At 38.6% G+C, this 72,089-nt stretch overlaps 1 pseudogene and 2 gene segments (V, D, J or C); all 3 read left to right on the top strand.

Moving 5' to 3' along the window:
• Positions 1 to 3,789: 3,789 nt before the first annotated feature.
• LOC143661223 (immunoglobulin kappa variable 4-1 pseudogene) lies at positions 3,790 to 7,443 on the top strand (annotated as a pseudogene).
• Positions 7,444 to 21,485: 14,042 nt separating this feature from the next.
• Positions 21,486 to 22,309, top strand: LOC143661345 (immunoglobulin kappa variable 4-1-like). The segment is given in 2 exon segments: positions 21,486 to 21,580; positions 21,764 to 22,309. Coding segments are annotated over 2 exon segments (465 nt in total).
• Positions 22,310 to 68,448: 46,139 nt separating this feature from the next.
• Positions 68,449 to 69,094, top strand: LOC143661349 (immunoglobulin kappa variable 3-11-like). The segment is given in 2 exon segments: positions 68,449 to 68,510; positions 68,694 to 69,094. Coding segments are annotated over 2 exon segments (372 nt in total).
• Positions 69,095 to 72,089: the final 2,995 nt, after the last annotated feature.

Raw genomic sequence — 72,089 nt, forward strand, 5'->3', positions numbered from 1 at the left:
AGTCCTGTGGGATTGCAAGTTTTTTGGATTTATGCAAATAGATTTAGTTCATGTAGATCATCTAGGATAATTTCCTCAATTCAAGGTCTATATCTTAATCACATCTTCAGAGTTCATTTTGCCATGTAAAGTAACATATGCACGTGTTCCAGGGATTACAGTATTGGCACCTTTGAGAGTTTGAATATCTACCTATCACCTCTCTCCATATAGCCTCTGTTACATTATCAGGAGATTACTGGATCACCAGAAACTGCCTTTTCCATAGAGATAGATGCTCATGACTGAACAAGCAAAGCTGAAGCTCTGCCCTCTGCTTTGTAAGATCAGAGAGTTTTCTCCCCTGATGTGTCAACTACCAATTCCCTATGCCTTCTTGACATAAACGTTCCTATATTAACTCCCCTCAGTGTCCCTCATGTCCTCTGTGATGGCTTTGTTTCATCAGGCATCAATTTTTTTTTACATCTCTGATGCTTCCTTATCATGCATCCTTGAGTAAATTACCCAAGTTCTAGCAGAAAGTTGCTTCAGATGGATATAAAAATTGCACCTGCTTCATAGGATATTTTGAGGCAAAATGTGTCATGGCATATAAAATGCTTTGAGCAACACCTGATGATGGAAAATACTTGGTTACAATCTTAATAGCATTTTCATGTCTCATTCAAAAATGCCTTTGTTTCTCCATTATTCGTTAAGTTCTAATAACTAAATTATATTTATGTGGTTGCTTTAACAAATTACAAGAAACCTGGTGACATACAATGACAAAAATAAACTCTCTCACAAGTTTGGAGGCTGAAAATTGCAAATCAGTATCACTAGTTTGAAATCAAGGTGTCTCTAAGACCACACTCCTTTAGGATGCTCCTGAGAAGAATATATTCCTCCTGCATCAACCGATTGTGGCTACCAGCACTCCTTGTTGTCTTATTTTTTCCCTACCTTTCTCGAACCTTCACATCCAGCATATTCAAATCTCTGTCTACTCTGCCCTTCCTCTATCTTCCCTTATGAGATTTGTAAGACCTATGGGTGCCAAGATTTAGGACCAAGTAGTTTCAAGCTATTTATTTTTCAGTCTCCAGTGTGTACACATCAGCCCCAATTTCATTCATTTACCTACATGCAAAATACATTCTCCACATCCCAACATGATCAGACATCTCAACGCATTGAAGCCTTTATGGTATTCCAAAATTTCATTTAAATAGCATCACCTCAAAATTCTCAAATCATCATCTAAATCATCAATATTAAGTATGGATAACACTCTGAGTAAGATTCATTTTCTAGCAAAATTTGTCTCTATCTGTGGAACAAATAAATAGAAAATAAGCTTACTGATTCCATAGTACTATGGTGGGTGCATGCATAGTAGAGAAGTTTAAGATTCCCATTTCAAATGTTAATAAGAGCTGCATTTAAAGAACTCATGATGATTGCAATTACCTTTTATTTGGTATTTTACTCCCAGCTTCTGTCTTGGTCTTTGTTTATGAGTTTCCAGTGTGGAAAACAGAACTCTAATTCTAACCATTAGTTAAATCTGAGAGAGACCTGTAAAATCCCTTCGTGCTTTCCTGGACCCACACCTTTACATCCTGGGAACATTAACTCCATGTAGTCTGGGGAAGTTATCGGTGAAATAATTGATGCATCTGTCCCTCCAGTCTGTTGGGACAGCAGCCCATTGTGCATTAGTCTGTGCTCTGTCCTCCTGCTGCAAAAAGATGCCAGGTTGACCTTGGTCTGAACAGTAGAGAACTTTGGAAATTACAGGTGAGTAAAGTGTAAAATATTTGTTGGTTGAGAGTCTCAGGAGTCCATCTTGCTCAGGTGGCTTTGTCAATTTGTAAGATGTGTTGGTAAGAATAATTTTATCATCAAATTAGAAAACCAAAGTTGAAGAAATTTTCTTTTCATTGACTTTGATTGATGCATGTTCATGCTTGCATCCCAGCACCCTGTACTCTTCTAACTAACTCAAAGAGAAACTGCAGTGGTCAAAGTTTACAACGTTTCATATACATGTTATATGTGTTTAACCACATGTATTAACATACACACAAGCACAAATATATGCACACAGAGAGTAACTGAATAGGGACTTACACAGTGTAGGTAGAGAATAAAACAAAGTAATCCAGTTCACACCTTGTCACTTTGGTGTCAATTCTAGGTTAATTTTCAGAAACTTGAGCCCTTATACAATTATGTGTAGTAACTGATATGTCCTAACTGTTAGTGAACTTTTGGAAAGAAATTCTGTAAATTTTTTTTCAAATATTATTCAAAATAATTTGGAAATGTAAATTCAAATTATTCAAGGAAGTTACAAAATCTCAATTTTGCTGACCTTAGCTACATGAAATTATTCAAAGCACAATTTTCACCAGATAAACACTAAACACAGGCAAGAAGACAATAAATAATGAAAACTAATCAAATGATTTGATTTTGAAATTTATAAATGGGCTGTGGAATATTTTGACCCCCAATCCAATTAGATTCTCCTCCCATTTTGTGGAATTCAAAACACTGGGCACCGCAGGACTGTTTGCAGTCTTCAGAGTCATTAATTCTTAGTGTTGACACCAGCGGGAATGTGAGGATTCCCTTCATTTGGTGCTTGAAAGGTTTGGATCCCAATGAAATGCCTATGATGAGTTGAGTAGTAGCTTTTTTTTTAAATTACATCAGAAGAGGGCTGATGTGAACTTGGATGTGGAAAAAAGAATCAACAGAACAACTTGACTGATCTTAGACTAATCTGTTTAGGGAAGACTTTCAGCAGAACACAAAGATACAGAAAGTAATTGCATTAAAGCTTGTCATGACAATGAAACACTGGAAAAACCTTTGCATCCACCCATGGCGATACAGACCCTGGTTTGAATAGTTCTGTTCTAAGGGATTGTGGTTGTACCACATGGTCCAACGAGGTGAGGAAGGTCAGGGGTCAGAGAAGCACATTTTTCAAGTAGTGTCCAGGTCTCACTTGCAAAGGAGATGATGAACATCAGAGCAGGATCTATAATGTCACTCCAGATGATGTCTGGATTTTGGGAATTGTTAACACATTACATCATTTTCAGCGGAACTCACTTGGTAACAGTATAATCTCACTCAGCATTTCCCAAGCAACAGTTCACATTTATTTTTTTCTTTTCTTTTTTTTATTTTGCAATAATTCTATATTCATAGATGTGTTGCAGAAATAATACAGATAATTCCTGCACACCCTCACCCACTTCCTCTTGATGCTGACATTTTACATAATCATGGTTCATTTGCAAAACTGAGCTATTTCTATTGGTAAAATAATAATAATTGGAATGCAGTCTTTATAAGGGTTTAACCAATTTTTTCTAATGTATTTTTCCTGTTAAAAGATCCAAACCAGGCCAATATGTTGTATTTGCTTTCCATGGATTTGTTACAAGAATGTTGGGTGATTTTTACCAAAGAACATCATGGTCACTGCTAATGCAATGCTCCTATTTGAAATGAATAGCATAGTATTTTAATATATACATGAATACTCTATGTGCTTTCAAACAATCTCATTATTTTAATATGAACAAGTAGTTTTTGCCTCTTTAATAACAATTTGCTAAATCATCATATTGCTTATTCAGCCAAAAAAGTAATTAGGAACTTTCATCAGGCACCGCAGCTGCAACGGGAATGAACATTACATTGACCACAATTCTTTGAGGATGCTGATGCATATTAAAGTTGTCTGTGTGAGAATCAACCCTTCTAACTCTCTCACTTAGCCTGATGGTATATCTGGAACAAGAACAGCTGTGCTCTGTGTTCCCTGGTAAGAGCATGAGATAGTGTGAGCCAATGTGTGGGCAGCAGAGAGGCTCAAGTTTTCTAAAAATGTCCCAAGACCATTCCAGTCTATGACAGATTCCTGCCTGGAATTCTATCAACTCTCTGGCAACATGGCCATATTCAGATGATCTTTAAAGCTAATTCTGTTCTTCCTTATGTTTCCATAACACAGTATTCATCCCTGATCCTGTGGACATGGTAATGATAGGAAAGCATTTGTGGGTAACAGAGGCATAAAACACATTCATTGTACTGAAGGAGAGAGGAGTTGATATCACTCAGCAATAAAGTAAATGGAATGATAGTTTCTTCTCTCTGGGTTCAGGGGTCTCCTTTTAATGTGATATTCATTGATAAACACATATTAGTTTTTCTCAGTTAATAACAAGTTACCAGTTCATTAGCCCTCAGTGCCCTAGGTCAGGAGTCTGGCTGAGTACCATGTGAAGGGTTCTCTGCTCAGCATCTTAGGAGGATAAAATCAAGGAGTCAGTGAGGCTCTGTTCTTTCCAGAGCTTGGAGTTCTCTTCCAAGCTGATGTGGTTGGACAGAATCAGTTCCCTGGGTGGCAGGATTGAGATGCTATTTCCTTGCTGGTTGTGTGTTCTCATCTCTCACAGGCTGCCCTGATTCCTTGCCACATGGACCCTCAAACTCCACAACCAACATCAAATATTTTCTTCCATGTCAAATCCTAATTATCTATGAATCTTACTGGGTTCTTATTCTCTGAACAGTATGGTAATATTTAAAGAGCTCCTGTGAAATGATTAGGCCCATTTGAATAATGCCCCCTTCTTAATGTCAACAGATTTCATTTCATATGTAACCCAAACAATCAGATTTCATTAAATATGCAAAATCAGTTCACAGCAGAATCTAAACTAGTGTTTGAACAACTGGGATACATTTTATACAGGCCAGCAGTCAGGAAACTTGACAGACCCCTTAGAATTTTACTTACCACAATGCAATTTTTATATTTTATCAAATATTGTTTTGCCCCAATTTTATTTTTGACTGTGAGGAGTTTGGAAACACTTGAGTTTAAAAAATCATGATATGATTTTAGAGGAGAAGATCAAAGTGCTATCTTCCCAGGTGGCACAGAAAGGGTAATGACTCCAATTTCCTGCTTCTTCACAGTGTTACTGCACATAAAATGACCTAGAAAGTATCTGCTGGCAAATAAGTAATTCTGACTCATGTTCCATGGATTCTCACTGCACTTAATCTAAACCTTCAGCTCTCATCCACACTTTAATGTTTGCCTAGAATCAGGCCCTTCTCTGCTTTTCAGATTTCTTTCTTAAACATCCAACACCACAACCTGTGCATATTTGGAAGTGTTCTTCCCTGAACTTTGCAAGTCAACTCTCTATTCACACACGATGTCAACTACCTACTCTTCAAAGAGGACATTTCTATACATTTTATGTGGATCCCTGACCCAGTCATTCACATGATGCAACCTGTTTCATCATCATGTTATCCATGACAATCTCAAGTTTTTTAATGCATGTAGGCACAGGAAGGAGTTTCTATTGTACTGAAGCAGGAAAACTGTCAATTACAAAGTTGAAATATAAGTTAAGAATATATGTAAATTAACTTCTTGAAAAAGCAGCAAAAATAATCCATGGGGGATGAGGGCAAACTTGAAGGAAGTACTGTCATCTTCAACCCATTTATGTGGTGGACCAAGAACATGGTGGACCTTTGACTGAGTAGGAATGACTTCCTGGTGGTTTGGGTCTGTGCCACCCCATTCCTGGGCCTGGAAATGATGCCTTCACTTAATGCAATGGGCTCATAAGCAGATGAACTATGGAAAAATAAATGTATTATTAATTAGAACTGGAACAATACATGCCTTAGTATGTTCCACTTGAAGGGAAACATCCTGGAGGCAGAAGGGTGGTTGCTTTGCAGGAAAAGTAGAAATTATGAGACAGGAGGTATTATGAATAAAACTGTGAAACTGTCTCAAATGTTATCTCTTTCTCTGACTCTGTTCATGATGAGGGATGATCCATGAAATGGACCTGGATGCACCTACTCCATTTGTCCTGTATTAACAGCTTTGCTGCAGGTAGGAAATCTCAGAGAAGTAGGATAAGAGAGGTTGCAGAAAGGTCCTTTGTTTATGGTCTGTCTCTCCCAGATAAATGAATGGTTAAGAGGACAGAGGTGCTGCTTCATTTTTTCATAACCTGATGTCCTAGGCCTAGAAAAGTTATTTGTATGATTCTATAGATAGTGTTTATTTTGGAAGGAGTAAATAAAGAACCTGCTCTGAGACCTTAGGAGGTAAGGCTATTTTCCCAATTACCACTAGGTGGAGAGGTTACCCTTTAGGCTGGGAATCTCTTCATTTGTGATTTGAAAATTCATGGCCAAAGGGCAGTGCCAAGGGTAACTTTTACACTCTAGTGACTCATTTTCAGAGACATTATTTGGGTTGAGAGCAGTATCAGAGGTCTGGTTGTGCACATATTGAGGTGACTTTGAGACATTAAAAAAAAAGGCTTCATATATGTATTTAAAACTGAGAATATACATAGATAGACACATAATTTGTGCACTATGTCCTCATTCTATCCAATTATATGAATGTATTCTGCATAGTTCCTGCCGCCATGTTTTAAAAGTTCAATTAATTCCAGAAACTTTATGCTCACTGACACATATATTCTATTACAAAATTAAGAATACAAGATTACTGGATGTAGTTTGAATCTTAAAGTTGATAATAATATTTTTATAATCTCATAGTTTTGCTAAACTTTGTTGAAAATTGTAGTGTTCAGTTGATTTCTGGGACATTTGCAGGACTACACTCACATTTCCTGTGGTAATGTTATTTTTTCCCCTCCTTCCACTATCTTTCACCACTCACTGCACAGTGCATTTCTCTTTATTCCCTGTGCTGATTTGCATAGACTCCTGGGTTCTCAGCTGCTGCTCAGACTCTATTAATGGGGATTTCCTGGAGATGGGGCCTGAGTGCACCAGACAGTGAGCAAGATGCTGCCACAGTCCCAACTCCTCATCCTCCTGGGGCTCTGGGTCTAAGATGAGAGTTTCAGAAGAGCAATGTCTTTATAAAGCTGGAGAGATGGTTTTCACATGCAGAGTGTGCAGACTATTCCATCTCAAAGAGATCTGATTATATATGATAAATGAGGAAACTGGCATTTGGATATATAGTTTATATACTTGTGATTTATTGTATGATCTTGTTCTTTTCTGCCTTCAGGTGCCAATGGGGGCATGGTGATTACCCAGTCTCCAATCTCTGTGGCTGTGACTCCAGGAGAGACTGTCACCATGAGCTGCAAGGCCAGCCAGAGTCTTTTATCCAGCTCCAACCAGAAGAACTACTTACACTGGTACCAGCAGAAACCAGGACAGGCTCCCAAACTGTTCATCTACCTTGCGTCCACCCGGGCATCTGGGGTCCTTGACCGATTCAGTGGCAGTGGGTCTGGGACAGATTTCTCTCTCAGAATCAGCATGGCCCAAGCTGAATATGTGGCCAGTTATTACTGTCTGCAAGATTACAGTTCTCCTCCCACAGTGCTTCAGTCTTGAACACAAACCTACTCTCCTATCTGTGAGGCACTGAGTCCAGCAGCAGCAGCTGCACCCCCTCCTCCCGCCTCTTCATGTTGACCCTTTCTTCCTAGTAGTTAATCTTCCTGTCCTTGTTCTTTTTCTTTTTTAACATCAGCAGGGACCAGGAACTGAACCCGGGTCTCTGGCATGGCAGGTGAGAACCCTGACACTGAGTCACTGTAGCCTGCCTCATCCTGTCTTGCTTTTTCCTTCCATGGACTCTGTTTCCTTCATGGCTTCCTTGTCCTTGTTTCTGCAGAAATTATACTATACCTTCTTTCTATCTGCCAATTTCCTTCTCTTTCAGTTACACTCATTCCTTCAAAGACAATTCTGTAGTTTTTTTTTTTTTAACTCTATCACTCTTTTCCATGATCTGTGATTGACTAAAATCATGGCTTTTATGTGTGCTATAAGTGGAATATTTTGGAAAATATTTAATGAACATGTTTGTTTCACCTATATATACAGAAAAACTTCATGTGACCTAGTATTATTTCTGTACACCTTTCTGACACACATGGGTTTAGGATATTCAATTTCTGGAACTATCTGAGGAAGCCAGAGTCATGTAAACTGAACACCCCTACATAACCATTCCAAAAGTTGATATTAAAGAATGGAGCTTTTAAACATGTTTACTAACTGATTACTATTTGTCAAATACAAAGATCACACCTTTCATTCCAGTTGTTGAAAAAGAAAATAAACTCACACTTAAGTATAATGTTTCCTATGTCATTTTGCTATGAAGAAAAGATGAGGGGAAATGTTTCATTGTAGTACAAGTGGGTAGCTATTTAAAGAGAATGAGGTATCAGCTATTGGCATGTTATAAACCACCCCAGATCTCAGTGTTTAAATGAAAAGCATTTTCAAAACTGTCTTCTTGATGGTTAGTTCTGTTGACATTGGTAGACTTGACTCATCTTGGCTGGGCTTGTCCTTGCATGTCCAGTTAGCTGCCAGCCCTGTTGTACCTCCCAAGTCTAGAAAGTCACTAATGTGTCTTGTCCTTCACATGTCCATTGTTGGCCATCAGCTTGGCTTTGAGTTGACTGGGCCACATCTCTCTCACCATCTGCCAGAATAATTCTAGCTGATTCTGATGGCTCTCGACAGGTTTACAAGAGGAAATGTAAAAGCTTAAAAGGTTAATTGAAGCCTAGACTCTATTCTCTTTATCAATGTAATTCACAGGCCCAGGTTGTATTAAAGGAGAGGGAAAATTGCCCCTACTTGTTTATGGGAGAGGCTGCAGAGTTACACTTCAAAAGCATGGATTATGGGGGTGCAAGGGAAATTCAGTGGTAAAATTATTGCCTGTCATGCAGGAGACCTGCAATCAATTCCAGGCTCATGAACTTCCCCACAAGCAAGCAAAAGAACAAATAAAGGAAAAACAAACAAAAAATTCAACAAATGGTGGTACACTGTGCTGGTTTGAAAGGAAGCATGCCCCCTAAGAAAAGCCATGTTTTAATATAAATCCCATTTCATAAAGGTAGAATAATCTCTATTCAATACTGTATGTTTGAAATGGTAATGAGCTCATCTCCCTGGATGATGTGATTTAGTCAAGAATGGTTGTTAAACTGGATTGGGGATGACATGTCTCCACCCACTTGAGTGGGTCTTGATTAGTTTCTGAAGTCCTATCAAAGAGGAAACATTTGGGAGAGAGAGATTCAGAGAGAGCAGAATGATATAGCCATGAGAAGCAGAGTCCATGAGCCAGCAATCTTTGGAGATGAAGAAGGAAAATGTCTCCAAGAGAGCTTCATGAAACTAGAAACCAGGAGAGAAAACTAGCAGATGATGATTCCATGTTCACTATGTGCCCTTCGCTGAGAGAGAAGCCCTGACTCTGTTCACCACATGCCTTCTCACTTGAGAGAGAAACCCTGAACTTCATTGGCCTTCTTGAACCACGCTATGTTTACCTGGATGCCTTTGATTGGACATTTCTATAGACTTGTTTTAATTGGACATTTTCTCAGCCTTAGAACTGTAAACTAGCAACTCATTAAATTCCCCTTGTTAAAAGCCATTCCGTTTCTGGTATATTGCATTCTGGCAGCTCACGAACTAGAATATGCACTAATAGAATACTCACATAGAAAAATAATGAAATGTGACTCCCACCATACAGTATACAAAAAAAAAAGACATGGATCATGGGAGGCAGGAAATATTTGGGACATTATTGCAAATGATCAATCACAAAGGTCCACAAAAAGTGCACTGTGAAGGTATGATTTGGTCAACGTCAGTGTTGTTGAGGAAATGAGAATGTACTAATGCAGAGATGCTGTGCCACTCAGGGACAGAAGACAAAATGATGCTACAATAATTTGTAACTGTGATAGGTGGATAGACTGTGCTGCTTTAATATTAGTTTCAGATCCCATTTTAATACGAAGGATCTATCTGAATAGAAAGATGACATGGTGGAAAAACTATATTTCTAATCTGGTAAATACAGTTTTATCTGGAACATAGTATAGTAGAACCCAGAGGTTCTGTGCTGGTGAAACCATCTCACAATTTCTCTTCTAACTTAGGCTCTCCAAATGCCAGAAAAGGCTCCATTCATGGGGTTCAGATCATCAAAGTTGATGCAAGGTTCTGGCTAGGTATATTCCTGTAAGAAAAAACATAGGAAGAAGTTGAAACCCAAGGGATGAGATAAATACTATAAGCTGTCATTTCTTATTTATGTTTGGACTATGAGAGAAGCCTACACCTTGTGCCTTGGATTCTCTAACAAGATCAAGAGAGTCATATTGCTACTTTATGCTGATACAGGTGCTGGAAACAGAAATATGTTCATGATAAACATTTGTCAAAAGAATACATGTGGAACTTGTCAATTCTAAATTATAAAGTTTAAATGTTTGCTGAGAGAATTCTCTCCCATGAGGGCAGAAGTGGAGGCTTCCACTGTCCAATGTCCCATGACTGGTGTCCACTGTGAATGGGCCATCAGGACTGCTCACTGTCCATCTGTGCTGACAGTGGGATCATATTAACCCATTTCTGTGATTTGTTGGACTCTACCTATGCTGCCGTCATCCCAGTACATTTTCTCCACCATGTTCCCTAAACTCCTCCTCAAATCTATAAACTTTGGATATTCAATCTACCCTTTCAGTTTTAGCTTAGAGTGGCCCCAACTCATTACTGTTGTTGCATCCAAATCCTTGACCGATAGCAAAGAATAAAACTGGGCCAGACAACATTGAACAGGCCACAGTGACTTTATTCAGGGCTGTTTATAGGAGGGGATGGGATGTAGGCTCTGTAAGGATTGTGAGTATGTTGGCGGAAAGGCTCTAGATTCTCAATGGTTGGTCACTAGAGTGAGAGAGGGATTTACTGAGGTTGCCTTTAGGACCACTTGGTTGAGAATATTTTCCTTTGTGGTAATGGGGCTGCCTGGGGCCTGTAAGCACAGAGAGACAGGAGGAGGGAGATAAGGAGCTGTCTAGTGAGGAGTATCTAAGGTGGGGAAGCATGAGGGACAATTCCCAGGACATTGGTATTTAGAATACTTAGGGTCTGAATGTGCCATTTGTTTCCTTCTATCTCCTGCAGTTCAAGTTCTTCTTCTCCCACACCTGGTTTCAAAGTGGTGAGGAGGAGAGAGTCAGTGGGAAAGGGGCATGAAGGAGAAAGGCTGGAAGCTTGGTCAAGAGATGGAAAACAGTCTTTGTCAACAACAAAACTGTGTTTTCACATTTGACAGCACTAGATGTCCATCAGATTTCTTTCCCCAGGGTATTTATTTCATACTAAAGTCTGTTTACCCTTCTGTTAAGACTAGAATATTTTACATACTGCATTAAATAATTCCTTACTCTACTTTAGTGTTATATTTCTGAATGAATTTGGTTTTCTTCATTGATTTCTCTTTTCCTTTTGCACTTACTGAATAAATTTTAATTGAGAATCTACTATATGCCAAGTACACTTCTGAGTATTTGCTTTATAATAATGGCAATAACCAATTAAAAACATGCACCTTTCTTTCAGAGTTTAAGTTATAAGAGGTAACAAATATTGATTAAAGAATGTCAGGAAATGCAAAATTTTTGTAGGATATGTATCTATGAGGCCAACAGGGAGTATCTTTTATGTTTGTGTTATCTGTGTGTACTTTCCTTAATGCAGTGGAAAGGTTTGGTAGGTTTTTAAGCAGACAGATGGTACAACCAAATTTGCCTTTTTGACAAATCACTCTAGTTTTACTGGAGTCAACTTTAAGGAAAAAAACGGAGTAATGAATAGGTGTAAGAAGACCAGCTAGGGAACTATTTCAATAATCCATGAATGAGATGCTGGTGACTTGGTCTAAAGCGATAGCCATTGAGACAAGAAGAAGTGGATGCACTGGAGAATATGTGGTGCTAAATTGACAGGAGGTGGATGTGAGTGCTGAGGTAAAGAGTGTTGTCGAGGATGACTCCACTGACTCTGGCTTAGACAACAGGATGTGTGCTGCTAATTCCCTTGGGTGGAACTGGGTGGGGTTGGCTTGTGTGGAGGTGTAAAGATCATGAGATAGGTTCCAGAGATACTGAGTTAGAAGTGCCTTAGAGACACCCAAGAATGTTAAACTTCAGAAGAGAAGGTTGAACTGTAAATATAAATAGATTATAACAAGATATATCTATTCTATCAACTAACATGAATATTGATAGAATTAAAGCTTTCCTTGATTCAGTTTCTTTTCATTTATTCATTTATTCAACAAATATTAATTGACCCAATATTCTGTCAAACACAGTACCAATACAGTGCTGGGTACTTTGAGAGTATTATTTTTCATATGTTACTATAAATCCATGAAATTATATGTATGATAAATATATACATAATTTTCAATTTTTTGTTACAAAACATGGCAGTGACAGTTGCATAAAGCACACACACATACACATTTTGTATTAACAACAACCTAGCAGTCACCAAGATCTCACCATGACTGGCACATTTCTGCCTCACATCCTACTCAAATCCACTATTCCCTTACCAGCCGTAACCCTCCCTTCTTGATTTCTCTGAATCTCATAGAATCACTTCCTTGATTCACATTTTTGAATTCCAGATAGACAGCACTAAGCCATATTGTTTTGCTTGTTGTGGAACTCTATATAAATAGAATCATCATCCACACATTATTTTGTTGCTAGCATTTTTCACTCAATATTTATAGAACATCTGAGAGACACAGCTCAGACAGGAACAGTCAACATAGTCTCCCGTCTCAACACATGCTGACTTCAGGCACTGGAGTGATTTGTCAGACACAGCCAAAGGCAGGTGCATGAGTACTTGCCCTGGGTGGCTAAAGACAAATGGATCTGGAAACTGCCAATACTGTATGTACTCTATACCTTTTCTGAACAATAGCCCATTAATTTATTCTAGAATTTCACTGTTCTCACCCAGTTCTTTGCTCCCTTTCTGAGAGCTCCTCTCTTGCCCTAAAGAGGCAGGTAGACAAATTAATCAGTGTCCAGGCAGCTGTCCCCTACCTATCTGCAGATTCTTTCCCCTTTAATGGATCCATAGCTTGGGGACGGTAACCTAAGCAACCCCAAAATACACTAAGGGCAGCAGTGCAATGAGCACCAATGCACACCAGCCAGTAATGGAGCCTTTCCAATGGTGCTAGCCACATGAGACAGCTGATAACTAAGCCATGAGCAACTGAAAGTATTCCCTCCTAGCTCTGTTAAGCAACATCTAGTTGCCCTCCTCTGAGATATGCATCACCACAAGGAAACAAAGTGTGGACAAGCTGTTTTTTATTTGTTGGCGTAATCAATGCATCTGTGTGAATTGTTCATTCTGATTGCAGGAGTCCGAGGGGAACCTGTGAAGACTGAGTCTCCAGTCCCCCTGGCTGACTCACCAGGTCTGAGGGTCACCATATCCTGCAAGTACAGCCTTAGTATTTTTCCAGTTGCAACCACAGGAACCAGCGTCTTACCAGCATGTCTTAGTTTGCAAGCTTCCAGAATGGGATACACCAGACCTGGAGCAGATTTTAAAAAGTGGAATTTAAGAAGTTAAAGTTCTACAGTTCTAAACCTATAAAAATAACCAAATCAAAGCCTCCATGGAAAGATACCTTCATTCAAGGAAGGCTGATTGGTCAGAAACATCTCTGTCAGCTGGGTAGTCACATGGCTGGCATCTGCTGGTCCCTGGTTCCTGGGCTGCATTGCTTTTAGCCTCTGTCCTTGTGGTTGCTACTGACTTTGTTTCTCCTGGGATGGCTTTCATCTCTTGGATTTCCTTTGCTCTCCCTAGGTTCTGGCTTGCTTAACATCTCATGGTGACATCTGCTAGCCTTCAAGCATCTCCAAATATCTATTTGTCTGTTCTCCAAGTGTCAGCATCTCTGTTAGTCTTGGGTTGTTGGCTCATAGGCTTTGGCCATTTCTGACTCTCTCCAAAATGTTTCCTCTATTAAAGGACTCTAGTAAAATAATCAAGACCCACCTGAAATGTGAGGAGTCACATCTCCATCTAATCAACAGGTGACACCCACATTTGCCCCATCTATGCAGTGATAACCTAATGAAACGATTCCAACCTGCAATATAGAATCAGGATTAATAGAAATGGCTGCTCCCACAAGATTGGGTCAGGATTAAAACATGGCTTTTCTGGGGTCCATAATACTTTCAGACTGGCACACAGCAGAATCCAGGACAGTTCCCTAACTGCTAAGCACCTTAGCATCCACAGGGCTTCTGGCCTCCTTGGACTCTTGGCAGTTCATCAAAACAGATTTCCCTCTCAGCATCAACACACTCCAGGCTGAAGATGGGCAGATTACTTCTGTCAGTAGTAGAATTACTTTCCCTCCATTACAATTCACTGTTGAATACAACCTCCTCCTCTGTGCGGTTTGTCAGTGAGTCTCTTATGATATAGATGTTCCTCCTACGCACAGCCCTAGAAATACCTACTCCTCTATCTTCCTTGGAGATTGCCTCTTGATTTATTTTCAAGAAGGTTTTTTAGGATCAAGGGGATATTTAGGGGTCTTATCTCTTTAATCCCTTCTTGTCATGGCAGCTGTGGGATAATGCAGTAAGTACCTGTCTTTTGGTTTCCTATTGCTCTTGTTACAACTCTCACAAGCATTAGAAATGTCTCATTTACAGCTCTGCAAAACATTAGAGTAAAGTGGATCTCACTCAGCTAAAATCCTGGTGTGGCAGTGTCTCTTTGTGGTAGCCTCAAGGAAGAATCTGTTTCTTGACCTTTCCAACTTGTAGAAACCTCCCAATACCCTGGCCAGTGCCCCCCTTCAATGGTCTTCATAGTAATCAATACTTCATCTCCCATACCCTGCTTCTCTTGTCACATGTTTCTGTGACCACAGTCCTGACAGGTTGTTTCCCCTTAAGGGCTGTTATGGTTTCACAGGGGCACTCAGATATTCAAAGATAATTCCCTATCTCTGCATCCATATACTTCATATTTTCAAAGTCCTTACATTGTCAGGACCATTGTCAGTTCTATAGAGATGGATGCACATGACTGAAGCAAGCAAAATGCATGCAGCCCTGACTTGTTTGAGATGAATTAATATTAAATTTTCTTATTTTAGTTCTTTCTCAATCTCCTTTTCTTCCACCATTCCCTGCCATTTTCTCCCTATCAAAGGTTTTCAAGATATAATCCCGGCCACTTCAGTTTCAAATTTCCACCACGGACTCTTGATTGCCTCCTGTCCTCCCTCCCTACTGGACCCTCTTTCCCCCCAGGCCTTTCTGCTCATAGTTTTCTTTGTAATTCTTTATACTCCTGCCTCAGTTTCTTTGCTCAGTTCTGTCATTTTCTAAAAAGAAAAGAAAGCAAAACCAAAAAGATGAAATGTCATTTATCTCATCCACACTTCTTCAAATGACCTTTCACTAATTCTCTAAACCTAAGTAGCCACTGTAATGTTTTAGAGCTTTTATGAACCCCTAAAATGTCATGTTCTTTTAATCCATTCTTGTGGGGATATACCTATTGTGGGTTGGACCTTTTGGTTAAGATACTTCATTTGAGATGTGACCGACTCCATTCAAGGTGGGTGTTATTCCTTCATTGGAATCATTTATGAGAAGGTAAAACACAGGTGTGCCAGTTTGAGTCTATCATGGATCCCAGAAGAGCCATGTCCTTTAATACTCATTCAATATTTTTGGATGAGTGTTTTTTATTATTATTAATATTATTCCTATGGTGATGTGCCTCCACGTGTTCAAGGTGGGTTGCTTACTGGAGCCCTTTAAGAGGGAACCGCTTTGCAAAAAACTTTAGAGCCCACACAGCCAGAGACCTTTGGAGATGAAGAAGGAAACACCTCCAGGGCACCTTCATGAAACAGCATTGCCATGCTGCACAAGTGCCTCTTTCTTCTCAGTCTAATACATCTTCAATTTTTATCAAAATATAACTACATCCTCCAACCTCAGAGTGCTCTTGTTTCTAGCTAACATTTCTGTTGCCATACTGTCTTGAACACACAGTACCGTGGTGCTTTTCCACTTACCCCTCCTCACAGTGAATTCAGCCATGGATTTTTAATTTCTACATCTAAAAGTCATGTTTTAGTCATTCGTCAGTTTGTCAATACTTTTTATTGTGATAACTATGATAATTATTAATACCTGTGATATGTTTTCAGATACCTTATTAATCCTCACATAAACCTAATGCAATGAATTTTATTGCTATCCCCAATGTTGCTGGGAGCTGCTTTTATGTTGTCTAGTTGGCTTGTAAATACCCAGTCACCGACTGGTGAGACAGGCTACAAAACAAAGTCCTTAGATTTTGCTAAAATGCAGATTCACAAATCCCAATTCTTGGAATTTGGAACTGTTCATATTGTAGCTAAAGAGTCATATTTTCAAAGGTTCCCACCTGATTTTGATACACAGCTCATCTGGGAAACAGTGACAGTCCTTACAGATGATGTGTCCTTCTGTCATTTACACTTTGTGAATGAATTCATTCCTACCACAGTTAACTTTTTTCTTCATGCCATTCTGAAAAGTGCTGTTTTTATCAGTTTACTGAGAGTGCTGTCCAGCTGGGCATCTGTCTCAGTTTTTAAAATGTTTTCTTAAAGTGTCACTAATCCCTGCCTTTTAAAAACCATATCAGATATAAAGACATTTTATTTGTTAATGTTTTCCTCTCAGCCTCTGATACAATTAGTTTATGGGTCCCAGTGTGGTTAGGAGATCAGTCCATCAAAGTAGCAGCTCAGTCTGAGAGAGACCTGTGAGAACCTTCTTCCACCCCTGGTCCTTTCCCTTTTCATTGTGGGGCAACCAGATCCTCCTGGTTGGTGCATCTGTCCCTGCAGCCTCTTGGCACCCTCCCAGTTGTGTTTTGCTCTGTGCTGTGCACTCCTCAGTGCACGAAGTGGCCAGGTGCATTCAGTAGCTGCGTTGTTAATGTTAGAAATTGCCAGTTACTTATTTGAAGAATACTTGTTGGAGAAAGGCTCAAGAGTCCAACTGTAAAACTGTAAAACTTTGCAAATAATAGAGGGCAGTTTGTTATCTTACTACAGTGATTCCTATGTCAGCTTGGCCAGGTGATGATGCCCAGTTGTCTGGTTAAGCAAAGACTGTCCTATCTGTTTCTGTGAGGATGTTATATGGATTTAAATCATGAGCAAGTTGGTTGCATCCATGTCTGCAATGGCTGAGGGGAGTGTCTTCTGCAATGAGCGATGCTTACCTTAATAATAGAAAACTTCTAAAGAGAATTCAGAGGAGAGAAACTCCCTTTCCACTTCAAACAGCCATCCTTTCCTGGAGAATTCTCTGAGGACCTTCAATGGAGCTGCCAGCTGACACCCTGCCTGCAGATTTTGGACTCTAACGTCTATATAGTTGGGATACACTTTTATAAATCTCATATTTAGAGGTATCTTCTGTTGATTCTGTTTCTCTAGAGAACCATGACTAATACATAAGCATGGCCATGTTTCCCCTTAAACTTGTAGGTGAGAATATTTTGCATGGCTCTGTTTTCATTCCTGCCATTGGCTTCCCAGGAATCTATGATATTTTCTGACTTCCATGTCACATGGTGACTTTCTTCTGTCTGTCCATCTGAGTTAAATTTCCTCTTCTTAGGAGGCTATCAATCATATTAGGTAAAGGCTCACCATAGTCCTTTTTTGGCCTTACCTTATCCAACATCTTCAGGAATCTTATTTCCACACCTGATCACATTCAGGGGATTTGGCTTTAGGACTTGAACATATGTTTTTGTATCATACAAGTCCAGAACACTGGGTTAGTGGAAAATGCTGGAAATTGGAAATTAGTTGGTGGTCAATATTTGAGGGTTATAGAGACAGAGCAGTGCTGCCATAGAAGAAATAGGGAACAGTGAAAAGACTTGCTAAGGTGGTTTTCTCATCTTGTGCATGGTACAAATCAGTGACTCTTTATTTTGTAGTTTGGAATAGTTTCCTCTTTCCCAAGAAATCATTTCTGGCAGCAGTAAGATAAACAAAATTGAAAGGGCATCCTTCACAAACTACTAACTTCTGATTTTTTTCTCAACCAGTAGGAAATAATAAATGTGTGACATCAAAAGAGTTGGCTGATATTGACTGTGTGCTATGATATTGACCTCATGAAAGCAATAACGCATGAATCTGTTCAACAACATAAGCATCCAATTCAGATATAAGTATTGATGTTAAGAGCACTAGTCCCCAAAACAATTTACCGTGTGTAGCTGCTGAAGGTGAATTTATGTGCCACTATGAATTGTGAGCTTTCATTTAGATAAATAAAGGTTCTTATAAAATAATTTTGCTCATTTTGATTCTCTGTTTTCCTGAGTGGAAAAACAAAATGATAGCTTTTATGGCTTGTTCCATTAGTAGAAGAATAATTTTGAAGATAATTAAATAATGCTATTTTTATATCAGTAACCTCATGTTTCAAATAGAAAATCAATTTATTTCTATGATTATTTATTTTTTCTCATGCAATTTTTGACACCTTAAAAAGGTTTGGAGATTCATTCTGTTGGTGGTGAAATATCTTATATTACAGTTGACCATTGTTAACTAAGTTAAAGTCCTCAATCTTTTTGTGAAGTTGACAAAAATGTGGTAAAGTAAAACTACTGGGGCAAAAATAATTTTATCCCTATGACCATGTGGCCATGGACACATTTAGGAAATTGTTGTGGGAGAAAGAGCACAGAAATCATTTCATCTCACATAAGGAGCCAAATGTTAAGCATCTCATCTTCACCATAAATGTAGTGCAAAGAACATTTCTTGTATCTAGATTTAGGGCCCATCTTTTAATGTGTGGTCCATTTTTATCTGTATCTGCTTTCTACTGTTTCATAATGAATTATTGGGCAGAAACATATTAGCTCAGAGTTCTGTAGATCTAAGTCCCTACATAGGTGTTCAGTTTTTCCCTTGGGTTTTTGCAAGGCAAAAATTAAGTGTCTGTTGGGCTATGTTCTTTCCAGAATTTGGTGCCCACTTCCAATCCCACATAGTTGTCATGGCATAATCTGTTCATTGCAGTGTATATTTGAGGTCCCTCTTTCTTTGCTAGCTCAGCTCTAAGAAGCTGCCCTTAGTCCTTGTCATTGCCCCCTCCATTCCAGATTCAGCTTCAGAGAATCTTCCACTCATTGGATGCCTCTCATATTTTGAATCTTTCAGGCATCACACTCTCTGACCTCTCCATTCAGAACAAGCACTTATTGATAAGCTCAGGCTCTCTCTGCTAATCTCCGTAAGTAAATGAATTTCTTTTATCTGAACAACCCCTCCAAACAGAATATAAATTAGTGTTGCATTGAAGAGTTGAGAGAGGTATGTATATATCAGCAGCACAGAAATTTTAATACCATTGTAGAATTCTATATAGTATATTATCCTACTCTATTATTTACCAAATAACAATTGACTCAAATTATATATTTGGTCTTAGGTTGTGTTTGGAGAGTTTCACTGTCAAAAAGCATCATGCAGCAGTAAGAAAAAGTGACATGCTGAAGCACATGAAAAGATGCATGAGCTTTGAGTACATAATGCTGAATGAAATTAGCTAACACAATAAAATAGATACTGTATGACTCCACATTTATGACCAAAAAGTAGGTATAATGGGAGGCTTATAATACAGAACATAGGGGACTGAGAGGTATGTAGAAGCTAGAGATGGGTGAACCATTAGGTAATGGTGTTGAACTCCAATGTAAGGGAATAGGTAGGAGCAAAGGTGATTCTCTAGTGGGTCTATCAGTAATATTACCATATTGAAGATGAACAAGATTGAAACAGGTGGTATAGACCTACGTGTCATGCTGATTCACACTAGAAATATGAATTAGCTCTTGCAAGAATTACTTCAAAGATTTGATTCTTGTATAAGTGTGTTTAAATCTGGGGTAGAGGGGGAAACCTGTTATTGCATGCTGTGAAGTTCAAAAAGAAACCATCAGCACTACCACAGCAACAGCAGAGGTAAATAATGGGGTGAGGGAGAAGAGTTAAGAGGAGGTTTAGATTTCTTATTTGGCAAGGGCATGTTTATTAGTTTTCTTTCTCATGGGAACAATGAAATTATCTAAAGAGAATGTTGGTTGACTGTGGACTTTGGGCTCTACATGAGGTCTGATGAATGTAGGTGGCTGAAGGATGCAGTGACTGAGAATTAGATTGACAAATGATGGTGTATACTTCTGAGTGATGGCTGTGCTGCTACAATAAGGAACAAAGTCATGAGGCATTCAATGGTGTAAATGAACACGTGGGACATTTGGTGAGGCAAAATAAGCTAGAAACAAAAGAACAACAATGGTATGGTCACCTTTAGAAAATGCTTATAAGAAAAACAGGGGCCTAGACTGTAAGCTTTTGGAGCATCTGCATTATGTCTGGAGTGCTGATATTATTTCTGGATTTTGAGATTATATGTATATATATATACATATATATAATCTGATATTTAGAGATAAGAGTGAAGCCAATCATGTTGGGGTTAAAATAATTCAGAACACAGGAGTAAGGAAGACAGGGTCTATATTTTAGAACCACACATACTCTTTGAGAAACAGGATAGGAGGGGCTGCAGAAATGTCCTTTGTTTATTGTCTGTTTCTCCCAGAAAAATGAAAGTTTAAGAGGTCAGGGGTTCTGTTTCATTTATTCATAATCAAATTTCCTAGGCCTAGAAATGTTCATATTATTATTGTATAATTCTGTAAATTTTTTTTTTGGTATGAGTAAATAAAGAACCTGTTCTGAGTCTTTGGGAACTGAAGCTATTTTACTAATTACCACTAGGTGGGGTGGTTGCCCCTTAGGCTGTGAATCTCTTAGGATTTGAGAAACTCATAGACCTAATGGGCAGTGCCAAGGGTAACTTGTAAGTATCTGGTGACTCATTTTCAGAGACATTATTTGGGTTGAGAGCAGTATCAGAGTTCTGGGTGTGGGCATATTGAGGTGACTTTGAGCTGTCAAAGAGGAACTTTGAATACATATTTAAAATTCAATATAAGCTGAGATAAATGCATAATTTGTGCACTACATCTTCATTCTACAACATGATATGAATATATTCCACATAGTTCATGGCACCATATTTAAAAAGTTCAATTCAGTTCAGATACTTTACACTGACTGACACATATATTCTATTACAAAATTAATTTAAGTAATACAAGGTGATTGTAAGTAGTCTGAAGCATAAAGTAGATAATAAAATATTCTAAATTTCATAATTTCACTCAAGTTTGTTGAAAATTATAGTGTTCAGTTGATTTCTGGGATGTTTGCAGGGCTACACTCACATTTCCTGTGGTAATGTTATTTTTGTGACACTTTTTTTCCATTATCTGTCTTTACAGCTTTCTGCACAGCACATTTCCATTTGTACCCTGTGCTGATTTGCATAGACTCCTGGGGCAGCTGCTGCTGCACAGACTCTATTAATGGGGATTCCCTGGAGATGGGCCTGAGTGCACCAGACGGTGAGCAAGATGCTGTCACAGTCCCAACTCCTCATCCTCCTGGGGCTCTGGGTCTCAGGTGAGAGCTTCAGAAGAGCAATGTCTTTATAAAGCTGGAGAGATGGTTTTCACATGCAGAGTATATGGACTATTCCATCTCAAACAGATCCGATTATATATGATAAATGAGGAAACCTACATTTGGGTATATATTTTATATACTTGTGATTTCTTGTATGATCTTGTTTTTTTCTGTCTGCAGGTGCCAGTGGGGACATCGTGATGACCCAGTCTCCAGTCTCTGTGGCTGTGACTCCAGGGGAGACAGTCACCATGAGCTGCAAGACCAGCCAGACTATTTTGGGTAGCTCCAGCAAGAAGGACCACTTAAACTGGTACCAGCAGAAACCAGGACAGTCTCCCAAACTTCTCATCTCCTATGCGTCCACACGGGCATCCGGGGTCCCTGAACGATTCAGTGGCAGTGGGTCTGGGACAGATTTCTCTCTCACCATCAGTGGAGCCCAGGCTGAAGATGTGGCCACTTATTACTGTCAGCAACATTACAGCTCTCCTCCCACAGTGCTTCAGCCTCGAACACAAACCTCCTCTCCCAGCTGTGGGGTACTGAGTCCTGCAGCAGCAGCCGCTCCCCTTCCTCCTGCCTCTTCATATTGAAACTTTCTGTCTAGTAGTTAGTCTTCCTGTCCTACTTTTTCTGTCAATGAACTCTGTCTTTCCTTCAAACCTTCCTTGTCCTTGTTACTGAAGCAGTTATACTCTACCTCCTTTCTAATTGCCCTTTTCCTTCACTCTTTCTCTTTCCTTTACTCATTCATTGAAAGGCAATTCTGTAGTTCTAACCAATTGATTTTAAAATCTTTCCTTGGAGGTATCTGAGCCTGCCTGGAGCCTGTAAGGGCAGAGAGACAGGAGGAAGGAGAAAAGGAGCTGCCAGATTAGGAGTCTCTCAAGGGGGAAATATAAGGGAGAATTCCCGGTACATTGGTATTTAGAATAGTTAGGATCTGAATGTGCCACATTTTTATCTATTCCCTGCAGTTCAAGTTGTCCTTCTCTGTGCTCCCTAGTGTGAAGGTGGTGAGGAGGGAGTTGGTGTGAAAGGGGCACGAAGGAGTGAGGCTGGCATTTTGGTCAAGAGATGGGAACAGTCTTTGTCAACAATGAGACATTGTTTTCATATGTGACAGCACTAGGTGTCTACCTAGTTTCTTTCCCCTGGGTATTTATTTCATGCTAACATATTTATGCTTTCATTAAAGCTAGAATGCTTTACATCATTGCATTAAATAATCGATTATTCTATTTTAATGTTATATTTCTGAGTGAATTTGTTATGGTTAGGACTTTTCTTCATTGATTTCTTTCTTCATTTTTAATTTATTAAATAAATTCTTATTGAGAGTCTATTATATGTCAAATATACTTCTGGGTATTTGCTTTATAATAATGGCAATAAGCAATTAAAAATAAGTCTGTCTCTCAAGGTTTAAGTTTGAAGGGGTAGCTGATATTGATGAAAGAAAATCAGGAACTGCAAAATTTGATGTAAAATATGCATGTTTGAGGTCAATAAGGAAGTACCTTCTATGTCTGTGTGTGTTTGTGTGTTTAGCTTAGTGCAGTGGAAATGTGTTTTTGTATGTGCGTGTGTGCGTCTGTGTGTTTTTTATCCTTTAAGGCAGGGTCACATTGCATTCTTTTTCCACATGAGTATCCCTTTATTGCAGCATCACTTGTTGAATTTTTTTTTTTAGCTTTTTTGTTTGTATTGGAAAGTGCATGGACTAGGTATCAAATCTGGGCCTGTCACACAGTAAGCAAGAATTCAACCATTGAGCTACAATTGCACCCCAGGTTACATAGGGTTTTTTATTATTTAGTTTTAGTTTTTAATTTCATATTTTTATTTACAAAAACAAACAATATACTTAGAACCACCAAGAATGGACACTTTAGTTAGTTTAACCATAGGTAAATTTAAATAAAGTGTCCCACTTAAAGGAGGATTTTAAGCAGCCAGATGGCATGACCAAATTTTCCTTTCAAAAAGATCACTCTGGTTTTAGTGAAGTGAACTTATTTTTTAAAAAGAATGTCCAGAATATATGTTAGAAAACCAGTTAGGAAGTTATTTCAGGAATCCAGGAGAGAGATGTTGGTGGGTTGTTCTGAAGTCATTACAATGGAGTTAGGAGGAAGTGGATGTGCTGGGGAATATGTGGTTGTAAGATTGACAGGAGGTGGATGTGAGTGCTGAGGTAGTGTTGCCGAGGATGACTTCACTGGTTTTAGTTGAGACAACAGGAGGTGAGCTGCTCCTTCCCTTGGGTGGTATTGGGTGGGGTTGGCTTGTGTGGAGGTGTAAAGATCATGAGGTAGGTTCCACAGATACTGAGGTAGAAGTGCCATAGAGACACACAGGAATGTTGAATTTAGAACTCAGAAGAGAATTTTGAACTGACAATATAAATAAATTAGAACAATATATAACTGTTCTATAAACCAACATGTTTATTGATAGAAATAAACCTCTCCTAGATTCAGCTTGTTTTTATTTTTTAATTTATAGAACAAATGTTAACTGACCAAATACTCTGTCAAACCAGTGCCATTTGAGGATATTATTTTTCATATGTGTCAACAAATGTGTGAAATTCTATGTATTCTAAATATATATTAAATATTTAGAGTTTAATTTTAAAATATCTCAAGGAAAATTTCAAAATCACATGCATCTACACACTTTTGATTAACAACAACCTAGTTGCACCAAGATCTCACCATGACCGGACACATTCCTGCCCCACATCCTAATGAAATCCACTCCCCCCTTACCAACCACAACCCTTCCTTCATGATTTTTCTGAATCTCATAATAACCACTTCCTTCACATTTTGAAATTCCACATACACATCACAAAACTGTATAGTTCGGCTCGTTATGGAATTTTATACAAATGGAATCATCCTACGCACATTATTTTGTTGCTAGCATTTTTCATTCAATATTTATAGAACTTTTATTCTGTTGTATGCATCTACAATTTATTCACTTCCATTGCTGAATAGAAGTTCACTGTGTGAATCCACCAAAATTTATCAAATCAACTCTTTTTTTAAACTATTTTCTTCACACACCATACATTCCATGGCCTTGAGTGTCCTTTTGATGAGACCACTGTGGACTCCAGGTCTGTTGTCTGCATCTGTGTCTCCACTCCCCCTGCACAACTGCACTCTGCCCCTACCTGTGGTTCTCCTGAGTGCCACCCATGCCTGGAGGATTCCTTCCTGTTGCCAGAGACTGCAGGCCAGCTCTGGCCTGTGCAATCCAGAGACCTTCCCTGCCATTTAGAGGATTGAAAGAACACCTTCTCCAAGAAGGTCTAAAAGCCAGTCTTGGGGACTGTCCCCCACTTCCCTGTTTTTCTCTCAGGGATATATCCTCTGCTCAGATGCCATGTGATGTTCTCTCACATCTCAAAGTTGCTTCTCTGTCACAGTTTAACAATTCTTTATATTAGACTTCCCTTTACCAAACAGTTGAGTCTCTTCCAGGATTTATCAGGCTTTGTTTGGGACCCAGTGCTTCAAGTATTTTGAATGTGGTAGTGAGTTTATTTTATCTGTGGAACATTCTGTCTGGTAGGAGCTTACTTGTATTTTTCAGAAGTGGAACATAGACATGAAATTACTATTTGTAAAATGTATGGACATCTTTAAATCATGTTTTATTATGGATCTAGAGCTCAATAGTCTGAAAGTCAGAGAAAACATTTTGAGAGTGCTCAGTGTTTTGAAATGTTTTCATGTTTGTTTGCTGTCCCTGCCCAAGATATTTTTTAATTTTTATTTTTTAGCACAGACAGGCACTGGGAATCAAACCCAGGTCCCTCGTATTGTAGGTGAGAACTCTGCCTACTGAGCCACTGTGGCCCGCAATGTGATCATTTTTTATGTGGTTCCATGTGTGCCATGAAATGAATGCGTAAATCTGTTCATGTTTTCATAACTTTTCTGCTGTTTTTCAGATTTTCTTATTTTTATTAAATTTTACTGGTTGTTTGTCAAAGCTGAAATTGGGGATCAGTTAAACCACTTTTACCGTTGTGTGTTTATGCTTTTCCTCTCTACAATTGTTCACCTTTTGCTCTCTGCCTATTAAAGTTTGGTTATTAGATGGGTAAAATTTAGTGTTGCTACATTTTAATGGCGAACTGAAACATCTATCACCATGAAGTGAAGTGTTTTCCCCAGTAATGATTTTTGTTTTAAATCATATGCATTTTTGATATTATTATAACCATCCTATTTTTTAGTTAATGTTGCAATTTTATGAACGTAGAGTTTATGTAAATAATTTATATTTGTATATATAATTATGTGTATATTATTTATATAAATAAAAAATAAATTATAATTATATCATAATTATATGTAAATAAATAAATCAATACATATAATTTTCCATTCTTTTACTTTCAATCTTTCTTTAGCTTTACAATTCCTTAATGTGTCCCCTTTTAATGACTAAGATTCTGGTTATGTGTGATTCAAAATGTGATGAACTTTACATTTTAGTTGAATAAGAAATGTTGCCTTCTTTTTTAGGGCATTATATATAATGGCGTTTAATTCTTTTAATGGTTACTCAATAAATTCAATCACACATTACAATATTAGTGACCAAAATCAATTAAAATCTTTGCAGTGGTGTGAAACTGATGTGCACCACAGAAAAGTGACTCTTTAATCCTGATTAAATATGGTTTGGTGGGGTCTTTAGACTAAGTTGTGTCCATGGAGATGTGACCCAGCCACTGTGGGTGGGGCCTTGTGAACAGGTGGTTTCCTTGAGGAGGTGTCTCCACCCATTACAGGCAGGGTTTCTTACTGGAGTCCTTAAAGAGAGAACCATTTTTGAAAAAGCTTCAGAGCTGATACAGGTGACAGAGTTGTCAGAGTCAACAGGAGACACAAATATTTCTAGATGCAGAAAGAAAATGCCTCCAGGGAGATCATTTGAAATGAGGTGCTAAAGGATCAGCAGATTCCAGACACACCTGATAGAGGTGCGCGGAACCCATCAGCTTTCCTTGAGTCAAGATATCTTTCTCTGGATGCCTTTGTTTGCACATTTTTATACTTTTAGAATGTAAATTTAGAAATTAATGAATTGCCTTTTTAAGAGCCATTCCATTTCTAGTATATTGCATTCTGGCAGTATTTAACAACTGAATACAATCTTCAACTGTCCTTATGGCTAAAGCAATATCCTTAGATTAGATAGTCAGAATTTTACTGAAATTCTGTTTATTTCCCAAATTTTGACAGTTATTTTAAGTACATTACTTTTCCTTTATCTTTCACTAAATATCAGTGTTACTGTTTATGTAATTAATGTGCATTTTTATTACCCATATTTATCACTTTCTGCTTATCTTTGTTCCTGAACATGCCACAGTGGAGATATTCTATCAGCATAAAGATCCTTTGGAAATTCCCTGGGAAGTTGCTGATAGTAATGATGCTTTCATTGGTAGTCAAGAAATCTCCTGAGATTGTCTTTATTCTTGAGGGATAGTTTTACACTTAGAACTCTAGACATGTAGATATTTTCTTCCAACTCTGAAGATATCTTATTGTCTTTTGAATTCATTGGCGTTACCAAAAAAGACAGCTCTCTTAGTATGTTTTGAATGGTATGTGAAAGTTCTTTGGGTGAAAAGACCCAAATGCAGGTTGCCAGCCAGCTGCTGTTTCACATTTCTTCTGAACTAATCCCTTGAGAAGCATTTGAATTTCTAGTCTGGTAATATTTCTGCTTACAGATTTAATTTCTTCCTATCCATGTTTTGTTTAACCTTGTAGGTCATTAGGAAAACCATTTCTGGTCCCTCTGTCCTGTCTCCAATTCTGCTGTCTCCCCAGGGTGTCCTGCTGAAGCTCAGAGGGGGTAGGGCCAAACAGGTGTCACCCTCTGAGTGGCTGACCTGCTGTGCAAGGCTCCCAGACCCCATGCACTTGAGAGCAGCCCTCTACCATTCTGACAAGATGTGGTGCTCAACCAAGCCCAGCCCCGCAGCCTGGGTGTCTCACCTTTCTACAGCAGGGTGGAAGCTCTTTATGGGTCTTCAGCAGAGCCCAAACAAGGTGCTCGGGTCACTAGTATTTTCCCATGAGATCCTTAACCACTGAGCATCAAGGATTGGACCCTTTAAACCCATGGAGTAGGGGAGGCAAGTGACCACAGTGCAGACAGCAGCAACATAAGGGTCTCAGATCTTAGTGGACATTTGTCCAAGTGGGGCCTTATTATCCCAGCAGGAATATTCCCCTCTGTAAGGGCTCTGGCCCAGAAAAATTCCCCTCACCTAGGGGTGATGTGAAACCCTTGGAGAAATTCTAGGAGACACAGCTCAGACAGGACAGTCGACATAGTCCCCAGTCTCATTGCCATCTGCAGGCATTGGGGTGATGTGTCAGCACAGCCAAAGGCAGGGCCAGGAGGACTTGCTCTGGGTGGTCTGAGGACAATGGATCTGGGACCTGCTCCTACTTTGCATCCTCTATATCTTTTCAGAACTAAGTCCAATTAATTTACACTGAATTTGCAATGGTCTCACCCTGTCTTTGCTCCATTTCCGGGACCTCCCTCTTGCTGTACAGAGGTAGATAGACAAATTACTCAGTGTCCAGGGAGCTTTTCCATGCCTCTCTGCAGAATATTGGCCTTTTAATGGATCCACAGCTTGGGGATGGTACCTAAGTAACCCCAAAAAACACCGAGGGCAGCAGTGCAAGGCAGCACCAATGCACACCAGCCAGTAATGAGGCCTCCCAAATGGTGCTAGCCACTGGGACAGCTGATAACTAAGCCAAGAGCACCTGCATGCATTCCCACCTGGGTTTGTTAATCAGGATCAAATCACCCTGCTTCCCAGGCCAGTTGTTTTGGATGATATTTGGAAGTTCTTTGGGTGATAATGAAGAAGCACAGTTAGCTAGCCAGACTTGAGTGCAGAAAAGGACAGCTGTATTGACTTAAAGAACATGGAGGAGGAAAGGGGAGAATAAAGGTGGTTGAGGATCCCAAGCTTACCTAAACTTGGCCCCTATGGAGGTGAGGGTAACTGTCATGGAAGGGCCATGGATTCTCACTTTTATCTTGCCACTTTTATTTTGTCTCAGAGAGGGAAGTAAGGCTTTAACCACAGACACTGGAGATTACAAGTTTCAGACTATACAGAGCAACAATGGATGTGGTCAAGGCCAGGCCTTTTGGAGAAACTGAATACAGATTCTGATCATCCAAAGCCTGGGCAGTTACAGGCCTTCTCATAATTATAAGGCTTGAGACGGCAAAGGGCTGTCTAGAAAAGGAGCAGCAGGGGCCATTCAGAGAAGCTGAGGGCAGCTCTTACCACCCAGTCCATATGGAGCTGCAGGCTGAGAACCAGGGTACAAGGAAGGCAGGGCTAGCTGGGGTGGTCACTCATAAGAAGTGCTTATCCCTAGGCAAAAATGATAGACTACCAAATATTACTTCTTTATGCCACTTTAAAGGATCGCTGCACTGTAGGTATCTGATTTTATGTATGACTGCGTGTTTTCCTTTTCATCTTCGATATTCTGCAGATTTCTGAGATGTGTCTCATTGTGGATAACTATTGACTATTGACTACTTTGGCTTTGGTTTGATGGCACTTGAGTTTGTGAATTGGTTTCTTCCACCAGTTCTGGGTAATTCTCAATCATTATTTGTTCAAATATGCATGTGTCCATTATCTGCCTTCCTCCGATGTATATTAGTTCTCTCTGTGCATTTCCCTGTATCATTTCCAAATTTTTATTTCCCAGTATTGTATTTTTGAAAAGTTTCTTCTGCCCTGGCTTCTAGTTCTGTAAATTTTCTACTACTGTCAATTGCCTCCATTCAGTTTTCAATTTTGGTTTTACTTATACAAGATCTAGGAACTTTGATTTGGTTATGTTTGAGAGTATAAGGTCATCATTAAAATTTAGCTTTCTATATATTATCATATTGTTATTCATTCATTTAAATAAACTCTGTGATAGTTTCAAATCTGCAGTATAAGGAGAAATGCTGTTGTCAATTCACTTATGATTCATGCTGTGCATGTGCCTTCAGAATTTCTCACCTGGATGGGCTCTGGGCTCTCACTGCCATGACCTTTGAATGGATCTGGAATCAAGGCACGTATTTGCAGTGCCCTTAAGATGTTTTCAGAACAGTGCTCCTTTTCAGATAACGAATTTTATTAAGGAGATATACACATTCAATATGAGGTTCTTATTTAGATTGTCCTGTATTGTTGATTGCTGCTTTTGTAACAAGAGAATGCTATCCATTTTGAATACATATTTACTTTAAAATTAATTATCGCAAATTCCATTTTTGAAATTGGTTACTACATGTTTCATGGTCAATAAGTCACATTTTCTCTGATGATTTTTTTGGCATTTAACATTACATACTTCCACAACCAACAATGCAATTTTCTTGTATGAATCCTACCTGCTTTGCACAGTCCCTTCTGGCACTGCACAGCTGCTCACAGGTTTCCAGTCAGGCTTTGTGCCTTGGTGATGTGAAAAGAGCTGTAATTGGCAGGGCAAAAGAACTGATCATGTCACACACTATCTCTTTCTGATTTTGCTGTTCTGGGTCTCTTGTTGAAGGTGTAAAAGGAGCTCAATCACACAAGATTTGAAATTTTCTAGATTAGGAAAATCTACTTCAGCTGCACATAGAAATAGCTGTAATTTCCTGAACCATTACAGCCAATGTTGAATGTAATAGGCCTCTGAGATAAGTATAATCAGAAGGAAGCGAAGAGTGGACTAGCATTTTTAAAATTTTTTTATTAATTAATGGAAAAAAAAGAAATTAACCCAACATTTAGAAATCATACCATTATACATATGCAATCAGCAATTCTTAACATCATCACATAGATGCATGATCATCGTTTCTTAGTACATTTGCATCGGTTTAGAAGAACTAGTGACACACCAGACAAAGATATAGAATGTTAATATAGAGAAAAGAAATAAAAGTAATAATAATAGTAATAAAAAAACAAAAAAAACAAAAACAAACAAGCAAAACCTATAGCTCAGATGCAGCTTCATTCAGTGTTTTAACATGATTACTTTAGGGACTAGCATTTTTTTATTTTGTTGGCATAATCTGTGCATCTGTGCTAATGGTTCATTCTGATTGCAGGTGACCCATGGGAACTTGTGAAGTCTGAGTCTCCAGACTCCCTGGCTCTGTGGCATGTCTGAGGTTAAACATAAGTGCCATGGTGAGTACCAGTATTTTATCCAGTCTCAACCCCAAGAACTTCTTAGCCTAGTCCCAGCATGTGTTAGTTTGCAAGACCCCAGAATGAGATATACCAGAACTAGAATGGCTTTTTAAAAAGAGAATTTAAAAAGTTACAATTTTACAGTTCTAAACCATAAAAAAGTCCAACCTAAGGTCTCCAAGAAAAGATACCTTAGTTCAAGGAAGGCTGATGGATCAGGAACACATCTGTCCACTTGGCTGTCACATGGCTGGCATCTGCTGGGCTCCATTGCTTTTAGTATCTCTTCCTGTGATAAAGGGGGGCATTCTCACTGATTTCTTTCCAAGAAGGTTTTCAGGGTCTAGAAAATAGTTAGGGGATGTGGTCTCTTTATTCCCTTTTAGTGATGGTCACTGTGGGAAAATGCAGTAAAGATCTCTGTTTTCATTTCCTATTGCTCCTTTAAATTTCCCACAAATGTTAGAAATGCCTCATTTGCAGTTCTGCCAATCATTAGAGGAAAATGGATCTCAGTCAGCTAAAATCAGTGTGTTGCAGTGTCCCATTATGATAACTCAGGGGAGAAGCTCTTCCTTGCCCTTTCTAGTTTATAGAGACCCCCAAATTCCCTGGATGTTGCTCCCCTTCACTGTTCTTCATAGTAATCAACACTTCATCTCCTGACCCTGCTTCTGTTGTTACATGTTTTTCTGAACACAGTTCTAAGAGTTTTTTTCCTTTTAAAGGCTCATATGTTTTCACAGGGGTACCCAGATAATCCAGGGTATTTCCCCATCTTAGCATCTGTGTGCTTCATGACATTTTCAAAATCATTTTTGCCACATTTGGTAGCAGCATACAGTCCCCTCTTCAGAGATTATTAATATAACTCCTTAATCTTTTTTGCTCCTTACATCATCAGTTCCATTGTCAGCACATTCTATCCAGATGGATGCACATGATTGAAGCAAGCAGAGCCCATGCAGCACTGACTGGTTAGAGGTGCAGCAAGATTTATACATTGATGAATCAATATTAAACTTTCCTTTTCTAATTCTTTCTCAATCCCCTACTCTTCCACTGTTCTGTCATTTTATTCCACATCAAAGGCTTTTTAAGATATAATCCTCACCACTTCAGGTTAACAATCCCCACCACTGACTCTGTCATGCTTCTCACCCTCCCTCCTTCCAGGAACGTCTTTCTAGCCAAGACTTTCTGCTCATCACTTTCTGACCATAGTTCTCTGTAGTCAGACTCAGTTTCTTTGCTCAATTCTGCTTTTTCTCTAAAAACAAAAGAAAGCAAATCCAAAATGATGGAAAGTCATTTCTCTCATTCACACTGCTTCTATAGACCTTTCTCTAATTCTGTAAACAATAGTATCCACAGGTGCTGTTTTAGAGATGCTATGTAACCCAATAAAGGCCATGTTCTTTTACTTCATTCTTGTGGGTTAGGTCTACTGTGCTTTGGACTTTTCATTTGAATATTTCATTTGAGAGGAGATGCAGCTCATTCAAGGTGCATCTTATTTCTTCATTGGAGTCCTTTATGAGAGGTCAAAAGTTAGATGTGCCAGTTTGAGTCTGTCATGGACCCCAGAAAAGCCATGTGCTTTAATCCTCATTCAGCATTGTTGGATGGGAGCTGTTGGATTGTTCACATAGAGATGTGTCTCCAACCGTTCAATGTGGCTTTCTTACTGGAGCCCTTTAAGAAGGAACTATATTGGAAAACCTTTTAGAACCAATACAGCCAGAGACATTTGGAGATGTAGAAGGAAGATACACTGATGGGAGCTTCATGAAACAAGAAGCCTGGAGAGAAAGCTAGCAGATGTGGCCATGTGTGCCTTTCCAGTTGGGAGAGAAACTCAGCTGTCATTGATCTTCCTAAACCAAGGTACCTTTCCCTGGATGACTTAGATTGGACACTGCTATAAGCTTGCTGTAATTTGAACATTTTCACAGCCTTAAAACATGTAAAGTTGCACCTAATGGTTAGCTCCCCTTTGAAAAAGTTGTTCTGTTTCTGGTACATCATATTCCAATAGCTTGTAATCTAGACAGCAGGTAAAGGAACAGAACAGAGGGAGAAATACCAGATTTGGACATTTTCATGGCCTTGGAACTGTAAATTTTAAGCAAATTGTACCTGAGATGAAACTCAATCTATTTCTGGTATATGGCACTCTGGTGTCTTTAGGAAACCAAAATACAATAAATGAGTTTACATTGATCCCTAAAGTATGAAATTTATTTTGTGCTGTTCTGTCCCTTGCTTGCTCTGGGAACTTAGTTATTTTACTGCTCTATGTCTAGTTTTCACATGCATCCAATGGCTGAAATAATTGCATCTATTTTGTAGGAATGTCATGAGGCAAAATAAGCCAATCCTTGTAAATGCTTCAAGCAATTCTTTGCACCTGGACCATACGTGGGCACTGCCATCATTTCCATGCTGCACAAGTGCCTCTTTCCACTCTACTATATCTTTAATTTTTATCAAAATATAAATTAATCCTCCAAACTCAGAGTCCTCTGGTTACTGCCTAACATTTTTGTTGCCATATGTTGCTTGAACAGTGGACACCATGGTGTTTTTCCACTCACTGCACCTCACAGGGAAATCAGCCATGGATTTTCACTTTCTGTATTGAAAAGTCATGCTTCAATCATTAGCCAGGTTTTCAATACTTTAATATTTAGATAATTATGATAACAGCTAATATGTATGCTATGTTTCAAATACCTCCTTTAATATTCATTTAAATCAGATGAAATAATGTTTTCTTGTTTTCCCTGATGTTGCTGGGAACTGTTTATGTGCTGCAGAGTTGGTTTTTAAATGCCTGTTTACTGACTGGTGAGACTGGCTATGAAAACAAAATCTTTAGCTTTTACTTAAATGCAAATACACAAATCACAATTCTGGGAATTTGGAACTGTTTGTATTGTACCTAAACAGTCATATTTTCAATACTTCCAATCTGATTCTAATATGCAGCTCATCTTGGAAACAATGACATTCCTTGTAGAAGATGTGTCCTTGTGTGTCATTTACACACAAGGATGAAGTTTTTGCTAAATAAGGTAACTGTTGTCTTTATAACATTCTGAAACAGTGCTGTCTATATACTGTTACTGAGATGACTGTCCAGGTGAGCATGTTTCAGTTTTTTAAAAATTTTCTCTTAAAGTGTCACTAATCACTCAGTTTGGAGAAATCATGAGGCATTTAAAAACACTTTATGCACTAATATTTAACTGTCTGCCTCTGACACAATTAGTTTGTGAATCCAAGTGCAGTGAAGACATGACTCTCTAAAATTCAGCTCAGTCTGAGAGAGACCTGTAATAATATTTCTTTTGTTCCTGACCATTTCCCTTTTCATCTTGGGACAGCCAAATCCTTCTGCTTGATGTGTCTGTCCCTGCAGCCTCTTGGCACACTGTCCACATGTACTTTGGTCTGTGCTGTGCATGGCTCGGTCCACAAAGTGGCCAGTTGCACTCAGTGGGTTCAGTATTAATGTTGGAAATTATCAGTTATTTATTTGAAAAACTATACTTTTGAAAAAATACTCAGGAGTCCTACTGTACAACTTTGCAAGTAAGAGAGGACAGTTTATTTTTTACTACAGTGGTTTTTTTTCTTCCATTTAGTGTAAGTGTACATAGTAACAATATTGTTTCATGAGAGTTTGTTTTTAGATTTTATGGCACTTAGGGTGCAATACAGTAAACCAATAAAAGTGAGAGCTAAACATCAAATCACATGCTGAATTTTTCTTTCTCAATAAGTACAAGGTGATACATGTGTAATATACATAAAACACTTGCTGCTTTTTACCATATATATGTCTTGGGCTGAACACATGAAACCTAGAAGTCATTCATTCCTGAAAAGATGTTTACACCCATGTCTTAAGGAAAGATTTATTTCAACAACATGGATTCCAACAGCAATTTGCCATTTTTATCTCCTGAAGAGTTAAATATCACTCTGAAGCATGATTTTTCCTTAGATACAGTGAGAATTCTTCTAAATTTGTATTCCTTATCTTTGATTCCACGTTTTCTTGGCCAAATATGAAATTTAAAGTGACACATCTTTTGCTTGGCTTCATTAGCAGAATAATAATTTTGCAAACAGTATAATAGTGACTATTTTATATGAATGAACTCACATGACACAAAAGAATATATTTTGTTTCCAATAATGTATTGAATTTTCTTCATCAAATTTATAGTATCAAAGAAAAACTTCTGGAAAAGATCATATAAACAGACAGGAAAAGAAGAAATTAAACAAGAATTCCAGTCATGACTTACCTTTCAAATTCCAAAATTGCATTCTGGAATATTTGGGCAGACAATTCAATTACATCCTACTTCACTTTTGTTGAATGCAAAACATTGGGCACCACAAGATTGTTGCCACATCTGAATTCATTCATTTTCTTAATGTCCACCCTAGTGGGAGTGAGAATCATCCCTTCATTTGATGCTGCAGAGGTTCTGGTTCCCAAGGAAATATTTTAGGAAAGAGTTTGCACAAGACACAAAGATCTAGCATTTAATTGCATTAAAGCTCTCTTTAGACATGAACCTCTGAGATAACCTTGGTGTCGCCCAGAGGGACACTTACCCAGGTTTGAGAGGGTGGCTCTGGGTGATGCATACTGGGCAAAAGGGTCCAATAAGGTGAGGAAAATCAAGTGTCAAAGAAGCATATTTTGCAAATACTGTCAGGTCTCACTTGCAAGGAAAGAGACTGAATGTCTAAAACAGTAGCTACAATGTCACTCCAGATGGGGTCTCACTTTTAGGAAGGGTTACCTTACATTATGTCATTTATGACAGACTCCCTTGGTCCCACCCAATATTCACTGAGCTATACTAAGGAATCTTTCCCTGTGCTTTTAAAATTGTTTTAATTTTGGAATAATTTTAGTTTTTTTTGTAAAGGGTCAAAAATTGTACAATGTTCCCATATACACTCAACCATTTACCCTTAAACTTCATATTATGCAATAACAGCACATTTATCAAACTAAGAAATTTATATTGGAAGACTCATATTCACCAAAATCCAGACTTTATTCAGGCTAACCTTTTGTTTACTTATGTCCTTTTCCTTTTCTAGGTTCCAATCCAGGACACCACATTGTATGTGCTTCCCATGAATTTGTTACAGAAAAAGTGATCTTAAGAGAAGAATGTCATGGTCACTGCTAATGTGTTTTAATTTTACATGAATTGAATAAAATTGTATTCTTTTTTTTTTTTTTTTTTTTTTAAGAGAGAGGGAGGAAGGGAAGGAAAGACAGAGAGAAGGAAGGAAGGATGGAAGGAAGGAAGGGAGGAAGAAAGGGAAACATCTTTAAACATTTTCTTGTTTTTATTGTATTTTGTTTATTTGTTTGTTTTCTACATGGGCCGGGGCCGGGAATCGAACCGAGGTCCTCCGGCATGGCAGGCAAGCACCTTGCCCGCTGAGCCACCGCGGCCCGCCCCTAAAATTGTATTCTTTATGTCAACATTTTATGATTTTGTCCACGCAAAAGAAATCCTCATTATTTCATGACTACTGATAAACCTTTGCCTCTATATTGACAGTTATCTAACTTATTACATTCACTCAGTCATACAAATAAGTAGTTGGCACCTTCTTCTCCCTCCTACTGTGAGGAAAGGGAATCCCACACACCATGAGCAGTTATGTGAGCATCTGATGCATGATAAGGTGGCTGCATGTGACTCGGCCCTTACCACTCACTCAGTCTGATGATATGTCTGCAACAGGGACACTGTGTTGAGTGTCCCAGGTAAGAGCATGAGGCAGTTTGAGCTGTACCAAATATATGTATAAGGTTGTTTCAAGCAGAATTTTATCTGTAATTCAGAGAGTGTTCTCATGTTAATATTGGCAGTATCTAGTAAATAACTTAAGTTTGGAATTATACATTCCAAAAGAAATTAAAGAATGGTAATGTTTTAACAAGATGAAGATAAAACTACAAACACTTATACAATGTCCTAGGATGAAGGAAACATCCATATCAGTGCATCTGACTCTTTCTGACACTTAATAAATCCACTTCATCAAAGCCAAAACCATATCTGGTGTATTGTATTCTGACAGCATTAGCAAGCTGAGACAAACGCTGGCATGGTTTGGCAGCATCAGTTTCTCAGATGGTAGGACTGAGATCCTTTTTCCTCTTCCTGAAGATATATTAATAACTTTCTCAACTTAAAAATAAGTGAGAAAAAAAGAATAATGGAAGAATATCTGACAGCTGGAAGGTAATTAATAATGTGTGACATGTATAATATGAATAACAAATGGACAAGGAAGAAAGTGAGAGAAGAAATATTTGATGAAATAATGGTTGAAAATTGTCCAAATTTAGTGAAAAATATGAGACCTCAGATCTACGAACTCATAGAACACCAGGAAGCATAAATCTCCCTCAAATACAGCCATGCATATTATATTCAACCTGCAAAAAATCATAAACAAAGAGAAGATTTTAAAAAGGCCAGAGGAAAAAGAAATCCTACCTCGACAGTAACCAGGGTATTTGTTACATTGGACATCTATCCATAATCCATGCAAGCATGAAGAATTGAGTGAAATATTTAATGTAAGAAAGAAACACTGATACAAATTTAGGATTCTAGATTCAGAACTACCCTTAAAACTGCTGGGGAAATAAAGATGATCTCAGAAAAACAAACCCTGGGTGGAATTCACAATTTTTTCTTGCAAGAAATGGTAAACAAAGTTGATGAGTGAGAAAGGAAATTATAGAAGTTGGAAATGCAGATGTATCAAGAGAAAGGAAAAGCATTTGAGAAGGAATAAATATAGGTAAAGTAGTCTTTTATGTTTCTTGTTCTTAACTGATATAGCAGATAACAGTTTGTTTTTAATAATAGCAACACTATTTTGGATAATTTATGGATAAGTGACTTGAAACAATATTGTATTATAAAATAATAAAGCAAAACATGACAACGATGTTATAATAGATGGGGGAAAAGTTGGAAGGACTCTTCTGTTACCTACACTATACGTGAAGTGCAAAAGTGTAGGTTAAAAATACATGTAGTTAAGTTGTAAAGTCAAGGACAAACAGTAAAATAATTTTTAAAAGAATGAAATCTATATGCAAAAAGATTAGACAAAATCAAATTATATACATCACCAAAAGAAAACTAGAGAAATCAAGAAAATAGTTGAAAAATAAAACACAATAAAATAAAAGCAAAAGATAAAATGTACAGGGACAATGAAAACAAAACAACAATTTCTCTTACAGGTTCTTCTTTGATGCAAAATTGTTTAAGAGCATGTTCTGAACCCTCCATATATAAGTGAAGTTTCCTGTTCTTCATCTGTTATTGACTTCCTCCTTCATTTCATTATGATCAGAGAAAGCACTTTGTACAATTTCAATAATTAAAAAATTTTTAAGACCTGTTTGTACCCCAGCATGTGGTCTATCCTGGAGAATTTTCCATGAGCATGTAAAAGAATGCTTATAGTGCTGTTTTTTGATTCAATATGCTCTATATGTCTGTTAGATCTAGTTTGTTTATCATATTATTTAGGTTCACTTTGTCTTTGTTGAGCCTCTGTTTAGCTGCTCTGATGCAGAGAGTGGTGCATTGACATTTTCCCTCTATTTTTATGTAGAAATCTATTTCTCAACTTCAGTTTTGCCATGTGTTCTAGTTGCTAGCCACTGGAATGCAATATACTGGAAATGGAATAGCTCTTAAAAGGGGGAATTTAATAAGTTGCTAGTTTATGTTTCCAAGGCCAAGAGAATGTCCCAATGTTCCAAACAAGTCTATAGAAATGTCCAATCTAAGGCATCTAGGGAAAGATATTTTAGTTCAAGAAGGCTGATGAAGTTCAGGGTTTCTCTATCAAGTGAGAAGGCACATGGTGAACATGGTCAGGGTTCCTCGCTCATCTGGAAGGGCACATGGCAAACACGGCATCATCTGCTAGCTTCTTCTCCTGGCTTCCTGTTTCATGAAGCTTCCCAGGAGGGATTTTCCTTCTTTATCTCCAAAGGCTGCCGACTGATGGACTCTGCTTTGTGGTCACAGGACTTTCTGCTCTTTCTGAATCTCTCCTTCTCCAAAATATTTCCTCTTTTAAATGACTTCTGTAACTAATCAGGACCCACCAAAGTGGGTGGAGACATGCCTCCAGCTAATCCAGTTTAACAACCACTCTTGATAAAATCATTATCTCCAGGGGAATGATCTAATTACAGTTTCAAACATTCAATACTGAATAGGGATTAGAAGAAATGACTGCCTTTATAAAATGGGATTAGGATTAAAACATGGCTTTTCTAAGGTACATACATCATTTCAAACCAGCACACCATGGTATGGCTCATGAATTTGGGCCACATTGATTAGATATATGCATATTTGTGAATGTTATTCCTTCCTAGTGAATTTTCTCTTTGCCAGTATATAGTGTCCTTCTTTATCCTTTATAGCATTTTATTGCATTTAAAGTCTATTTTTTCTGGTATTAGTATAGATTCCCCAGGTTTATTTCGTTATTTCTTGTGTGCAATATGATTTTCTGTACTTACACTTCCAACTTATTTGTATGCTTTTGTCTAAAATGAGCCACTTTTAAAAAGCCCATAGTCAGATTGTGTATTTTATCCATTATGCCAATATGTGTCTTTTTTCTTCAGGACTTTAATCCAATAACATTCAGTGTTATTACTGTGAAAAGCATCCTTACTTCAACCATTTCAACTTTTGCTTTTTATTTGTCAGATCAACTACTTATTTCTGTTTGTCCTTTTTTAAGATAAAAGAAAATGTGTGCTGGTTTGAATCAGGTATGTACCCCAAAAATCTATGGTCTTCTAATCCTTTATTGTTGGCGGGACATTTTAATTAGGTTCTTTCCAAGGGCATAGGACCCACCCAATTCAAGGTTGTTGTTAATCATCTTTTCTAGAGTCCTCAAGAGAGGATAAGGAACAGGGAAATGCACAGAGCCACATCTTCTATCCCCTCTGGGTTATGTTTTCTTCCAACGTCTTGCTGCACTCTGGCTTTTCCCCTACATCTGAATTTCATTCTGTTTATAAACAACTACAGTTAATATTGATTAAAACCCAAATTAATCAGTTGCCCATATCTTAACTAAAACTCACATCTTTAAAAAGCCTGTTAATATGGGTTCACATGCAAGGCATGATTCAGATAATGTACAAAGGAAAAGGCTTGGCTCTGTGTTTTTGGGAAGGAATTAGTAAGAGTGCAATGTTATTATTTATAGTTTCCTTTCTTTACAGATATTTTCACATTTGTATCATTTCCTTTAATAAAGCACTGGAAATTTGAAAACTGAAGTCTAATAGAACTTGTCTGCTGTGTGTTACTCTGTAGTTATTCAGGCTTTTCATGTTCAGGTACTCTTATTTTTGTAGATGTGAGAAGTCTCTGACATCTTGCTGATTTCAGCAATTCAAAAATCATTTATAGGAATAGTTGATACTTTTGAGTAGAGCACTGTCCTCAAGAAAGGTTTTAGATGTCTTTCTTCCATGTGCTTGTGGATGCTACCAAATAGAGTTTATACCCAATTCAAGGTTTGAAATTTCCAGACCCACCCACCTGGGTTGTTGGTACAGGGGAGGGTTTGATCTTCATTCACCCTGTCTAATTCCCAGCATCTGAGATGAGAGAGAGGTTTGTTCCAGATCTCACTTGCTACTCCTCTGAGGATGGAGGTGAAGAAAATCCCAAGTCAAGGGAACACTGGTCTACCTGAGAACTTTCCAACCAGTGGACTTTAGGATACCACTTCTGTCCCTCTGATCTTTCCCAGAAACTGTAATGCAGATTCAAGGTTTTCAATATATTCCTGAACAAAGCACCTTCAATGCTAATACACTCCTTGTCTATAAGACATCCAAAATATCATGCTATCTTTTCAGGTCTTAGCTGTTTTAAGGTGGTACAGATATTAACATATAGATGTCCTGAAAATAGACGCTCTTCATAGACCATCTTATTGCTTGTAGGGTGTTAAATGAGAAACTATTAATTTTGCAAATCTATTTTATATTTCAAATTCTGAACATTTATTAGAAATTTAAGTACTGATTTCAATGTCTTTCATCATCACAGAGTTATATTATCTGCGATGATGTCTTCGGCTCTTCCTTTACTTTTTATACATTCAAAGCTGATTGCTCACTCAATTTGCTTCTGTAATTGCTCTCTGCGTTGTAATATACCCCTCTGGGCCTAGGCAGCTGCTAGGGCTTTACCAATGGGCCTTTTTTTCTGCAATGTAATCCAAGCAGTGACTAACATGTCAACAACAGGATGATGATGTCGCAGACACAGATCTTCAATTTTGTTGCTGATTCCAAGGTGAGAGGCTTAAATACTTTCCTTCATCCAGATTATTATCTTTGAGAATTAGGAAAACTGATATTAGATAAAGAGTGCAATAGTGAATTCTATCGACTTTATACATGTTATTGTAAATAAATATTTCAAAAAATTTTTGGACGTAATACATTTATATTATATTTTTGTCCAAACTGATTTTATTTGTCAACACTGGTCTCAGTTTCTGTGTCTCCTGGAGAGAAGCTCTCTATATAGCCAGATCATTTCATAGAGCTTCATCCAGAAGATCTACTTTGCCTGGATCCAGCAAAATGAAGACAGGCCCCTAAACTGTCCCTTCCTGTGTATCCACCTGTGTTAGGTAGATTCAATTGTCAACTTGGCCAGGTGAGCATACCTATTTCTGTTGCTGCAGATACAAACCAATGGTACGTGAATCTCATCTATTGCTAATTACATCTGCAGTCGGCTAGGAGGCGTGTCTGCTGCAATGAGTGACCTTTGACTTAATTGGCTGGTGCTTAAATGAGAGAACGCAATGTAGCACAGCCTAGCAGCTCAGCATTCCTCATCTCAGCACTCGCAGCTCAGCCCAGGCCTTTGGAGATGCAGAAAGAAGTCACCCCGGGGAAAGTTGTTGGAACCCAGAGGCCTGGAGAGAAGGCCTGCAGAGACCATCCTGTGCCTTCCATGTAAGAAAGAACCTCAGTGGAAAGTTAGCTGCCTTTCCTCTGAAGAACCAACAAAATAAATCCCCTTTTATTAAAAGCCAATCCGTCTCTGGTGTGTTGCATTCCGGCAGCTAGCAAACCAGAACACCACCTGACTGAATGGGGTTCCTCACTGATTCACTGGCAGGGGGTCAGCTGCAAATTTCACTCTGAGCATCAGCAGGCTCAAGGCTGAAGGTGTGGTGGATGGCTTCTCTCTCAGTTACATGACAGCTGTCCTCCCACTGAGCTTTCCTTGAGCACAAATCCCTCTACTTCTCACCCTGTGCTTCCTCCCAACACAGGCCTGGATTTGCACAACATGTCAGTTTCCCAGAGAGTATGTGCACTCTGACAATTAAGATATGAAATGTCTTCTGGACCCCCTATTGTGGGAAGTCACTATAGGAAAATGCAGTAAAGATCTTGGTATTGGTTTTTATGGTAGATGAAACAAAATACCACAGACCTATTGGCTCAAAAATTAGAAACTCATCATTACACATTCCTGGAGGTAAGAAGCCCATAAAAATGGTCTCACTGACTGTGCTGGTTTGAAAGTATGTATGCCCCCTAGAAAAGCCATGTTTTACTCAAAATCCCATTTCATAAAGGTAGAAAAATCCCTATTCAATACTGTATATTTGAAACTATAATCAGATCATCTCCCTAGATGATGTGATTTAGTCAAGAGAGATTGTTAAACTGGATTAGGTGATGACATGTCTCCACCCATTTGGGTGGGTCTTGATTGATTTACTGGAGTCCAATAAAAGAGGAAGCATTTTGGAGATTGGGAGATTCAGAGAGAGCAGAGAATGCTGTGGCACCACAACAGGGAGTCCACCAGCCAGTGACCTTTGGAGATGAAGAAGTAAAACATCTCCTGGGGAGCTTCATGAAACTGGAAGCCAGGAGAGAAAGTTAGCAGATGATGCCACATTCACTGTGTAGCCTTTCAGCTGAGAAAGAAGCCCTGACTGAGTTTGCCATGTGCCTTCTCACTTGAGAGAGAAATCCTGAATTTCATTGGCCTTCTTGCACCAAGGAATGTTTCCCTGGATGGATGCCTTAGATTGGACATTTCTATAGACTTGTTTTAATTGGGACATTTTCTCAACCTTAGAACTGTAAGTTAGCAACTCATTAACTTCCCCCTTTTAAAAGCCATTCCATTTCTGGCATATTGCATTCTGGCAGCTAACAAACTAGAACACTGACTAAAAATCAATATTCTGGCATGGCTGCTTTACACCCTGCAGGCTCTTGTGGGAAGTATATTTCCTTGACTTTTTGGTCTCCTTCACTGAGACCCCTTTCTTCCACATTTCAGTGGAGGATCATTTTTTTCCTATGATGCCTCTTACATAGTTACATCTTCCTTTCATCCCAGTCCTGTGAGTCTTCTATTTTGTTGAATGAAAACTTTGGGTACTACATAACTCTTTCCACCTTTAGTCATTCACTCTTAATGTTGACACTAGTGGGAATGTAAGAATTCCCTTCATTTAGTGCTACAGAGGTGTGGATCCCAAGAAAATCCCTATAATGAGTTCAATTGCAGCATTTTTTTTAAATTAAAGTTTGAAGATGGTTACTTTTATCTTGGAAGTGGGAAATGAGAATCAGCAGCACAACTTGACTCTTCTTGGACTTACCCATTTAGGAAAGACTTTGAGCAGAACTTGAAGATGTAGAAAGGAATTGCATTGCAGCTTGTCATACCCATGAACCTTTGGGAAAACCTTTGCATCCACCCATGGTGACACATTCCCTGGTTTGAATTGTTCTGTTCTAAGGAATATGTGCTTGGACAAAAGGATCCAAAGAGGTGAGGAAAATCAGGGGTCAAAGAAGGATGTTTTTCAAGTAGTGTCCAGATCTCACTTGCAAATGAGATGTTGAATGTCAGAGCAAGAGCTACATCACTCCTGATGGGGTCTGGCTTTTGGGAATGTTACCTTACACTTTGTAATGCTTGGAAACTCTCACTTGACAACAGTATTTTCTCACTCAGCTCTTCCCAAGTGTCCTTCCATGTTTCTCTAAAGAAACCTTTGGAATCATTTTAGATTTATAGAAATGTTACAAAGAAAGTACAGATAATTCCATTACACCTTCACCCTCTTGCTCCTGATACTATCATCTTATATAATCCTGGTTCATTTGCAAAGATGAACTTTTCAAACTGGTTAAATAATATTAACTGGACTCCAAGTTTATTCAGGTTTAACCATTTTTTAAAAATGTTCCTTTCCTGTTCTAGGATCCAAACCAGCACCACATGTTGTATGTGTTTTTCCATGAATTTGTTCCAGGAATTTTGGGTACCTTTTACTGAAGAATGGCATGGTCACTGCTATTTGAGATTAATATCACAGTATTTTATTTTATACATGAGCGTTCTATGTGTTTTCAACCAATCTCCTCATTTTAATAAGAACAATTTTTCTGCTTCTTTATTAACAATTTGCTAAATCATAACATGTACTAATTCATCTGAAAATGTAATTGGGAACTTTCATGAGGACACTGCAGCTACAATGGGGAAAGAATATTACATAGACAACAGCAATTGTTTCAGAACTCTGACCTATGTTATTGCTGGCTGCATATGAATTGATCCTTACAACTCACTTAGCCTGATGTTATATCTGCAAGAAGAACATGTGTGCTGAATTTTCCCAGGTAAGGGCATGAGGTAGTGAGAGCAAATGTACAGGCAGCAGAGAGGTTCAGGTCTTTTATGGATGTCCCCAGATCACTCCCCGCTGTGATAGATATCTGCTTAGAATTCCTTCAATTCTCTGAGAATTTGGTCTTACAGCACAAGAAGGAAAAGATTCTGAAAATCTTTAAAGCTAATTCTGTTCTTTTTTGTGTTTTCATAGCACAGTATTCAGCCCTGATCCTGGGGATGTGGTCTAAAGATAGGAAATCATCTGTTGGTAAAAGGGACATAAAACACACTCATTGTACTGGAAGAAATATGAGTAAAAATCACTCAGCAATGAAGTAAATGGGATAACAGTTCCTGCTCTCTGGATTCAGGAAACCCTTTTTAACATGCGATTCATTCATGAATACATATTAGTTCTTATCAGTTAATAACCAGTTAGCACTTTATTATTTCTCAGTGCTGAAAGTCAGTCGTCTGACTGAGCACAGCATGAGGGGTTCTATGCTCAAGGTTTTAGGAGGGTAAATCAAGGAGTCAGTGAGGCTCTGTTCCTTCCAGAGCTTAGAATTCTCCTCCAAGCTGATGTGGTTGGACAGAATCAGTTCGCTGAGTGGTAGGCTTGAGATCCTATTTCCTTATTGGCTAACTGTCCTCATATCCTAGAGGCTGCCCTCATCCCTTCCCACGCGGTCCCTCAACCTCCACAGTCAACATCAGATAGTTCCTGCCTTGTCAGATCTTAATTATCAATGAATATTACTGATTTATTAGTCTGTGGCCAGTACAGCAATATTTAATGGGTTCCTGTGAAATGGTCATGCCCATTTGAACAATCTCCCCTTCTCAGTGTCAACAGATTTCATTTCATATGTAGTTAAAATCCACAGATTTCCTTAAATATGCAAAATCACTTCACAGCAGAATATAAGTATTGTTTGAAGAACTGGAATAGGGTTTGTACATACCAGTAGACATGAAGTTTGAGGACCCTCTTAAAATTTCAACTTACCACATGCTCTTTTCATCTTTATCAAATATTGTATTGTTCAATTTTTTTGTATTGGCACTGGGAAGTTTTAGAAAATATAAATTTAAAAACTCATTATATGACTTTAGAGGAAAGGATAGAAGTGCTAGCTTCCCAGGATGCACAGAATGCATGAGGAGTCCACATTTCCTGCTTCATTTCAGTGTTAATGTACATAAAATGACCTAGAGAGTATTCACTAAAAAAATAGTTAATTCTGACACATGCTCCATGGACTCTCACTGCACTTAATCTAAACCCTCAGCTTTCACTGAATCTTTAAGTTTCCCTTAGTATCATGCCCTTGTCTGCTTTCACAATTTTGTCTTTCATAATCATCCAAGACCACATCGTTTGCATTTTTGGAAGTGTTCTTCCCTGAGCTTTGCAAGCCAACTCCCTGCCTCACTCATGCATGAGGTCAACTGCCCAAGTTTCAAAGAGGACATTTCCACACACAATGTTTCATTTGGACCCCTCTGATTCAGTCATTCACATGACAGAACATGTTTCATCTCATGTCATCCATGACTATCTCAAGTTTTTAATATATGTCAGTATAGGAAGGACATTCTACTGTATTGAAGCAGGAAAACTGTCAACTACAAAGTAGAAATTTAAATTAAGACTATATGTATATTAACTACATGGAAAAGAAGGGATAAAACCCATGGGTGATGAGGGCAAAAATGAAGCAAGTACTGGCATCTTCAAACACTTATAGGTGGTGGACAAAAAACATAGTGATCCTATGTCTTCCCGGTGGTTTGGGTCTGTGCCGCCCCATTTCTGAATGCCTGGAAATGGCAGCCCTGCTTAAGGTAATGTGCTCATAAGGATACAAGATATGGAAAAATAGCTGTATTGTTAATTAGAATTGGAATACTGCATGCTTAGGATGTTCCACAATAAGGGAAATTTTTGGAGGCAGAAGGGTGGTTGTTTTGTAGGAAAAGTGGAAATCTTGATAAAGGAGAGATTATGTTATGTACAACATTGTTAAACTGTCTCAATTTATTCTCTCTTCCTTTGACTCATGGTGAGGGATGTCCTGTGTGACAGACCTGGATCGACCTGGCCCCACATATCCTTTATCGGCAGCTTTGCTGCAGGGGGTAAATCTCAGAGAAGCAGGATAGGAGAGGCTGCAGAAATATCCCTTGTTTATTGTCTGTCTCTCCTAGATAATAGAAATATTCAAGATGTCAGGGGTTCTGTTTCATTTATTTAAAATCTAATGTCTTAAGCCTGGAAGGGTTTGTATTAATATCTGTATAATTCTATAAATATTTTTGGTTTGGGTAGAAATAAATGACAAATCTGCTCTGAGACCTTGGGGAGCTGAAGCTATTTTATGTATTACCACGAGGTGGGGCAGTGACCCCTTCAGTCTGTGAATGTTTCATTAGTGATTTGAGACACTGGTGGACCTAAAGGGCAGTGCCAAGGGCAAGTTGTAGGTATCTGGTGACTCATATTTAGGGACATCATTTGGGTTGATAGCAATATCAGTGGTTTGGTTTTGGATATACTGAGGTGACACTGACCAGTCAAAGAGGAACTTCAAATACATATTTAAAGTTCAGAATAGACACATAATTTGCATAATACCTCCTCATACTGTCTAATTCTATGAATACATTCCACATGGTTTCTGGCACCATATATTTAAAGGTCAATTAATTAAGTTCAGAAATTTTACACTCACTTACACATATGTTTAATTACAAAATGAAGTATACAAGATGATGACAGGTAGTTTGAAGCATAAAGTTGATAATAAAATATTTTAAATTAACATTTTCCTGAAGTTTGTTGAAATGCAGTGTTCAGTTGATTTCTGTGACATTTGCAAGGCTACACTCACATTTCCTGTGGTAATGTTATTTTGTCCCCTTCCTTCCGTTATCTGTCTTCACAGCTCACTGCCCAGCACATTTCCCTTTATTCCCTGTGCTGATTTGCATAGACTCCTGGGGACTCAGCTGCTGCTCAGACTCTATTAATGGGGATTCCCTGGAGATGGGGCCTGAGTGCACCAGACGGTGAGCAAGATGCTGTCACAGTCCCAACTCCTCATCCTCCTGGGGCTCTGGGTCTCAGGTGAGAGCTTCAGAAGAGCAATGTCTTTATAAAGCTGGAGAGATGGTTTTCACATGCAGAGTGTACAGACTATTCCATCTCAAACAGATCTGATTATATATGATAAATGAGGAAAACTGCATGTGAATATATATTTTATATACTTGTGATTTATTGTGTGATCTTGTTCTTTTCTGACTGCAGGTGCCAGTGGGGACATCATGATGACCCAGTCTCCAGTCTCTGTGGCTGTGACTCCAAGGGAGACTGTCACCATGAGCTGCAAGGCCAGCCAGGGTGTTTACAGCTACTTAAACTGGTACCAGCAGAAACCTGGACAGGCTCGCAAACTGCTCATCTATCTTGCATCCAACTGGGCTTCTGGGGTCCCCAACCAATTCAGTGGCAATAGGTCTGGGACAGATTTCTCTCTCAGAATCAGTGGAGCCCAGGCTGAGGGTGTGGCCAGTTATTACTGTCAGCAAAGAAACAGCTCTCTTCCTGCAGTGCTTCAGCCTCAAACACAAACCTCCTCTCCCAGCTGTGGGGCACTGAGTCTTGCAGCAGCAGCTGCTCCCCCTCCTCCTGCCTCTTCATATTGTAACTTTCTTCCTAGTAGTTAGTCAGTCTTCTTGTTTTACTGTTTCCTTCAATGGATTCTGTCTTTCCTTGGAGCCTTCCCTGTGCTTGTTACTGAAGCAGTTATACTCTACCTCCTTTCTAACTGCCCTTTTCCTTCACTCTTTCTCTTTCCTTTACTCATTCCTTCAAAGACAATTCTGTAGTTCTAACCACTTGGTTGGAAATATTTTCCTTTGAGGTACTGGGGTTGCCTGGAGCCTGTAAGAGCAGAGAGACAGGAGGAGGGAGAAAAGGAGCTTCCTAGTTAGGAGTCTCTCAGAGGGGAAATGTAAGGGGGAATTCCTGACACATTGGTATTTAGAATAGTTAGGGTCTGAGTGTGCGATTTTTTCCTTTTATTCCCTGCAGTTCGAGCTGTTCTCTGCTCTCCCACACCTGGTTTCCAGTTGGTGAGGAGGGGGCAGGGAGTGGGAGAGGGGCATGAAGCTGGCACCTTGGCCAATAGATGGGAAACAATCTTTATTCACAATGAAACCCTGTTTTCATAGTTGACAGCACTAGATGTCCATCAAGTTTCTTTCCCCTGGGCATTTATTTTATGCTAACATTTTTACACTTCCATTAAAGCTAGAATATTTACATACTTGCATTAAACAATTCATTATTCTATTTTGGTGCTATATTTGTGAATGAATTTGTTATAGTTAATGCTTTTCTTCATGGATTTCTCTTTTCATTTTGCAGTTATTGCATAAATTCTGAGAGTCTACTACATTTGCTTTATAATAATGGTAATAAGCAGTTAAAGACATGGGTCTGTCTTGCAGAGTTTAAGTGTGAAGGGGTAACAGATATTGATTAAAGATTATCAGAAAATGCAAAATTTGATATAGAATATGTATTGTACCTGGCCGACAAGGTGTAGCACCTTTTACGGTTGTGTGTGTGTGTGTTTGTGTGTGTAGCTTAATGCAGGGGAAGGGTTTGGTAGGTTTTTAAGCAGACAGAGGTCATGACCAAATTTGCCTTTTAAAAAGATCGCTCTGATTTTTGCTGAGTTGACTTATAAAGAAAATTAGTCAAGAATAGACATAAGAAGACCAATAACAAATCTATTTCAGGAATCCAGGAGAGAGATGTTTGTGGCTTTCTGAAAGTCATGGCAGTGGAGATAGGAAGATGTGGGTGAATTGGGGAATATGTGGTTTTAAGATTGATAGGAGGTGGATGTGAGTGCTGCAGTAAAGAGTGTTGTCAAACATGACTCCACTGATTCTGGTTTAGATAATAGGATGTCTGTTGCTCTTTCCCTTGGGTGGAAATGGGTGGGGTTGGCTTGCATGGAGGTGTAAACCTCATGAGATAGGTTCCAGAGATACTGAACTAGAAGTGCCATAGAAAGAGCCAAGAATGTTAAGAGTTTAGAATTCAGAAGAGAAGTTTGAATGGCAAGTATAAATAAATTAGAACAAGATACAACTGTTCTATCAACTAACACGAACTTTGATAGAATGAAAGCTGTCCTCTATTCAGTTTATTTTTATTTATTAATTTACTAACAAATATTAATTGACCAAATACTCTCTCAAATGCAGTGCCAGGTATTTTGAGGATATTATTCTTCATATGTATCAATAAATCAATAAATTTAATATTGAATATTTCATTTTGAAACATGACAATGAAAATTGCATAAAACACACACACATAACTATTTTTGATTAACAACACCTAGCAGTCCCCAAGATCTCATCATGACCTGGTGCATTTCTTCCCCACATCCTACTTAAATCCACTGCTCCCTTACCAGCCATAACCCTTTTTCTTCTCTCTGAATTTCATAGAATCACTTCCTTGACTCACATTTTTAAATTCCAGATAGATATCACTAAACCATATAGTTTTGCTTGTCATGGAACTTTATATAAATAGAATCATGCTCCACACCTTACTTTGTTGCTAGCATTTTTCACTCAACATTCATAGAGCATCTCTTCTGTTGTATGCTTCTGCAATTTATTCACTTTCATTGCTGGATAGAATTTCACTGGATGACTCCACCCAAATTTATCAAATCAACTCTTGTTTAAGCAGTTTACTTCACACACAATACATTCCATGGCCTTGAAGATCCCTTTGATGATGTCACTTTGGGCTCCAGAACTCTTGCTGTACCTGTGTCTCCACTCCCTCTGCACACCTGCACTCTGCCCCTACATGTGGCTCTCCTGTGCCCCCCCATGCCTAAGGATTCCCTCCTGTTGCACAGAGACTTCAGACCAGCTCTGACTTGTGCAATCCAGTGAACTTCCCTGCAATTCAGGGGATTGAAACTGCACCTTCTCCACGATGTTCTAAAAGCCAGGTGTTTCCCTCAGGGGTGTTCCTTTAACCTTAGGGTGCCATGTGGCATTCTCTTACATCTCATAGTTACTCCTCTATCATAGTTTAATAATTCTTTATGTTAAACTTCCCCTTTCCCATCTGTTGATGTTCCTTCAAAATCTGTCTTCTTTTTTCCAGATCCACTGCTTCTAGTATTTTAAATTCTGTGGTGACTTTATTGTTATCTGTGAAACATTCTGTCTGGTAGGAGTTGACTTGTGCTTCTCAGAAGTGGAGCATAGACATGAAATTACTATTTTAAAAGTATATAGATATTTTTAAATCTTCTTTTATTTTTGATGTCCAGCTTAATTGCCTGTAGGTCAGTGCACTCAGTATTTCAAAATGTGTTCATGTTTGTTCTCTGTCTCGGCCTATAAGCTTTTTATTTTTATTTATTTATTTTTTTTAGTGCATGTCCAGGAAATGAGGTCATGTCTCCTGCATGGAAGGCAGGCAGGAATTCTAACAGCTACACTCCCCATGCACCCCTATGAGAATTTTTTTAGGTGGTTCCACATGTGGCTTGAAGTGAATGTGTAAATCAGTGTTGTGGTAGGATTCAGTTGTCAACTTGGCCACATGAAGGCACTTAGTTCTGTTGCTTTGAACATGAGCCAATGGTACATGAACCTCATCTGTTGCTCATTGCATCTGCAGTTGGCTACAAGGTGTGCCTGCTGCAATGAATGATGTTTGACTTAATTGGTTGGTGCTTAAATGAGACAACTCAACATAGCACAGTCCAAGAAGCTCAGCATACCTCATCTCAGCACTTGCAGTCCAGCCCAGGCCTTTGGAGATGCAGAAAGAAATCACCCTGGGGAAAGTTATTGGAACCCAGAGGCCTGGAGAGAAGGCCAGCAGAGAGCATCCTGTGCCTTCCCATGTAAGAAAGAACCTCAGATGAAAGTTAGCTGCCTTTCCTCTGAAGAACTAATGAAATAAATTCCCTTTTATTAAAAGCCAATCCATCTCCAGTGTGTTGCATTCTGGCAGCTAGCAAACTAGAACAATCAGTTAATGTTTTCATAATTTTTTCTCCTCGTTCTTCAGATTTTCCTATTTTTATTAATTTTTCCTGGTTTTATAAAGCTGAGAGTGGGGATCTAATATTCCACCTTTATCTTTGTGTATTTATGCTTGTTCTCCTTATAACTATTCAATTTTTGGTGTCCACATTTGAGGTTATTAGATGAGTAAAATTCAGTATTATTTTTTCTTCAGGGTGAATTGAAACAACCATCAATGAAGTGACGTGTGTTACCTAGTAACGATTTTTGCATTAAAGCATATGCATTTATATGCCTTATGATATTATTATAACTTCCCTTTTTTGGTTAAGGTTGTAATTTTATAAATACATACATATATATATAAGGTTATATGATTTTCCATTACTTTACTTTCAAGCTTTCTATAGTTTTGTGCTGCTTTAGATGTGGCTCCTTTTAAGGACTATGATTCTGTGTGAGTTTGATTCATAAAATGTGATGAACTTTGTAGTTTAGTCACAGAATCAGATATGTAAGATAATTACTAATATATTAGTTATTTCCTACCATGCTTTTGTATTGAATGGATAATTTTTATTATCTATTCTTCTTTATTAGTGTCTTATATATAATGTGCTTTTAATTCCTTTAGTAGTTATTCAATAAATTACAACACACTTATCAATATTAATGTCTAAAATTAATTGAAATCTTTCTGCGGGTTTGAAACTGTCGTGCACCCCCAAAAAAGCGATTCTTTAATCCTGATTCAGTATTGCTTGGTGGAATCTTTAGACTAAATTGTTTCCATGGAGATGTGACTTACCCAGTTGTGGGTGGGACCATTTGAACAGGTGGTTTCCTCAGAGACGTGTCTTCGCTGTTCAAGGTGGGGCAGCTGATAATTAAACCAAGAGCACCTGAATGCATTTCCACCTGGGTTTGTTCAGCAGCATCAAAATCACCCTGCTTCCTGGCCAGTTGTTTTGGATGATATGTGGAAGTTCTTTGGGTAATAACTATGAAGCACAATTAGCCAACCAGTCTTGAGGGCAGAAAAGGACAGCTATATTGACTTAAAGAACATGGTGGAGGAAAGGGGAGAATAAATGTGGTCGAGTATCCCAAGCTTACCTAAACTTGGCCCCTATAGGGTAAGGGGGTAACAGTCATGGATGGGTCATGGATTCCTGCTTTTATTGTGTCTCGGATGTGAGAGCAAACCTTTACCTGCAGATACCGGGGATTCCAAGTTTCAAACCAAATGGAGCAAAAAGCAGAAGTACCAGGGGCCAGGCCTTTTGGAGAAACCGAGTGCAGATTCGATCATCCAAACTCTGTGGAGATACAAACCTTGCTAATAATTATGAAGCTTGAGATGTCAAAGCAATGTTTGCAGAAGAAGTAGCAGGGGCCATTCAGAGAAGCTAAGGGCAGCTTTTATGACCCCATCCATAGGGAGCTGCAGGCTTAGAACCAGAGGAAGGCAGGGCTAGCTGGGGTGGTCACTCAAGAGGACTGCTTATCTCTAGGAAAAATGATGGGCTACCAAGTATAACTTAATTTATGCCACTATAAAGGATTGCTGCACTGAAGGGGAGCTGTGATTTTTTTGCATGACTACATGTTTCCCTATTTGTCTTTGATATTCTGCAGTTTTCTGAGCTGTTTCACAGCATGGAGTCCTATTTATTAATTTGACTTTTATGATGGGCACTTGAGTTTGTGAACTGGTTTCTTTCACAAACTTTGGGTAATTCTTAAGCATTATTTGTTGAAATATGCATGTGCCCATTATCTGCCTTCCTCAGATGTATATTAGTTTTCTCACTGTACATCTCTCTGGATCCTCTATGTCTGTGGGTTTTTTGTCCATCTTTTTCTTTCTCAGCATTGTATTTTGGAAAGTTTCTTCTGCTCTGGCTTCTAGTTCTGTAAACTTTCCACTGCTGTCAATTATCTTCATTCAGTTTCAATTTTGGTTTTCCTTATCCATGATCTAGAAACATTGGTTTGGTTCTGTTTAAGAGTGTAATATCACCCTTAAGATTTAGTTTTCTGTATACATGCTATCATATTTGTTATTCATTCCTTTAAAAAATTTCTGAGCATTACAAAATCTGAAACCATAAGGAGAGTGCTGTTGTCAATTCACTTCTGATTCATGCTGCACATGTGCCTTCAGAATTTCCCACCTGGAGGTGCTGTGGGCTCTCACTGCTGTGGCCTGTGCATGGATCTGGAGCCCAAGGCACATGTTGGCAGTGTCCTTAGATGTCATCAGGACAGTGTGCCTTTTGTACCAAAATATTTCCAGTTAGAGGCAATCAAATATCTTTTCAGAGCATGAATTTTCTTAAGGAATAGACACATTTAATATGAGGTTCTTATTTAGATTGTCCTGTATTGTTGATTGCAGCTTGTGTAACTGTAGAATGTTATACATTTTGAATATATATTTACTTTAAAATAAATCATTGAAAATTTCATTTTTGAAATTGATTACTAAGTGTTTCACATTCAAAAAGTTGCATTTTCTGTGATATTTCTGGGACTTCACGTTGTATTCTTCCACAATCCACTACGCATTGGTTTCTATGACCACTGCCTGTCTTGCACAGGCCCCTCTGGCACTGCCCAGCTGTGCATAGATTTCCAGCTGGGCTTTGTGCCTTTGTGATGGGAAAAGAGCTGGGACTGGCAGGGCAAAGAGACTGGTAATGGCACATCACTACCTGTCTCTGATGTTGCTGCTCTGGGACTCTGGTCGAAGGTGTAAAAGAACCTCAACCAAACATGGTTTAAATCTATTTAGACTAGGGAAAACTACTTTAGATGCACACTGAAATAGCCATAATTTCCAGATATATTAGAGGCCATATTGAATGTAATGGATCTCTGAGGTATGTTGTACCTACAAGAAAGCAAAATGTGGACAAGCTGTTTTTGAATTTGTTGGCATCATCTGTGCATCTGTGTTAATCATTCATTCTGATTGCAGGTGTCCAAGGGGAACCTGTGAAGACTGAGTCTCCAGTCTCTCTGGCTGACTCACCAGGTCTGAGGGTCACCATAAACTGCAAGTTCAGCCCTAGTATTTTATCCATTCACAATCAGAAGAACCAGTCTGGTACCATTTCTCTAATGAAATCTAATTTCATTAGAGAAATGTAAATCAAAACCACAATGAGATATCATCTCACACCCACCAGAATGGCCATTATCAACAAAACAAAAAATGACAAGTGCTGGAGAGGATGTGGAGAAAGAGGCACACTTATCCACTATTGGTGGGAATGTCAAATGGTGCAACCACTGTGGAAGGCAGTTTGGTGGTTCCTCAAAAAGCTGAATAAAGAATTGCCATATGACCCAGCAATACCATTGCTAGGTATCTACTCAAAGGACTTAAGGGCAAAGACACAAATGGACATTTGCACACTAATGTTTATAGCAGCGTTATTTACAATTGCAAAGAGATGGAAACAGCCAAAATGTCCATCAACAGATGAGTGGCTAAACAAACTGTGGTATATACATACGATGGAATATTATGCAGCTTTAAGACAGAATAAACTTATGAAGCATGTAATAACATGGATGGACCTTGAGAACATTATGCTGAGTGAGTCTAGTGAAAAACTAAAGGACAAATACTGTATGGTCCCACTGATGTGAACCAACATTAGAGAATAAACTTGGAATAAAAAAAAAGAAAAAGAAAAAGAAAAGAAAAGAAGAAATAAGTGGAATTTAACAACTTAAATTCAGGATCCGCTCTGTCAGCTGGATAGTCATGTGGCTGGCATGTGCTTCTCCCATGCTCCTGTGCTCCATTGCTTATAGCTTCTCTTCTTGTGTGGCTCTTCACTTTGCTTCTCCAGGGCTGGCTTTCATCTTTTTGCTTCCTTTGGCTCTCCCTAGGTTCTGTCTTGCTTACCATCTCATGCTAGGCTCCAACATCTCCAAACGTCAATGTCTCTATTCTCCAAGTGTCAACATCTCTTTCAGCCTGGGGCTCTCTTGGCTCTGAGGCTTTGATCATTTCTGTTTCTCTTCAAAATGTCCCCTCTATTAAAATATTCCAGTAAAATAATCAAAATGCACCTGAAATGGGTGGAGTCACATCTCCATCTAATCAAAAGGTCGCACCCACAATTGGGCAAGCCGCATCTTGTGGAGATAATCTAACCAAAAGATTCCAACCTACCATATAGAATCAGGGCTGCTCCCAGAAGATGGGGTCAGGATTAAAACATGCCTTTTATGGGGTTCATAATGGTTTCAAACTGGCACACAAAAGAAACCAGGACAGTCCTCTAACTGCTCATCACCTCGGCATCCACAGGGCATCTGGCATCACTGACAGGTCCTTGTCAGCTGATCACAACACACTGCCCTCTCAGCATCAGTGGTCTCAAGGCTGAAAATGGGCAGATTACTTCTGTCAGAAATATTATGACTTTCCCCCCATTATGATTCAATGTTGAATACAACCTCATCCTCTGGGCGGTTTGTCAGTCAATCTCTTATGAAGTTGCTGCTCCCTGTTCCCACAGCCCTAGAAATACCTACATCTTCTATCTTCCTGGGAGGTTGTCTCCTGATTTCTTTTCAAGAAGGTTTTTTTTAGGTCCAGGGGACATTTAGAGGGTCTGATCTCTTTAATCCTTTTAGTGATGGTCACTGTGGGAAAATGCAGTAAAGATCTCTGTTCTAGTTTCCTATTGCTCCTGTAACAATTCCATAAACATTAGAAATGTCTCATTTACAGTTCTGCAAATCATTAGAGCAAAATGGATCTCATCAGCTAAAATCCTGGTGTGGCAGTGACCCCTTGTGGTAGCCTCAGGGGAGAATCTGTTTCTTGTCCTTTCCAGCTTGTAAAGACCTCCCAATTCCCTGGCCGGTGCCCCCTTCATTGTTCTTAATTCTAATCAACACTTCATCTCCTGACCCTTCTTCCGTTGTCACATGTTTCTGTCTGAGAGGTTCATTTCTTTTAAGAGCGCATATGTTTTCGCAGGGGTATTCAGATAATCCAGGGTAATTTCCAATCTCATCATCTGTATACTTCATAATATCTTCAAAGTCCTTTTTTCTGTATATGTTAACATTTTGTTTAATATGGAATGCTTCATGAATTTGTGCGCCATCCTTGCTCAAGTATTAGGTTAAGAACATCTTTGGGGGTTACTAATCTGACTGCCAAACCTGCTGTGTTGCTTACACTGTCAGGGTCATTGTCAGTAAGTTCTATACAATGTATCACTGTACTGCTGTGCCCTCCCTGTGCCCTTCATCCTGTTTCACATCCATCCCTGAAGTACAAGGCTTTAGATTACTAAAGGAAATCAACTTCCAAAATAAACCAATCAAAATATTTATATTCTATGAAGACAAGAAAACACCATTAAACATATCATGATGCAGAAAGCTATAGCTCACCCTAACAATGAAATTAAAACATGAGAGGAGACACAGACATTGGAACAACTAATCAAAATGTTCATATAAGTCTGCAAAATAAAATCATTGGGATGACTAATGACACAAAGGAGATCAAGAAGACTCTAGAGGGTGGGCCATGGTGGCTCAGCAGGTAAGAATGCTCGCCTGCCATGCCAGAGAACCCGGGTTCGATTCCCGGTGCCTGCCCATGTTAAAAAAAAAAAAAAGAAGACTCTAGAGGGGATAAAAAAGAATTTGAAAGAATAAGTAGAAAAATAGCAGATTTCACGGAGATTAAAGATGCAACAGATCCACAAAGAAACATACTAGAGATACACAAAAGCAGATATGAAGAGGCAGAAGAAAGAATAAGTGAACTAGAGGGCAGGACAACTGATTTGGAACATTCAAAACAGTAAATGGCAAAAAAGATGGAAATTTTTGAATTGGATCTCAGGGAAATGATGGACAAAACAAAGTGCACAAATATAAGAATCATTGATGTCCCAGAAGGAAAAGAGAAGGGTAAATCTGTAGGATGAGCAGTTGAGGATATAATGGCAGAAATCTTCCCAATCCTTATGAATGACCTAAATATATAAGACAAAGAAGCTCAATAAACACTAAATAGGATAAATCAAAATAAGCCTTCCCCAAGACACTTACTAATCAGTCTGTCAAATGTGGAGGAGAGCTGAAAATCCTAAAAGCAGCAAGAGAAAAACAATCTACTGCATACAAGAGAAACCACATAAGACTGAGTTTAGACTACTCAACTGGCATGATGGAGGTGAGAAGGCAGTGATATCATATATTTAAGATCCTGAAAGAGAAAGACTTTGGGTTAAGAATTCTTTACCTACCCAAATTGTCTTTCAAAACTAAGGGAGAGATTAAAATTTTCACAAACAGATTCAGAAAGAATTTGTCAACAAGGGACCAGCCCTACAAGTATTACTAAAAGGAGCTCAGTCAGTTGCAAAAAAAGAAAGGAGATGGACATCTGGAGGAAGAAACAGAACTGAAGAGTACCACTAAGAGTAACTTAAAGGATTGAAAGGGAAAGAGGGAAAAGAATATATAGATCTGACAAATGAAATCCAAAAGTTAAGATGGTAGATTCAAGAATGCAGTTTCAGTAATAACCTTGAATGTTAACAGAATAAACTTACCAATAAAATGATACAGATTGGTGGAATGGATTAAGCTATATGCTGCTTACAAGGGAATTATCCTAAACACAAGGGTACAAATAGATTGAAAGTGAAAGGGTGGAAAAAGATGTTCCATGTAACTTGTAACTAAAACAAAGCAAGAATAGCTATACTAATATCAAACAAAACAGACTTTAAATATAAAGACATCATAAGAGACAAAGAAGGACACTATACAGCAATCAAAGGGATAATTTACTGAAAAGAAATAACTGTAATAAATGTTTATGATCCCAATAAGGGTCTCCAAAATATAAGAGACAGACATTGCTAAAAGTGAAGGGAGTGACAGATGTTTTAACAATAATAGTAAGAGATAAAAACACCTCTCTCCTCTCTATATAGCACAACCTACAGAAGGTCAACAAGGAAATGGGGTAGTTAAACAACTTGATAAATGAATTAGACCTAACAAACATATACAGGGCATTACACCCCAAAACCAAAGATTTACATTTTCCTCTAGCATTCATGGAACATTCTCCAGGATGCATTGATAGATCATAGGCTAGGGCTCAAAACAGTCTTCATAAATTTAAAAACACTAAAATAATTTAAAAACTTTCTCTGCTCAAAAAATGGAATGAAGCATGATTTCAATAACCAACAAGGAATGAGAATGTACATAAATATGTGGAGATTAAATAGCACACTCTTTTCTTTCTATTTTTTTTTTTACATGGGCAAGCTCCAAAATTTCAACCCAGGTCCTCAGGCATGGCAGGCAAGCGTTCTTGCCTGCTGAGCGAAATAGCACATTCTTATGTAACCAGTGGGTCAAAGAAGAAATGGCTAGAGTAATCAGTAACTATCTGGAGATGAATTAAAATGAGAATACAACATATCAGAACTTATGGGATGTGTCAAAGACTGTGAACAGAGGGAGATTTATTTCCCTAAATGCCTATTTTAAAAAACAAGGAAGAGCAAAAATCAAGGACTAAACTGCTCACCTGGAGGAACTTGAGAAAGAACAGCAAACTAACGCTAAAGCAAATAGAAGCTAAATAACAAAGAGTAAAGGAGAGTTAAATGAATTGGAGAACATTTTAATACAAAAACTGGGTTTAGATGCTATAAGCAAAGAAAACTACAGGCCAATCAGCCTAATGCACATAGATGCAAACATTCTAAACAAAATATTAGCAAATGAATCAAACATCACATTAAGAAAATTATGCATCACAACTGACTGGGATTTGTACCAGGAATACAAAAATGATTCAACACAAGAAAATTAATTAATGAAAAACTGCATGTCAACAAATCACAAAGGAAAAATCACACGATCATCTTGATTGATGGTGAAAAAGCATTCCACAAAAATCAACATCCATTTCTGATAAATAAACTTAAAAGTACAGGATTCAAAGATAACTTCCTGAATATGATAAAGGGCATATAAGAGAATCAACAGCCTGCATTGCACTCAATGGAGGGGAACTGAAAGCTTTCCCCCCAAAATAAGAAAAGAGACAAAGACACCTGCTGTCACCTCTTCAATATTGTGCTAGAGGTGCTAGCTAGATCAATTAGGAAGGACAAAGAAATAAAAGGCATCCAAAATGGAAAGGAAGAAATAAAACTCTCATTATTTGCAGACGACTTGATATTATGATTGGAAAATCCTGAAAAATCCATAACACAGTTACTTGAAAAATGAACATATTCAGCAAGGTGGCAGGATATAAAATTTATGTGCAAAATTGCTAGCATTTCTATATGCAAGCAATCACCTAGCTGAGGAGTCAGTTACAAAAAAATTTCCTTTCAAAATAGCAACTAAAAGAATTGAGTATTTAGGAATGAACTTAATAGAGATGTAAAGGACTTGTATACAGAAAACTACATAACATCTGATTTGCTAAAAGAAATCAAAGAAGACCTAAATAGATGAAAAGACATTCCCTGCTCATGGATAGAAAGGTTAAACATCATTAAGATGTCCATTCTACCCAAACTGATCTACAGATACAGCACACTTCCAAACAAAATTCCAACAAGCTCCTTTGAAGACTTGTAAAAGTGAGTTATCAAAGTTGTCTGGAAAGAAAGGAGACCCTAAGTAGTTAAAAATATTTAAAAAAGAAGAATGAAGTGGGTGGGTTAACACTTCCTAACTTTAAAGCTTATTATTAAACCACCATGATCAAAACAGCATGGTACTCACACAAAGACAGAAATATTGACCAATGGAATCAAATTGAGATTGCAGAAATAGACCTCAAATCTATGGTCAATTGGCTTTTGATAAGGCTCTGAAATCCACCGAACTGGGACAGTGTTTTCAACAAATGCTTATGGCAGAACTGGATATCAATAGCCAGAAGAATGAAAGAGGACCCATACCTTATGTCCCATACATAAATTAACTCAAAACGGATCAAACACCTAAATATAAGAGCTAACACCTTAAAGCTTCTAGAAGAAAATGTAGGGAAACATCTTCAAGACCTAGTAATAGAAGTTAGCTTCCTAAAGTTTACACCCAAAGCATAAGCAGGAAAAGAAAAAAATAGATAAATGAGAACTCCTCAAAATAAAATGCTTCTGTACCTTCAAAGAATTTGTCAAAAAGGTGAGGAGGCAGCCAACTCAATGGGAGAAAATATTTTGAAATCACATATTGGACAAAGTTTGATAATCTGCATATAAAATAAATCATACAACTTAACAACAAAAGAGCAAACAACCCAATTATAAAATAGGTTAAAGATATGAATAGGCACTTTTCTGAAGAGAAAATATGGATGACTCAAAAACACAAGAAGCTATGCTCATTTTCATTAGCTATAAGGGAAATGCAGATCAAAACTACAATGAGATGCCACCTCACACCTATTAGAATAGCTCCTATTAAACAAACAGTGAACTATAAATGTTGGAGCAGATGTGGAAAAATTGGAACACTTATGCACTGCTGGTAGGAATTTACAATGGCATAGCCAATACAGAACACAGTTTGGCAGTTTCTTAGGAAACTAAATATCGAATTGCCTTATGATCCAGGAAAGCACTACTTAGAATATAGCCAGAAGAGCTGAAAACAGGGACATAATCCTAGACATTTGCACACTGATGTTCATAGCACCATATTTCACAAATTGCCAGAAGATGGAAACATTCCAAGTTCCCATTGACAGATGAGTGGATTAACAAAATGTGGTATATACATATAATGGAATATTATATAGCGTTAAGATGAAATGACATCCTGAAATCCATGACAAATGGATGCACCTTGAGGACATAATGCTGAGTGAATTAAGCCAGACACAAAAGGATAGATACTATATGACTCCATTTTTATGACCATGGGAAAGGTCAAATTAGAGCCATATGCTACAGAATATAAGTGACTCAAAGATACATAGAAGCTAGAGATGGGTGAACAGTTAGCTAATGAAGGTGTTCCTGTTTTCTAGCTGCCAGAATGCAATATACCAGAAATGGAATGGCTTTTAAAAGGGGATATTAACAAGATGCTTGTTTAAAGTTCTAAGGCCTAGAAAATGTCCTGATTAAAGCAAGTCTATGGAAATATCCAATCAAAGGTATCCATCCAGGGAAAGATACCTTGATTCAAGAAGGCCGATGAAGTTCAGGCTTTCTCTCTAAAGTGAGAAGGCACATGGGGAACATACTCTGTGCTTCTCTCTTAACTGGAAGGGCACATGGCAAACATGGCATCATCTGCTAGCTTCTTCTCCTGGCTTCCTGTCTCATGAAGCTCCCCGGGAGGCGTTATCCTTCTTCATCTCCAAAGGTCGCTGGCTGGTGGACTCTGCTTCATGGTGCTGCAGCATTCTCTGCTCTCTCTGAATCTCCCATTCTCCAAAATGTTTCCTCTTATATAGCTTCACAAACTAATCAAGACCCACCCAAATGGATGGAGACACATCTCCCCTAATCCAGCTTAACAACCACCCTTGATCAGGATACACCTCCAGGGAGAATATCTAATTACAGATTCAAACATACGGTATTGACTAGAAATTATTCTGTCATTACAAAGTGGGGTTTTGATTAAAACATGGCTTTTCTAGGGTCCATACATCCTTTCAAACCAGCACAGAGGGTAAATTCAAATATAAAGGAATAGATAGAAGTGCAGATGGTTCTCTAGGGGATCTGTAAGTAATATTACCATGTTGAAGCAGAACAAGATTTAAAGGGGTTGTATAGACTTGTGTGTCCCACTGATTAACATGAGTAATATACTTCTGCAAGAACTACTTCAAATGTCTGAATCATGTACAAAGAGTGTTTAAGTCCAGAGTTCAGGTGGAAAACTGCAATTGCATGTGATGGGCTGTGTTTAACAGGAAAGCATCAGCAGTACCACAGCAACGGTAGGGACAAATAATAGAGTGAGTGGCAAGAATTAACCCTATATCATGAGGGGTGTTTACAGGTTTTCTTTCTCTGGGGAACAATGAAATTATCTAAAATTGAGAGTGTTGATGGACTATGGACTTTAGACACTATACATGATGCCTAATGAATGCAGGCAGTTGAAGGATGCACTGACTGAGAAGTAGATTGGCTATGATAGTATATACATATGATTGAATATTGTGCTGCTTCAAAAAAGAACAGAGTTGTGAGGCATGCAGTTATGTCAATGAACCTGTAGGACATTTGGTAAGATAAAATGTGGCAGAAACTAAAGAACAATTATTGAATGGTCTCCTTTGGAAAATACTAGGAAGAAAACAGAGGCCTAGATTAAGCTCTTATAGAAGACACATTGAGTCCAAAGAGGTAATTATTATTTCTGGGTTTTGAAAGACTGTTATATATATATATATATATCTACAACCTGGCATTGAGAGATAAGATAAAAGCTGATCAGGTCAGGATTAAAGTATTTGAGAACACAGGGATAAGGAAGATATTATTTATATTTTAGAACTGCATGTACTCCTGAAAGCAAAGGAAGAAATGTTTATTTTGTCTGGAACCAAAATTTTCTGAAGCACTTAATCTAACTCAACCTTCTGTATAGCTCATTGAACAATTGAAACACAGAGAACCCAGAATAAGAATGAGGGCCTTTAATCCTCTATATTGTAATGTAATGCCTGCATACATCATAGAATATATTAAGCAGAAAATCAAAAAGTATTGGCAAAGTCCCTTGAGAGATGGGAGAAAAAATATGGAACTATTACACTTTACCACCAGGGAATCCCCTGATACTGTGTCAAACATTAGGGACACCCAAAGCAATAGGCCAAGCCCTTGGTCTTGAGGCTTAAACTTGTGAAGCTTATGTAGGTAGTGGAGAAGCTTAGCCTACCTATAGGTCTGCCTAAGAGTGACATCTGGAGGACGTGCTTAGTTGCTCAAATGTGGCCCCACTCTCTCTTCTTTGCTTTGTATGTATGTTATATTATACAGTAAAAAATGTAAAAAATAATTGGAAATGCATATTCTAGTCATTCAATATAGTGGCAAAATCTCAATTTTGCTGACATTAGCTAGGTGCAATTATTAACAGCAAAATTTTCACCAGACAGATACTAAATTTAAGCAGGAAAACAAAAACTATCATCAATGAAAACTAGACCAAAGATTTAAATTGGAAATTTTGTAACTGAATTGTGGACTATTTGGAGCAAAAATTCAATCAGATTCTCTTTCCATTTTGTTGAATGTAAAACATTGGTCACGACAGAAGTGTTTCCAGATTTTAGTTATTTATTCTTAATGTTGACACTAGTAGGAATGTGAGAGTCCCCTTCATTTGTCACTATAGAGGTTTGGATCCCAAGGAACTGTCTATGCTGAGTTGAGTGGTACTATTTTTTCTTAAGTAAAAGCAAAAAATTAAATTAAATTTAATTTAATTTAAGTAGAAAATGTTGAATATGATGTTGGAGGTGGGGAAAAAAAGAATCAGCATGACATCTTGATTGATCTTGGACTGATCCATTTAAGAAAGACTGAGCAGAACACAAAGATGTGGAAAGTACGTGCATTACAGCTGGTCAAGCCCATGAACCTCTAGGGAAAACTTTGCATCCACCCATGGTGACGCATACCCAGGTTTGAATATTTCTGCTCTAAAGGATGTGTTTTAGACCAAAGGATCCAATGAGATGAGGAAAATCAGGGGTCAAAGAAACACATTTTCCAAGTAATGTCCAGCTTTCACTTTCATTTGAGATGCTGAATGTCAGGGTGAGATGACTAATGTCACTCCAGATGTGGTGTGGCTTTTGGGAATGGTAACTTACACTAGGTCATCTTTAACACACCTCACTTGGTAATAGCACAGTCTCACTCAGCTCTTCCCAAGCAGCATTCCATGTTTTTTATAATGCTTTTTTTTTCTTTTGGTGTAATTTTAGATTTACAGAAAATTTGCAGAGACAGTACAGAGAATTTCTGTGCACCCTCACCCACTTCCTCTTGATGCTAATATCTCACATAATCATGGTTCATTTGCAAAACTGAGCTATTTATACTGGTAAAATAATAATAACTGGAATCCCGACTTTATTCAGGTTTAACCATTTGTTTTCTAATGTATATTTCGTGTTCTAGGGTCCAAACCAGCACATGTCATATAAGCTTTCCATGAATTTGTTACAAGAATGTTGCATGATTTTACAGAAGAGCATCCTGACCTCTGCTAAAGCAATGCTCCTATTTGAAATCAGTAGCATAGTATTTTATTCTGTACATGAACATTCTATGTTTTTCAACCAATCTCATTATTTCAATATGAACAATTAATTTTTGCCTCTTAAGAAACACTTTTTTAAATCATCACATGCACTCATTCATCCAAAAATGAAAATTAGCACTTCCATTTGAGGACTGCAGCTACAATGGGGAATGAAAATTACATAGACCACAACAATTGTTTCAGACTCTGATGCATGTTAACGCTGCTGCATGTGAAACGACCCTTACAACTCACTTAGCCTGATGTTACATCTGCAACAGGAACATATGTACCAAGTGTTCCCAGGTAAGGAAGGGCATGAGGTACTGACAGCAAATGCACAGGAAGCAGAGAGGTTCAGGTCTTCTAGGGATGTCCCCAGGTCACTCCCCTCTATGACAGATTCCTGCCCAGAATTCCTTCAACTCTCTGAGAACATGGCCTTATAGTCAAAGAAGGGACAGATTCTGACCATCTTTAAATCTAATTCTGTTCTTCTTTTGGTTTTCATAGCACAATATTCAGCCCTGAATTTGTAGATGTGGTCAGATGACAGGAAATGATTTGTGGTGAAAAGAGGTGTAAAATACATTCATTCTACTGGAGGAGAGAGAGGTCAATATCACGCAGCAAAGAAGTAAGTAAGACCGTTTCTTCTCTCTGGAGTCAGGAATCCCCATTTCACATGAGATTGATAAACCCATGTTTGTTTTTTATCAGTTAATAACCAGTGAGCAGTTCATTAGTTCTCAGTGCTGTAGATCAGGAGTCTGGCTGAGCACAGTGTGAAGGGTTCTCTGCTCAAGGACTTAGGAGGATAAAATCAAGGAGTCAGTGAGGCTCTGTTCTTTCCAGAGCTTGGAGTTTTCTTCGAAGCTGATGTGGTTGGACAGAATCAGCTCCCTGGGTCATGGTATTGCGATCCTATTCCCTTGCTGTCTGTGCCTCTCATCTCCTAGAGGCTGCCCTCATTCCCTGCCAACATGGCCCCTCAACCTCGATAGCCAATATCAGATATTTTCTATCATGTCAGATCCTAACTATCTGTGACCTTTACTGAGTTTTAGTCTCTGAGCAGTACAAAAATATTTAAAGGGTCCCTGTGAAATAGTCAGGCCCACTTGAATAATCTACCCCTCTTAATGTCAATAGCTTTTATTTCATATGCAATAAAGTCCAGAAAATCTCTTCACAGCTGAATATAATTACTGTTTGAAGAAATGGGATGCAGTTTATACATGCCAGCGCTCAGGAAACTTGAGGGCCCTCTTAGAACTCTACTTACCACAATGCTCTTTTTACCAAGTATTGTTTCACCCCAATTTTATTTTTGGCAGTGGGGAGTTTAGGGAAATTTAAATTTAAAAATGACTACATGACTTTAGAGGAGAGAACAGAAGCACTAGTTTCCCAGCTGGCACAGAAAGCATAATCATTCCACACTTCCCATTTCCTTGCAGTATTAATGCACATGAAATGACCTAGAGAGTGTCTGCCAAAAAAATAATTAATTCAGACTCATGCTCCATGGATTCTCCCTGCACTTAATCTAATCCCTCAGCTTTCATCCTCTTTAAGCTTCTCCTAGGATCAAATCCTTGTCTGCTTTTCACAGTTTCATTTGTCTTTCATAATCATCCAAGACCACATTCTGTGCATTTTTGGAAGTGTTCTTCCTTGAGTTATGCAGGTCAACTCCCTACTTCATTCATGCATGAGGTCAACTGTCCATATTCAAACAGGGCATATCCATGCACAATTTTTCATGTGGACCCCTCTGCCTCAGTCATTTGCATGACATAACCTATTTCACCTCATGTCATCATGTTCTTTAATATATGTCAGCATAGGAAAGACATTCTACTGCATTGAAGCAGGAAACCTGACAGTTATGAAGTAAAATTCAAATTAAGTACATATATATTAACTTCATGGAACAGCAGGAAAAAAAACATGGAGATGAGGGCAAACATGAAGCAAGTACTGGCATCTTCAAAACCCATATATATGGTGGACCAAGAACACGGTGGAGCTTTGACTGAGTAGGAATGTCTTCCTGCTGGTTTGGGTCTGTGCCACCCCATTCCTGGATATCTGGAAATGGCACCCCACCTAGTGTAATGGGCTCTTAGGGAGACAAACTGTGGAAAATAAATGTATTATTAATAAGAATTGGAACAATACATGCCTTAGGATATTTCACATTATGAAAACTTCTTGGTGGCGGAAGGGTTGTTGCTTTGCAAGGAAAGTGGAAATCATGATACAGAACAGATTATGCTATGTACATAATTGTTAAACTGTCTCAATTTTTTCAGTCTTCCCCTGATTCTGTTCATGGTGAGGGATGTCCTTTGCAATGGACCTGGGTGCACCTTGCCCCATTTGTCCTGTATTATCAGCTTTGCTGCAGGAGGTAAATCACAGAAAAACAGGGTAGGAGAGGCTGCAGAAATATTGTTTATTGCCTCCTCTCCCAGGTAACTGAAAGGTTAAGAGGTCAGTGGTTCTGTTTCACTTATTCCATAACCTAATGTTCTGGGGCTGGAAGGGTTTCTATTGGTATTTGTGTAACTCTATAAATATTTTTGGTTTCTGGAAGAATAAATGCAAATCTGCTCTAATACCTTGGGAGGTGGAGCTATTTAATCTATTACCACTAGGTGGGGCAGTTACCCCTTAGGTGTGTGAAGTATTCACAAGATAGTGAATATTTTATTTAAGAAACTGATTTGAGGAATGGTGATTTGAAAAACTGGTGGACATAAAGGACAGTGCCAAAGGCAAACTGAAAGAATCTGGTGACTCATTTTCAGAGACATTATTTGGGTTCAGAGCAATATCAGTGGTTTGGTTTGAGATATCTTGAGGGGATTTGAGCTCTCAAAGAACTTCAAATATGTATTTAAAATTCAGAATAGACTGAGATAGACACAAAATCTGTGCACTACATCCTCATTCTATCCAGTTATGTGAATGTATTACACATAGTTTCCGGTACTATATTTTTAAAAGGTCCATTAATTCAGAGATATTGCACTCACAGACACATATATTCTATTACAAAATGAAGCATAAAAGATAATTATTGGTAGTTTGAATCTTAATATTGATAATAAAATATTTGAAATTCAGCAGTTTTCTAAAGTTCGTTGAAAAAACTAGTTTTTAGTTGATTTCTGGGACGTTTGCAGGACTACACTCACATTTCCTGTGGTAATGTTATTTCTTCCCCGTCCATCCATTATCTGTCTTCACAGCTCACTGCACAGTACATTTCCCTTTATACCCTGTGCTGATTTGCATAGACTCCTGGGGACTCAGCTGCTGCTCAGACTCTATTAATGGGGATTCCCTGGAGATGGGTCTTGACTGCACCAGACGGTGAGCAAGATGCTGTCACAGTCCCAACTCCTCATCCTCCTGGGGCTCTGGGTCTCAGGTGAGAGCTTCAGAAGAGCAATGTCTTTATAAAGCTGGAGAGATGGTTTTCCCACGCAGAGTGCACAGGCTATTCCATCTCAAACAGATCTGATTATATATAGTAAATGAGGAAACCGTCATTTGGATATATAGTTTATATACTTGTGATTTATTGTATGATCTTTTTCTTTTCTGCCTGCAGGTGCCAGTGGGGACATCGTGATGACCCAGTCTCCAGCCTCTGTGGCTGTGACTCCAGGGGAGACCATCACCATGAGCTGCAAGGCCAGCCAGAGTGTTAGCAAATACTTAAACTGGTACCAGCAGAAACCAGGACAGGCTCCCAAACTGCTCATCTATGATGCATCCAACCGGGTATCTGGGGTCCCTGACCGATTCAGTGGCAGTGGGTCTGGGACAGATTTCTCTCTCAGAATCAGTGGAGCCCAGGCTGAAGATGTGGCCAGTTATTACTGTCAGCAAGGTTACAACCCTCCTCCCACAGTGCTTCAGCCTCGAACATAAACCTCCTCTCCCAGCTGTGGGGCAGGGAGTCCTGCAGCAGCTTCTCCCTTCCTCCCTTCCTCTTCATATTGAAACTTTCTGCCTGGTAGTTAGTTAGTCTTCCTTTTTTACTCCGTCCTTCAATGGACTCTGCCTTTCATTGAAGCCTTCTTCATCCTTGTTACTGAAGCAGTTATACTCTATCTCCTTTCTTACTGCCCTTTTCCTTCACTTCAATTCCTTCAAAGACATTTCTGTAGCTCTTACCACTTGTTGGGACTAGTTTCCTTTGAGGTACTGAGGTTGCCTGGAGCCTGTAAGGGCAGAGAGACAGGAGGGGGGAGAAAAGGAGCTGCCTAGTTAGGAGTCTCTCAGGGGAAATGTAAGGGGGAATTCCCGGCACATTGGTATTTAGAAAAGTTATGGTTTGAATGTGGCATGTTTTCTGTGTATTCCCTGCAGTTCAAGTTAATCTTCTCTGCTCTCCCTGGTGTGAAGGTGGTGAGGAGGAGGGAGTCAGTGTGAAAGGGGCATGAAGGAGTGAGGCTGGCAATTTGGTTAAGGATGGGAAACAGTCTTTGTCAACAATAAGACAGTGTTTTCATATTTAACAGCACTAGGTGTCCATCAACTTTCTTTCCCTTGGGTATTTATTTTATACTAATGTCTTTACAGTTCCATTAAATTTACAATATTTTACATGCTTGCATACACAATTCATTATTCCATTTTAGTGTTATATTTGTGAAAGGATTTTTATAGTTAATCCTTTTCTTCATTAATTTCTCTTTTATTTTGCAGTTATTAAATTCTGAGAGTCTACTATATTTGCTTTATAATAATTGTATTAAGGAATTAAAGACATGTGTCTGCCTCTTGGGTTTAAGTTTGAAGGTGTTTTACTTTACTAGCTGCCAGAATAAAACACCAGAAATGGGTTGGCTTTTAATAAAAGGTCAAATTTTTAAATTTATTAAGAACATGTAGTTCTTCAGAGGAAAAGCAGCAGACTTTGAGCTGAGGTTCTTTCTTACATGGGAAGGCACATGGTGATCTCTGCTGGCCTCATTTCCAGGTCTCTGAGTTCCAACAACTTTCCCCAGGGTGATTCCTTTCTGTATCTCCAAAGGCCTGGGCTGAGGTGTGAGTCTGAGATGAGGTATGCTGAGCAGCTTGTGCTTTGGGTATAAAGTTTTAGGAAGCTACCTCCTATTCCAAGGTCTTGAAGATGTTTCCCTACATTTTCTTCTAGAGACTTTATGGTACTTGTTCTTATATTTAGATGCTTGTTCCAGTTTGAATGAATTTTTGTATAGGGTGTAAGGTAAGTGTCCTTTCTCACTCTTTTGGCTACTGGTATCCATTTTGCCCAAGCTGCCAAGTTGACAAGGGTGAACTGTCATGGTCATGTACCTACCTCTCTCTGATGTTGCTGCTCTGGGACTCTGGTGGAGGGTGTAAAAGAACCTCAAGCAAACAAGGTTTAAATCTTTGTATACTAGGAAAAACTACTTTAGATACACATGGAAATAGCTGTAGTTCCCAGATAGTATTATATACAATCTTGAATGAAATAGGTCTCTGAGGTATGTATAATCACAAGGAAACTGTGGACAAACTTCTTTTGAATTTGTTGGCATAATCCATGCATCTGTGTTATTTGTTCATTCTAATTGCAGGTGCCTGTGGGGACCCTGTGAAGACCGTGTCTCCAGTCTCCCTGGCTGTGACTCCAGGTCTGAGACTCACCTTCAGCTGCAAGTCCAGCCCTAGTATTTTATGGAGTCTCAGTCAGAAGAACTACTTAGCCTGGTACTGGCATATGTTAGATTGTAAGCTGCCAGAATGTGATATACCAGAACTGGAATGGCTTTTAAAAAGGAGAATTTAATAAGTTACAATTTTACAGTTCTGAACTATAAAAATGTGCAAACTAAGGCCTCCAAGGAAAGATACCTTAATTTAAGGAAGCTGATGGGTCAGAAACCCCTCTCTCAGCTGGATAGTCACATGGCTGGCATCTTTTGTTCCCTTGCTCCTGGGCTCCATTGATTTCAGCCTCTCTTCCTGTATGGGCTGCTCACTTTGCTTCTCCAGGGCTGGCTTTCATCCTTTGGCTTCCCTTGTCTCCCCTATGTTCTGGCTTGTTTAACATCTCATGGTGACAGTTCCTAGGCTCCAAACATCTCCAAACATCCATGTCTCTGTTCTCCCAGTGTCAGCATCTGTATCAGCTCAGGATTCTGTCAGCTATGAGGCTTCTGTCAATTTTGTGTCTTTCCAAAATATTTCCTTTTAAAGGATTCCAGTAAAACAATCAAGACCCTCCTGAAATGGGTGGAGTCACATCTCCCTCTAATCAAAAGTCACTCCAACAATTGGGTGTCTCACAATTCATGGAGATAATCTTATTAAAAGATTCCAACCTACAGGTTGAATCAGCATTAATAGAAATGGCTGTTCCCATCAGATTGGAATAGGATTTAAACAATGCTTTTCTGGGCGTCATAATACTTTCAAACTGGCATACAGCAGAAGCCAGGACAGGCCCCAAACTGCTCATCACCTCATAATCCACTGGACATTTGGCACCCCTGACAGATCCCTGGCAGTTGATAACAACAGACTTCCTTCTCAGCTTTAGTTGGCTCCAGGCCAAAGATGGGCAGATTACTTCTGTCTGAAGTATTATGACTTTCCTGTTGTGATTCACTGTTAAGTACAACCTCCTCCTCTGTGCTTCTTGTCAGTGAAGCTCTTACGAAGTAGCTGTTTCCTCTTCACACAACCCCAGACTTACTTACCTCCTCTATCTGCTTTGGAGTTTGCCTTCTGACTTCTTTTCAAGGAGGTTTTCAGGGTCCACAGGACATTTAAGAGGTCTGGTCTGTTTAATCCCTTTTTGTGATGATCACTGTGGGAAAATGCAGTAAAGATCTTTGTTTTAGTTTCCTATTGCTCTTGTAACAACTCCCACAAACACTAGCAATGTCTCATTTACAGTTCTGCAAATCATTAGAGCAAAATGGATCTCATTCAGCTAAAATCCTCATGTGGCTGTGTCCCATTGTGGTAGCCCCACGGGGTGAATCTG

Source organism: Tamandua tetradactyla, chromosome 17, assembly GCF_023851605.1.
Source record: "Tamandua tetradactyla isolate mTamTet1 chromosome 17, mTamTet1.pri, whole genome shotgun sequence".
Taxonomy (NCBI): domain Eukaryota; kingdom Metazoa; phylum Chordata; class Mammalia; order Pilosa; family Myrmecophagidae; genus Tamandua; species Tamandua tetradactyla.